The sequence below is a fragment of the Ostrea edulis genome, chromosome 2 (genome assembly GCF_947568905.1).
Source record: "Ostrea edulis chromosome 2, xbOstEdul1.1, whole genome shotgun sequence".
Classification (NCBI taxonomy): Eukaryota; Metazoa; Mollusca; class Bivalvia; order Ostreida; family Ostreidae; genus Ostrea; species Ostrea edulis.
In genome coordinates, this window is record NC_079165.1 from 53,770,686 (window position 1) to 53,842,774 (window position 72,089).

Sequence of the window (72,089 nt, forward strand, 5' to 3'; positions counted from 1 at the left end):
TGCATTTAGTTTTTCTTACATGTGCAGTTGTAGATTTTGAAAATTGGTCAACTTTTGCCCCGCCCCTAAGAATCCTGAAATTTACAATGTATGTTCCAAAGATGCTTCATACCAAATTTGAAAGAATTAGAATGATAGTTATCAAGAAGTTCAAAATTTCTATTCACACATTCAATAATTGACCATTTTGGCCCCACCCTAATACCAAACCCCTACCCCTGGGATAATGAAATTTACAATTTTGGTAGAAGCTTCCTTGCCCATCATTACTATATACTCATTTTCTCTGCTCATGATGCCCAGGAGTAGAGAAGATTTTTAAAGAAATACATAAATTTTACCCCTAAATTAAGGCCCCTTAGGGTGGGGGGAGGGGGAGTCATGAAATCTACAATTTCCGGTCTCCATCACCTACAGATGCTACATACAAAATTTTGTCAAGATTGGCCCAGTAGTTTCTGGGAAGAAGTTAATGAACGACGCACACCAATAGCAATAGGTCACCTGAGTGACTCAGGTGACCTAAAAATTCAATCTTTACCCAGAGTTATCATTCCTTATACTCGCTCGTCTCGACTCGAGGGTTATTCCAAGATTCTTGTAAAATATGGTTTTGAATTCAGTTGCAAACATATATGTAAATAAATTAATACTAAGCAGATGACACAAGAATCATTGAATTGTGTTGAAATGCGGATATTGTTTGATTACAATAAATAGGCAGATATGCATTGTAATATGGACAATAAAAAGTAAAATAAGTTGCTTGCCCTACAGTTTCCTTTCATTTCATAAACTAGTTCTTGGTTTTATTTTTATTCATTGTAAAATAGTGGATTTACATGCAGAAAAACAAACTAATTTTGAGACGTTGAAAGAAGTTACATGAATGTAAGGAACGGTAACTCTGGGTAGAGATTGATAAAAAAAAATTGTGTTCTATGAGGGGAAGGTATAATTTATGAAATTCGTTTTCTGAAATTCTACGATACTTGTTTTCCTCCACTAACAAAACTTTCCGTTTTCTATTAATACATGCTATATTTACATTCATTCTGCTTTTTCCTTAAAGGGAACGTAGGGTATAAAAAAATATTTTCACATTTCAAATACTAAATATTTAGTAATTAAGTCCACTGGTTATTTCCATTTGATTGTAATCTGTTGTGTAGAAATCGGCTATTAAATATAGCTACACATCATCTGCTGGAAGCTGCCATTTTGCAAGATAAAGTTATCGCTCTTTAAGATATTTCCCACAATCCCATCTGTTTATGGCGTATACCGGGCAATTGCCTCTCAGTGAAAGCATCTGATCATGTCTGACTGCAAAGGATATCAATATGAGCCTGATTATAATGAAGAGGAATTATTAGCAGATTCAAATGAAAACACTAGTACATTGGGATAAATTGATGAAAACGACACTCTTAATTCTTAAACTTTTAATTTTGTATTCTTTATACAGGATTGTTCATTATCTTCACTTCTTCATTCTTCACTTGAACATTCCTTAGCACATATGATGGACAATGACTGGGCAATTCTATCTGTGTATGTTGCACAAAGTTGATTTATTCTTCAATATGGATTGAGAGTGGGATATTTTTGTCACTATTCATGTCTTCATTGAGCTGAAAATATAAAAATGAAATCAAACCATTAATTTATAACTTTAGTAATGAATTTTCATGAAAGTGCATGTACATGTATTTCACACAACAAAGAGTTTATTTTTCATAGTAGTTTTCTCTCTTTCTGATTTATTAGTACATCTGTTTACAAGAGAATCTTACAATGTGAATCTGTATACAGCACAAATCAGTTGATTATCACTACACCCCTGCAGTAATTGCCACGTAAATGTCAAGACTTGAAAGATTAACTGCACAGGGGGAATTAAAATGACCTTGGTTGTAAAACTTTGTTAATCATTTAATAGAGAAGTGCATCAAATTACCTGTTTCCTTAGATGCTGATAGTCCAGGTTGGTCAATAGGTTCTGCATATGAGTTTTCATTGGTTTCCAAAAGAAAATGGATTAGCTGAAAAATAATGACTAATTAATTATATATACTTACTTCATATATACTATACTTCATATATACTATACTTCATTTGTTTACTTGTGATTTTTGAAAGTATTACATGTATCCTGCTTTTCCTCATCTTTTTGAGCTATTTTCTCTTATTTCTTAGGCTTGCTGCCATCAAATATTTTAATTACTGCATCTTCTTTTTAATAGGTTTTGGTGTGTATCCCAATATCTTAACTTAAATAGATATTAATTTAACTTTGAATATTTAAAAAGCAGTGTTTACCCATCCCTTCATATTTAGCCTGTACAAAATGTTCACTGGATAAGGATAGATTAAATTAGAAAATTATTATATAAGTAAAAGTTTGTTGTAAATAAACTCTGGTTATACACATTAAGAATTATTAGTATTTACTGAGTAAAAAGCAAATATAACTGGTACTTACCCTGATATCCTCTTTAAAAGACTCTTTCTCAAAATGCCGTTCAAAAACAAAAGATTCATTTCCATTTATGTACCCAATTATTGCACAATGTTCATAGTTTTGGTGGGAGATCAGGGATGCTAAAAGGTAAATACATGTATTCCTTTTCCTTTGACCACAGTGCAAAATTTCGCTTGAACTCCGACATTTAGATTATAGATACTCTGTAACCCATTTAGTGCTAGGCACAGCAGTTGTAATGAATTGCCACATACACGTCATCAGCCGCCATGATAAGAGATTCTCCCATTCAGCTCAGTTTTCAGTGTAAATGACAGATTAAATCTTGTTATCAGCAGCAATTATTTTTTCTATGCTAGATTTTGTTGTCTGCATGGTACCAGTTTTCACATATCAAAATTTGATTTTTGACCCTACGTTCCCTTTAACCCCTTCTCTACCGTACCGGTCAATTTGACCGGTGGCGCGTAAAAACAGGGCAACGCAAAAGGAGTGCCTCTAAATCTTTGAAACTATGGTCATAAGATATATGATCTATATATCATATTTATGGAAATTTCCTCTATTTTTTTACTATGTAAAAATCAATAAAGTAAGTAAAGCCATTAAATTTAAAAAAAAGCATTTAAAGTGAAGGATGGCTTCGTCTAAATATGACGCAACGCTTTTTCGCAAGGTCATTTTCCCCCTCGATATGATTTTTTTTTATTTTCCTTATGAATTCAATATTTTTTATATTTTTGAAAAGCATATATTCCCTGCTTTCAGAAGATATAAAAATTATTTTTAATGCCTGGCAAAGTTATAAGAAAATAGCAATTTTTTGCACATGTACGTTTTCTTGCGATTTTATTTCTCAATGTTTAAACATATCGGCGTTTTACCTATATTTATATATGGAAATAGGGAAAAGTAAATACAGCCTGTAAAAGTAGAGGAAATTTCCATTTTGATGGGCCCTTATTCGTGTTATAATTCTCGGTAGTTTTTATATTACGATAAAATGAAATTGGGACATGCTGCGCGGTTTTCTTTAAAATTAGCGACAAAACGTCGTCGCTAAAAGCTATCGACGCGCGTCGTACAATAAAGTGGTGAAAACTATAAAATTTGTATTGTCCTCTTTTAGTAAATTCAGTACCTTTTGATACACTAAAACAATATACACATATGTATGAAATAATCAGCCAGATATTCTCTGCTTTTTTTAAAAAGCATAAAACGAATATTGGTATACATGTATAACAGTTACACAACCTACCTATGTAACTAAAACACCTATTGAGAATGCTACATCGGCAGAGTAAATTAAAAAAAAAAAAAAAAGATAAATAAAATACTTCAATTTCAGATATAAACGTTATATTTGTTCGGAATAGTAATAATGTTCCCCCTGCCAAACAAAGAAAGCTAAAAAGAAGTTCGCATATAGCCTATAGTTTTATTTTTCCGTGATCGGGATCGCAGGCCCCGCGGGGTTTTCTGAAAGTGTGCACGGGGCCGGGAACACACGTGTTTCCGTTTCAACGAAAACAACACAGCTTCACCGTCACAGCGAAGGCTTGTAATTTACATCTTTAAAACGACCTGATGTCATCAGAAGATGCCCTGGAATTCCTGTTGCAGGATGACCCAAACGATCATGAAAAATTCACGATTAATCAACGCGATTTCATGAAAGAAAATATTTATATTTTATGATATCTAAACCAAGTGAATAACATCCAATTGTTTATTAAGAGCCGACACCATTTAATCTGTCCTGGTCCGGCATTAATCCGTCTGATTAACACCCCCCTTTTTCCAGAATTATCTCCTTACCTGACGCGCGAGTGTAAGAAGTGGGTGGATTTAGTGTACAATGAGAAGGGGGATGGTGTGGTTTTAATCAGACTGGGCATTCATGGCCGCTGGTGAGAGGGCTATTTTCCAGGATTTTTCCATGTTTATTAAAATTTATCTTTCTATGAAAAGAAAACACAATCTGTTAGGAAAACATATAATTACGTCATTGTAATGATAGAATTTATTATCATAATTTGAATTATTTTCTTCATATTGTAACAGAAATATAAACGAAATGTGTGTTTGGGCCGAAATGAGGGGGGGGGGGGGTTACGTAACATCAAAGTCTGATTATGACAGGCTAATGAAAAATCATATAGATTTCTCTTTTATCCAAATGCATGTATTTTATATACACTGAGTAGCTTGTGACCATAAATTACATGTGATCCATACATGCTGGTACTTGTATGCTATGATCTTGCCTAGATTTTCTCCAATTTCGACTAAATCCACACCCCATCAGAGTACCATGCAAGGGGATTTAGACACTGTGTACCATGAAGAACCAATTCAATTCTACTTTTATATCTGTGGTCACATACTTTCCCTCAGAGTTGCAGTATTTTCGCTGGACCCTGTAGGTTTTAACCTGAATTTCTTCAGTATATGTCATATGCCTATCCCAAATCGTGATACATGCAGATTTTATTCGATGTAAAAATATTGTCATTTAGTCTTTAAAAACCTCTAAAATGTGCCGGTAGAGAAAGCAATTCAGACAATGTAATTTTCTCATATACTTTCATTTTTGCGCATGGATTTTTGAAATACTAGCAACTGGGAATTGCAGTTAAATATGCATTGAAAAGTGATGCTTGTTCTTTCTTAAATGCTAAATAACAAAACAGTGCTGTTAACATAACGACATACTGTCTGGAACAAGATAAATAGAAAATGTAAATATAAGAAATGCGCTCTATTAAATATGCCGGTGTGAAAAGGCTCAAGGCATATCATCTCATATCATTAACAAGATGTGTTTGTGAAACACAAATGCCCCCCATAATGGCCAATTCCAAAGATGGCCAAGGTCACAAGGGCAAATGTCTTGGTACCAGTAGAAAGAAATCAAAAGAAATGCTCATGTACAATATGCAAGCTCTAATATTTACCATTTAGAAGTTATGACCAATGCAAAAAAATTAAAAGTAAGATAAATGTCAAGGTCAAAAGGTTTAATACCAACGGAAAGGTCTTGTAACAAGGAATACTCATGTGAAATATCAAAGCTCTGTCACTTACTGTTCAAAAGTTATTAGCAAGGTTAAAGTTTTCAAAAAGTAGATGAAACTCCAAGGTTAAGGTCACATGGTCAAAAATGTTGGTACCCAAGAAAAGGTCTTGTCACAAGGAATACTCATGTGAAATATTGAAGCTCTATCACTTATTGTTCAAAAGTTATTAGCAAGGTTAAAGTTTTCAAAAAGTAGGTCAAACTCCAAGGTCAAGGGGTCAAAAATGTTGGTACCCACGGAAAGGTCTTGTCATAAGGAATACTCATGTGAAATATTAAAGCTCTATCACTTACTGTTCAAAAGGTATAAGCAAGGTTAAAGTTTCAGACAGAATGACAGACAGGACAAAAACAATATGCCCCCCCCCCCCCCTTTTCGATCTCGGGGGCATAAAAACTGGCAGACATTTCATAATTATCCTTTCACTATCATTGACCATTTACATAAAATTCGGAAAAAGCATTTGTCATCACTCAAGAAGCCGTCTAATAATCTGATGCTTTATTTTCAAAGTACATTTACACATTTCCCCAACAATAAATTTAATCAAGCTGCATTAAAATGTGCCTCTGTAGTTGGACACCTTCATCTGATAATCAATGAAAAGGTATGATTTATTGAGATAATTATTTATTATTACATATCACAAATAATTTGCCACTTTAAAAAATTGTACAACTTAACATCAAATGCACTTCACAATTAATATACATCCTGTCATGACTAATCCCAGAAAATAAATGGAAACTATCACCAAAGGTTAGCAAGACTTAGAATGAGAAACAATAACTCTATGTAAAAAACAATTTGGTTCACATGTAATAATTATAATAATAAAACCACCCACATAATGAAAAATGAAGTCCTGCAAGGTAAAGCATTGTATTTTAGCATAGAAATAACTAGTGTTCAAGAATACTTTCATAAAAAAATATCTTTAACTAATATACTAATATTCCACTAATCTGCATTGCTTAATAATAATCATTATATGGCAGTGTTAAGTAAAAATATGCAAATGTGTACCTAATAAATGGCCTGAAATAACTATTATACATACTATATATTATGTTAATTTTAAAATAAAAAAAACGTAATCAAGAGTTAATCATTATCTCAAGAAATGCAGCTGTTCATTTACACAATGCATCAAGAAACAAATGTCAAACAATTGGCAGAGATGAGAATCTCTATGCCTTGAACCTCCAATGACAAATAAAACTAATAACTGGACAACTGCATTAATGACTGGATCGCAACAGGTTAGGCCAGCTCAGACTATTTGTTTTCCACTTCACCACAAAGGTCCACTTGATTTTCCACCAGGTGGTGCTAATACTCGGGAAGAAGTATGAGTGGATTGTTGAATGTCTCTCTTTTCCCCCTCATAATTCTACAAACAAAAATTATAATAATAACAACAAGAGGTACTGTGAGCAATGCTCAATAAGAATACCCCCCCCCCCCCCCCAAATCTCCCAAAGGGTGTTGTTAAAAGGTATAAATTACCTCTTTCCTGAATGTAGAAAAAATGGAAGATATAGTCCAAACACAAATCCATGGTAAAAACCTATAATTTTGAACTTGAGATCAAAGGTCAAGGTCATAAAGAGGTCATGAATGTACATGACACATAGTCTCATGGTGATACACCCATGTCTTATGGTATGACTATGTCAAAACCCTATAATCAATTTTGACCTTGAGGTCAAAGTTCAAGGTCATATAGGTCATGAAGATACCCAACACATCATCTCATGGTGATACACTCATGTGTCAAATATGGTATGCCTATGTCAAAGAACAAAGAAGTTATGGCCCGGACATGAATCCATTGTATAATAATAATAAAAAAAAAAAAAAAAAAACACAAAAAAAACCCTTTAATTTTCACCTTGAGGTCAAGGTCATATAGAGGTCATGAAGGTACTCGGCACATTGTCTCATGGTGATCCACCTGTGTGCCAAATATGGTATGCCTATGTTAAAGAACAAAGAAGTTATGACCCAGACACGAATCTGCACAGACAGACAGAGTGATTCCTATATACCCCCCTGAACTTCGTTCGCGGGTGTGTGTGTGTGTGTGTGTGTGTGTGTTAATAATAAAACAAGAGGTCCATGGGTCTTATCAGTCACCTGAGTACTAGTGAAAATTATCACCACTCCCATGAGCTAAGAAATCTAGAAAAAAAATTCCAGTTCTGAATATCTAAGCTAAATTCTTATGTTCAGCAACAGTATAAAACGAGATGTTTTTAAAACTTAAATGCCGTCAAAAGTGCATACACTGATGAAAGGCTTTACATAATATAATAGGTGTATCAATTAATTAATCAATTAATTAAAACATCAGAAGATGACTAATTTGGACCATTCTAGAGTCAAAACCCTGGGTTGTGAAATTCACCATTTTTTGTATATCCTTTTCTACTATTCCTAAGTATGCATTTAGATTTTATACAGTATCAGCAAACTTAAATAAGTCCTTCAAATCGTTATTATTTTGACACCACCCTGATACCAAACCCTTATCCCTAGGATCATGGAATTTACAATTTTGGTAAAGGACTACCTACTCCTTTCAGTATCCATTTAGTTTCAATTTAGTATCAATAGCACTAAAAAAGATGTTATTTAAATGTTTTACACATAAACACTATATACTAAGTTTGGCACCACCCTGGGGTTAGAACCCTTACCCCAGGGATCATGAAATTTACAATTTTGGTAAAGGCCCTCCTGCTCTACATCACTATGCATTTAGTTTTTTGTTTTGTTTTTTTATACAGTGTGGTTGTAGACAAGAAGATTTTAAAAAAAATGGTCAATTTTTGACAGTTTTTTCCCCTAAGGCCCCAGGGGTGCAAGAGTCCTGAAATTTACAACTTGTTCCCCTTCTCCAAAGATGCTTCATACCAATTTTAAAAAGAATTGGAATAGCAGTTATCAAGAAGTTAAAAATGTTCAATTGTTAATGCAAGATGACAACCAATTTTTAAAAAACCAGTTTAGGCCACATAAAATTAATATTTAGATTCTCATCCTGATTTGCCAAAAAAATGGGGCGGGTGGGTGGATTTTATTTTTTATTCTTTAAAAATATTCATTTCACATTCTTTTGATTGATAACAATTGTTCTATATTTTTACACCGTTAATGCTAATAAAAATATGAGTAAACAAAACAATATTTAATCTTTTAATTTCACAAAATGTATACCAATTTGATTTTACAATTTATTTTGTATGTGTACGCCTCTTTACAACTTTCTTTCCTTCATTTTTACATTTCAAACATAATGGATAATCATCATCAGATGCCTGAAGACCATCATCATCACCACAATAATAACAAATAGGTTCAAATCCTGCAGAAAAATATGGAATTTCAATAGTATAACTGCACTTCAAATTTTTTCTGACAAAAACTTTTTTCAAGATATGAGAGTCCTCACATTCAACATCAATAAAACTTGACCCACATGAATATTCTAAATCATTCAAAGATCTCTGTAACTGTGTTCTTGAAGTACCTCTGACAACAGTTTTACAATAGAGTACTCTTGGTTTTTCACACTGACTACATAATATAACCATTTCCACATTTTTGGCATATTGTGAAGATGGAGAAAAGGGCATTCCATGAGCAGATATTCCTGACTGTCCATTCAGAGATACTTTTAATGAAGGTCTGAAGTCTTCAGATGTATTTGTTTTGTAAACATCATTGAAGGATTTATACTTCTCCCCATCACTTGGTGTAGGATCAGGAAGGTGACACAAATCATTAAAGACTTCTTCAGGAAGTCTAGGAGCTTTGCAAATTAAGCAGGATGCTAAACCACACTTTTTGACAGAAAACATGTAATGGCGCAATCTACAGTGTTTGGTTAGGAAGTCCTGCAGTTTAGATTTGCTCTTAAGGTCAGTTTGCGTGGTGTGTAGTGGATCAATGTCATCAATACCAGTCATGTTCCATGCAAGATCCCGTATATGTTGATCAGTTGCAGATTGTTTGCATTCAAAGTTATTGTCTTTCCATTTTAAGCGCATTGTTACACCAGAAAGCAGAGACTTTGCGAACTTCAGTTGTTTCACTAACAGTAGAATTCAATTCACCATCATTTAGTTTACGACACACAAATTCAATAAAACTCCCAACACAGGATACAGCGTCGCATACTTTGACATTTGATGACATTTCTGTTAAATCAGTTTTCGCTGGACCTACAAATGGCGTCACCTGACCGATTTCATGCATGTCCTGAACACCAGGCTTTTGGTCATACTTCCCTTGCATATATGATTATGAAATATATCAATAAGGGTTGACTGGGGATCACTGCAAATCACACCGCACCAGTTCTTTACAACTACCACATCTTTCCGAATTCTGATTATTACAAACATGACTGGAATCAAACGTCACTTCACAACCACAACGCGCCAATATGTCAGGCAGCCATTGAAATGATCTGACTTTTTTGTATACCGAACCCGATTTTTTTTTTTTGCGATACTTTTTTTTGCACACTTTTTTTTAAAAACAAAATAAAAGACAGTGGGGCGGGACGTTTTGAGAGGGGCAGGCGGGGATGAGAATCTAAAAATTAATTCTTTGTGGCCTTAGAGGGATGGCCGGTTTACCGAGAACTTGGCATATAGAGATATTTTCTATATCTCAATTTTCGTTAGATATTTCTTCTTCATACCACAAACCATATAATATAGTGTTCAAGGTATTATTTCATTCTTGGAAATAAAATAAAATAAATGACTAACATGTTTATTTCCAACCCAAGCCTTATCATTGCTGCATTAATACACAAAGAAAGTACTGTTCACTTTCATATGGCAATCTATAATTAATCATCAGTGGAGATCAAACTAATTTGCAATTACCTACAGGGTAATTATGACAAGAAATATTCTCGCTGAAATCATCTAATTCTAAATGAAAATCTATAACAATATATTAATGGCATTCCTCTTACTTGTAAAATCTCTATTTATGTCCATCGCTTATGTCTAACAAATTTGTTTTGACGTTTTTGTGAAAAATACATTGGTAAATATAAATTTAAGGTATTTCCATCCTCCAGGCTTTCAAGTGAGATTTTGCAAAAAATAAAGGCTATTTTTAAGGGCAAAATTATAGAAAAATAAGGGCCTTTTTAAGGGCTTTTAAGACAAAAATAAGGGTTAAATTTACAAATCAATAGGAAAGAAAAAATGTTTTACTCACGATTTGCAAGAGCAATAATACAAGAGGCCCACAGGCCTTATCGGTCACCTGAATACTAGTGAAAAACTATCCCTACTCCCAAAGGCTATGAAATCTAGAGAAAATTTCCTGTTCTGAATATCTAAGCTAAATTCTAATGTTCAGCAACAGTATAAAACAAGATGTGTTCTTAAAACTTCAATGCCCTCAAAAGTGCATACACTGATGAAAGGCTTTAAATAATAGGTGTATTAACATTAAAACATCACAATATATGACTAATTTGGACTCATCTTCAAGTCATAACCCTGGGTTGTGAAATTCACCATTTTTTGTACATCTTTTTCTGCTATTCCTAAGTATGCATTTAGATTTTATACAGTATCAGCAAACTTACACATAAATACTATATACAGTGGAACCCCGTTATTACGTTTTCCATTTTGTCACGATAAAATAACGTAATACCGGGGGCAACGTAATAAACGTTCCCAGTGAAATCCGTTAAAAATATCATTTGGAAATAGTATATCGTCCGTTGGTACTCCATGAAGGGGTGTGTGAATATATCTTTACTGTTTCCTTGTTTAAAAGACTATGATACTGTGTTTTATTTACATTTTTATCTTTAATGTCCGTAATTATGTTCCCCAAACAAAGTTTGGGAACATATTGTTTTTACTCTGTTTCTTATTATTATTATTATGTCTCCGAACACAAAGTGTCGGAGACATATTATTGTTTTTGCTCCGTTTCTTATTATTCTTCTTATTATGTCTCCGAACACAGTGTCGGAGACATATTCCAAACCGGCCTCTGAGTACTCTGGCGCTCTGTCGATTCCGGCCACAAAATATAGTCCCTAACATTTCTTTAACAAATCCTTTATTAATAATTCCCTGTACTCCGGATACTGCGTATTCTGTATATCAGCCGGCTTACACAGTCCCAACTGCTATCAATTAACTTTAATTATCCTGTTTAAACCGGCCGCTCGATGATACACCATCCTAATTGTATTCGGTGTACACAAGGTCCCAACTGCTCGTAATTAGTTCTAATTATCGCATTTAAACCAGCCACCCCACGATGACCAACCTGTCGGTATTCGGTCGATCACACGCGGTGTACACAAAGGTGTCTCAAGGGAAGCCACGGGTAAGTAAAAGAGTGCAACTGGTGATGAGTCGCGATCAGTTTAAAATAAAACCTGATCTTTAGGGGGTGCACTTTTCAATTATGACAGCACCACGCACGAGGTAATGGCCCCCTCCCCCTAACGACAGAGACGAGAACTGACATTAAAAGACAAAGTTCAATTAATCGATGAATTCGATACATTCTTGGAATGAAACAAAATCGGCAACAATCCCGTTATGTTTTCCAAAAGCAGGGTTTCCCCTCGTGGACTTCTCGGAGCTCTACGGCGAGTCAGACAGTGATGATATGCAGTTAGTTAGCACAACTCACCATGTCCGGTCGATCACTCGGCATTACATCAGTTTCCGTTTCACAAATTGAGACAGTTGAAAGCAATATGTTTACAATGAAAGCTGGGAAAGACAAATTTTAGACGAACACAACACAAACTTGACGAACGTACATAATGTAGCACTTGATAACGGCGATGATGTAGATGAAATCGACAATTTACCAACAGAAAATTGCGCGAATAATTCCCATATTTTAAATTGTTTAATAAAAATTGAAACTTTTTCAAATGAGCACGACAATAAAACACTGACATTTATATTTTTACATTTTGAATTCTTTTATGATATAATAAAATGTTAGCAATCATTACACACGTATGCATAGATAGTGAATACAAGGGAAGCACCTCTCATTATTGTCAACATTCTGCACTCCGGACTCTGTGCAAACCGGCCAATTTCTTTGGAACCACACATAGCCGGTTTAGACAGTTTATACTGTATTTATTCTTATTATTATGTCTCCGAACACAAAGTGTCGGAGACATATTGTTTTTGCTCTGTTTCTTATTATTATGTCTCCGAACACAAAGTGTCAGAGACATTGTTTTTGCTCCGTTTCTTATTATTTTTCCGAACACATAGTGTCGGAGACATATTGTTTTTGCTCCGTTTCTTATTATTCTTATTATCATTTTCTTCTTATTTTTCCTCTTCTTTAGTGAGAAATACACATAGTGTCGGAGACATATTGTTTTTGCTCCGTTTCTTATTATTAGGGTCTTCCGTCTTCAGCGGAAGACCCTTCTATTATTCTATTGTTGATTTTTCACTTTTCTTATTCTTCTTCTTCTTTTTTTTTTCTTACCGATTTTGTGCAGAGGATTTCTCGGAGATGGCTTGATCGATTTGCTTCTGATCAAATTTTCAGGATTGATGCGTTGCCATCTGAAGTTTATACCCCCCGTTTCAATTTTAGAAAATTCACTTCCGGTCGCAAGTTACGTCCGATTTACCGTTTTTCAAATGACATTTTGTCCAGACGTTTTTTCATAAACGGTCAAAGATTGAGCTCTGTAATAAGGTTTATCATTGCCATCCGTCACTTCCGGCCGTCACCAGAAGTGAACAAAAGAAACGTCAAATTTCAAATTTATGCTTTTGAAACAAAACTTGCATATATTAATTAGGTCTCTTTCGGCGTTTCAGAAAATGTTAAGACTTACCGGAAGTTTAACTAGCAATTTCCGGTTTTTAGAGAAAAACTTGGAAAAATGGTTACTTCGTTGCAATCATATCTCTCGCTTATAAATCAAGGGTGTGATACAATGTTCACATGCATAATTGACATTATCCAACTTTAGAGTATAGTTAATTATTGTTTTTTCCAATTCACTTCTGTTCGTTAAATGTCTATGATTTCCGGAGGTTTTTTTCTCTAGGCGTTTTCTCATAAATAATCAAAGATTGAGTTTTGAAACTTTCAGGAATGTTAGATTATGACGTGTACATGTGATATAAGTATTTCAATTTTTTTGCCGTCACTTTCGTCGTCCACCGGAAGTACCTTAAAAATATGTAATTTTTCATTTTTTTAATTTCTAATGCTCATAACATTATTTAATAGAGTTAAAAAGTCATACCATTTCCACCGGAAGTTGGTTGTTCGAAACCGGAAGTTGTCCGAAAACTCAGTATTTTTTATGGAGATTTCTAGTGTGGGTTCCTACGCAGTTAATGTGGAATTTTTAGTCATTTTATGGACTCCCGAGACACTCGAAAGTGAATGAAACAAAACTGGAATTGTTTATAATTGATAGATCATGTCTATGAACGTGTTCATTTCTTTCAAGTATAGTCGTTCTTCACTAATTGATTTCTTCCAGTCAAGATCCTATCTCGTCAAGAATTGGACGGAAGACCTATTCGTTGCTCGCAACGAGATCATTTCTAGTTCTTATTATATTATTATTCCTCTTCTTTAGTGAGAAATTTGTCCACGCGATTTTGTGAAAGTGCTTCGACAGATCCACTTCAAACTTTGTGAGCTGATAGGGGGTCACTAGGAGGGGTGCAATCAACTTTTCAAAATGGCCACCGTTTCAAGATGACGGCCAAAAAACGTCAAAAACGCAAGGTTGTCAGATTTCAACCAAATTCAATTTCTAGGGTAATTTAGTGACCCAAAGTCCATTTCCACCATCAAATTTTTTTTTGAGCCGACATTTTTAAAATGGCCGCCATATGCCGAAATATTTCAAAGTGTTGAAATCTCTACAACATTTGGGTTTTGGGGTAAATGGAGGGTCCACAGTTCATTTCTAGCATCAGTATTCCCTTCCAATCTATTTTCAAATATTTCAAAATGGCCGCCACTGAAGAAAATGGCGGCCAAAAATCAAGTCTGTCGGATTTCAACCAAATTTAGTTTCTAGGGTTTTTTGAGGATCCCGAGTGCATATCTGGCATCAAAAACCATTTCTGACATGGGGAGGTGTTCGCAGACATTTGTGTTGGCATCCCAACACAGTTATAGCTCATTATTATTATTATTATTATTTTCTTCTTATTAAATTCCAACGTAATATGCGGACTAACGTATTAAAGGGGGAACGTAATAACGGGGTTCCACTATACTAAGTTTGGCCCCACCCTAGGGTCAAAACCCTTACTCGCCAGGGGAAATCAAATTTACAAGTTTGGTAAAAGACTACCTGCTCTATCCATTTAGTTTCAATTTAGTATCAACAGCACAAAAGAAAATGTTATTTAAGCATTTTACACATAAACACTTTATAACAAGTTTGGCCTCACCCTGGGGTCTGAACCCCTAACCCCGGGACCATGAAATTTACAACTGTGGTAGAGGCCTTCCTGCTCTACATCACTAAGCATTTAGTTTTTCATACATGTGTGTGGTTCTCGAGAAGAAGATTTTTGAAAATTTGTAATTTTTGGGCAGTTTTTGCCCTGCCCCTAAGACCCCAGGGGTGCAGGAATCCTGAAATTTACAATTCATGTTTATCTAAAGCTTCATCGTTATTTCAGATTTCAAACATTTCAGTTGAGCATCACTGAAGAGACATTATTTGTCAAAATGCTTATCTGGTGCATCAAAAATCTAAAGCTTCATTGTTATTTCAGATTTCAAACATTTCAGTTGAGCATCACTGAAGAGACATTATTTGTCGAAATGCTTATCTGGTGCATCAAAAATCTAAAGCTTCATTGTTATTTCGGATTTCAAACATTTCAGTTGAGCGTCACTGAAGAGACATTATTTGTCAAAATGCGCATCTGGTGCATCAAAATTGGTATTGTATTAAGTTTTACATGTTCCCTCTGTTCCAAATATGTTTCATACCAAATTTGAAAAGAATTGCAATGATAGTTATCAAGAAAAAGTTAAAAATGTCTATTGTTCACACATTTAATAATGACCATTTTGGCCACTTTTTAAAGTACAATTGTTAACAAACATGTGTAATTTACCCTTATAATACTGGCCACTATTTGAAGACAAGAAAATTTTGGCCAGAGGGGTGATTAAGACTGGTCAGGTGTGAATAATGACTGACCTTCTGGCCAGGTGGGAAATTATCAACTGGAGGTGTGAAAAACACCAGTGGCCTCTATAAGTTCTATAGTTTACCTGTGCTGTCCAGGGTGCTAATTGGTGCTGGCTAATCCAAGTGACCCTTTTAAATTTCCATACAAAATTTTATAAACAGATATGCACATATTGAATGACTACAATCAATACGCCATATTGTTGCACCATGGATATAAGCAGTAGTTAATAAACAACAAACCCATGACTGTTAATGATAATTTTCAATAGATAAATAATTTGGGGGGTTGGTTGGTTCCATAGACTTAAAATTCCTAAGAAACATCACAATTAAAATTATATATTTACTACTCTACTTTTCAAAAACGTCAAAACAAATTTGTTAACGATATAAGCAATGGACGTAAACAGAGTTTTTAAAGGTAAGAGGAATTCCAATAGGCCTCTGTTTTTTACAACTTTCTGTCACTCTGATCCAGTTCTTATGCACATTACGTCATGCAGTGTAGAAATACTTACTCTGAGATACAAATAATTTATTGTATGAATAATATCCAATGGATAGAGGGGTAAATATGTGATAAATTGGTTTATTACATTTTGTACAGAATTTGGAAGGGTCACTTGGACTGGCAAGGTGATAACCTTGGCACCACAGGTAAACCATGGAAATTATAGAGGCCACTTGTATTTTTCACACACCCCATGGATAATTTCCCACCTGGCTGGCTGGTCAGTTGGTCATTTTTCACACCTGATCCTTCTTGATTACCCTTTTCACATCTTCAAAAGGTTGCCAGTATTATAAGGGGAAATTGCACATTTTTAAACAAATGTTCTATAACAAGAGACCCATGGGCCACATCGCTCACCTGAGTTACTTTGGCCCATATCTGAAGACTTTCCATATATATTTGCATGTAAAACCTTAGTCCTATTGTGGCCCCAACCTACCCCTGGGGCCATGATTTGAACAAACTTGAATTTCCACCATGTCAGGAAGCTTTCATGTAAATGTCAACTTCTTTGGTCCAATGGTTCTTGAGAAGATTTTGAAGATTTTCTCTACATATTTCTATTTAAAACTTTGATCCCCTATTGTGGCTCCAACCTACCCCTGGGGCCATGATTTCAACAAACTTGAATTTCCACTATGTCAGGAGGCTTTCATGTAAATCTCACCTCTTCTGGATCATTGGTTCTTGAGAAAAAGATTTTCCCTATATATTTCTGTGTAAAACTTTGATCCCCCATTGTGGCCCCAACCTACCCCTGGGGCCATGATTTGAACAAACTTGAATCTGCACTATATCAGGAAGCTTTCATGTAAATGGCTCATTGGTTCTCGAGAAGGAATTTTTTTTAAAGATTTTCCCTATATATTTCTATGTTAAAGTTTGATCCCCTATTGTGGCCCCATCCTACCCCTGGGGGCCATGATTTGAACAAACTTGAATATGCACTATGTCAGGAAGCTTTCAAGTAAATCTCAGCTCTTCTGGCTCATTGGTTGTGGAGAAGAAGATTTTTAAAGATTTTTCCTATATATTTCTATGTAAAAGTTTGATCCCCTATTGTGGCCCCATCCTACCCCCGGGGGCCATAATTTAAACAAACTTGAATCTGCACTATGTCAGGAAGGTTTTGTAAATGTCAGCTCCTCTGGCACAGTGGTTCTTAAAAAGAAGATTTTTAAAGACCGAAAACACAAGCACCGCCTTCAAAGGAGTAGGTACAGTTTTGGCCAAATTCAGTTTATGGAGGAAAATTATTTTGCGTTGCAGATATTTTCCTGTCAAATTCCTAAAAGAGTAACTTATAGTAATTCTCAAAAGCATATGGAAATCAACTCATCTATTCGCATACGTAGTACATAATCAAATAAAGTAAGGGCTTTCAGGCTATTTGTGGTGTTTTCATGGTTTTTATATTGATAAACTTGTGAAATTGAACACCTCTTCCCTCGTCGCTCGGAATAATTTTTATATGGATTAAAAATTTACTAAATAACTTACAATTCTTCTTAGTTTCATCCCGGTCGACGATGGAAGAGGGGTTAAAATATCAGTTGAAAGATGCTAACAAATTCGCCATCGTGACGCAATTTGTGTTGATCGTGGCGGTTGAAGAGGAAACGAGAATCATTTGAGTAGTAAATATATTTTCAAATAATGTATGCTCATATAGTTATTTATTTAAACACTTTGACTTTTATTAAAATCATAATAATAATAATAAAAATCCGGATAAATTTAAGCCTATCTTACAGACCGGATGCCATTTTTGTTGTTATGCAAACAGAACGGTGTATAAATAACACCAACCAATGATTCGTATGTTACATACCAGGCAAACTACATTTAAATAGTTTATATAACGATGGGCGATTCTTTTAATAAATAATTTATTCCTTGAAGATTCAAGCATTATTTTTTACCATTCACATTCATTTAATTAAATGGGAAACGGCATGTGGTATATTACATGTAACAGCAGACGACAATATCCACCTAGGTACTACGTACATCAGTGATGTATTTAGTGCGAGTGTAACATTTTATATTTTTCAAAGACAACAATTTATTTGTCAGAAAGTTTACGATGGTTATTCATGAATATAAAATTTTACGCACACTATCTATAAATATACACTGCCGCGGTGGCCGAGCGGTTAGAGCGTTCACCCCACATGCGGAAGGCCCGGGGTTCGAATCCCGGCCGCGACAGACCTAAGTCATTAAAACAGGTATATGGAGTGAATGTCATGGGTCCTCGGAGATGACCTTAAAAACGGATGACCGGTGACAAAATATGGCACTGGGGGTCTTCAGTGTTCTACTATATCTGCAATGGTTACAAAACTATTTCGTTGTTGGGGAACATTAATTCACTTTCATTTTTGAAAACACAATACAAAACAAAAAAGTTTGTGTAGCTACTTGCATTAGTCATAGAAGGAATATATGTTACTCAATAAAATTATTTTTAAATGGTATGATTGACGTGCCTGAAAGATAATTTGCTCCATATGTGTTACTCTTATTACGATATGTATTTTAATTTAAAATGATTGAAATTGATATAAATTATAGGCGCAAAGATCGTTTTTCAAAAAAAGGGGGGTTTGACTTCTCGAAAATATTGACAAACACAAAAATAGGGACTTTGGTATCATTGGTCAATGGAGTGGGTTGATTACATGTATCCAATGTATCACTTACAATTACATTTCATCTATCTTTCTCTACTACTATAAAATGCAGTCTGGGGGAGGGGGGTTACACAAAGCAAATACACAACATATGGATACATACAAATATAATACTGAAACTCGCAGTATTGAGCATTCCATCATCAAAATTTTGTTTTTCTCCATTTGAGATAAATATATGATATACATACTTGCATAATGAGAAAATGCAGTTTATATTTGAATGGTTTTCATTTATCATGGGGCAGGGGTTGGTGAGCAAGTCTTAAGATTTATTTCTCTTGTATAAACTATCGAATGACTTTTTTGTATTTTACAACTTTTAAGAGGGTTTCTTTGGGCAAAAGTGGATACAATGACACTAAATTGCGCAAACCAAGTGTTGGGGTGTACCAGCTTTGTATCGCTCAGTTGTACAGTACCGAACACATTGACAATTTTTTTTGTGGAGAAGCCTGATAGTGGTGAGTGAGAGTGTGTGTGAATATGTGTATGAGAGACGGTCTGTTTGAGGCATGGTATATTTATGAGAGAGAGAGAGAGTATTTTGACTTTAAAAGTTTTTCATGTTTTGTTTGTTTATTTTACGTCCTTTCAAGAACTTTTCACTCAAATTGAGAAATCATCAGCTGTATGTGAAGTACCACATATAAAACCTATGCTTAGCACTTAAGGCTATAGCATTGATTTTTTTTAACGTGCCAACACCTGTTGCGACACAGGACCTCCTTTTTTAAGGTCACAAAAAGCTGAAGATAACGAATAGTGATGAATTCGAATTTGCGTAATTTCTATAAAGAATACAAAATAAAGAGTAGGGCAAACACGGACCCCTGGACACTGTCGATGTGGCATCAGGTGCCTATCTGAAAGACTTCTGTCGAAGAGCACATGTATGTTTACGTCTCAGGTTCGACGTGGCATGTCATGAGCGGGGTTCGAACACACTATACCTCCCGGTTACGAAGCGAATGCCCTACCACTGATAACCGTAACCGTTTCATAATTATCTTCCCTTTGAAGTTGTGTTTCTAGTTTCTTAGAAACACTGCGTTTTTTCCTGAGTATACCTATAAAATAACATTTTGCTCCAACTTAATACCACGCATATAATATTGAGAATATACATATATGGAATATTGCGTATGCCAATTAAAAACAAATACCGATGAATTCTATTGTGTTCCGATTCGTGAAGAATTACATTGGTGATAACCTAAACTTTGCATAAAATTCAGTGATTTGAATTTGAGCTGCCTTTGATGTCATAATTTTTTTCGAATGCACGCGAAAGGAAGTTGGAGACAGAAATAAGAAATCACTGTTACCAGTATATAAATGTTTCTTTAATTGATTTGGTGTTCAAACCATTATATTTCTGCACCAGAAAAGCTTTCCGCGAATAGCTGCAGTTTTTGCCATTGTGCGGCATATCTGATGTTAGCTGCAATAATGTAGCCCTATCCAATTTTTTTTTATTCTGACGTTTTCGGAATAGGGCTACAATTCCATAGGATCTCCGTAATGGTGCAAAATAATTTTATGAATAACCGATAATAAACTCTGTGTATTAGTCCCAAATGTTGTTTACACCAAAAGGAGTACCAACTTTGTGCTCGGGCATGTCTAATAAAGGTGTTTTTCATTAAATATAATGTACAGCATGCAAAATTCTTCGTCTGCTCCGCCATGCTTGTTATCGCGAGATCTCGTAGGTGGGTCTAATGAAAAACCTAAACATTGACAATCAGCGCGAAAATGTAGTTACTCGAGCCACTTCGACAAAGAAAGGAAAATCATATTGTTGCAGAAAGAATTTACACTCTGCTGTTCGGTTTTTAACTTGATATTAAATTCAAACCTTTTCAATACCGACGAAATAGCTTTCGCCTCCATACTTGTCCATTGATGTAAATACTACCTTATATGGCATATGCAAATGACTTGACAATCGGAAGTTGAAACTTCAGTACATCAAACATGGCGCACAAATATGAATCGAGAAATTGGAATTTATTGAAATTGTTGAAAACGGTAGAATAGAGCCTCACAAATCTTAAGTTGCAGGTTGTAAATTTATATATTGACTAAGAAACATAGAATATCCTTTTATTTACGTAAAGAAAGTCAGGAAATGTTTAGAATGAGTGCAAATGTTGCGGGAGTGAATCAGTCCCGCATTTGCACCATTACGGAGATCCTAAGGAGTTGTAGCCCTCTCCCTAAAAAAAAAAAAAAAAAAAAAAAATCAGAGAGGGCTACATTATTGCAGCTAATCTGATGTGGTTTCAATTTCCATAAAATACCCATTCAAATCAGTACAAAAACCAATAATTTCGCATTTATTAAGAATTAATACTTCTATGTGTGATACAGTTTTTATTTTCCTACTCAAAACATCGCTTGGGGAGAACTCTCGTATATTACGTCAAAATTAACGTCAAATTTGGTGACGTCGTCAGGTTAATATAAAGTTTTCCGTTGAATATATTACAGTTACTATGGTAAATAAAGAATAACAATGGTCATTTTCATAAATGGCACATTCTCAAATACCAGATTTAGTATTTTGGTGAATTTCCTTGACAGGGCAGATTTTGGCTAAAACCGTACCTTGTTCTTTACCTGGCCTGTGAACCCTTGTCAATCAGGAGAAATTGAGCTTCACATTGGATGCTAGAAATTGATAGACATTTAGTTACTAGTCTTTGTGTATACCTTATCTATCTTATCTGGCGATCAAGGTGCCCGTGCAATCTTTTGATGCTTACCGCATAATCCAACATTGAGAAGGAATTTTCATGTAGAGATAGGCATACAATAATAGTGGTAAATTTTGCATACAATTACATCAATTATAATAGAATATAGTAGGTTATGCTTAGGAATGGGTACAATTGATAATAATTATTATGGATTGTTACAATATAATTTACACGGACATCGATTTTATGCTAAACAGATTAATTATGAGTAAATACATTGTACGTTAATGAAATTTTGTTTACACTCCGTTGAAAATTTATAAGCATAATTTTCCCTCGAAACATGGCGACAAACTTACATGTAACTGCAATTTAATTAAAATTAGATGTTAGATCCACTCGCCTATTCGCATACATAGGTATGCGAGTAGTGAGTACGCGAGCGAATCTAACTAAAATTAGATTGATGTAACTGTCAAATTATCGGAAGAGAAGTTTGCCACTATAAGGGCTCCTTCTTAAGTATAATGGTTGGAATTGGGATTTAGAGGAAGAACGAATTCTTCGTCTGGACCAGTTATCGAAGGAACTATCGGAAAATCTGAATGTCCTGACTGTTTTTGTAGGCCATGCGTTATGGACAAGTCACACAGACAACTTTGGTAACCATAGAATTCTGGTGTGCCGTCCAGAAAAACTAATTCAAACTGAATAAAACTTTCTGAGCAGTTTTGGAATATATATATATGTAGTCATCACGGGGTGTGGGACGATGATTGGTACATCAGCTGTACATAGCCAGAAAATCTACCGCAGTACGCAGGAACTCCCGTCAGAAACTGTATGTTTGGCAGTCCATCATCGGATACCAGGTATCTGACGGAGGAAGTCAAATGGATACAAGAAAACTTATAATAAAGAATAGTCTGCCTAATTTTTCAATGGCTAACGTTCTCATTTAAATATAAGATAAATTTATCGAGCTTTAATTTTTACATGTTTGATTCATTAGGTTTAATTATCAACGTTTCGATTAACTTGCACAAGAAAAATGACTACCATGAATTTTTCAATCTTACAAAAACGTACAGGTAATGTAGGTAACACAGATAACATCCTGTGTATTTGGGACGGTATATACAAGCTACAAGTAGCAGGGTTTCCTCAGGCTCGGGACTTCACACCTGCCTTAAATTAGCTCCACCCCGCACTTAACTTGCCTGAGGAAAACCTCAGCCTTTAAATGACCCTACCCTAATTTTACATTTTTGTGATTATCTCCCCTTTGAAGAGGACATGGCCCTTCATTTGAACAAACTTGAAAGCCCTTCACCCAAGGATGCTTTTGACCAAGTTTGGTTGAAATTGACCCAGTGGTTCTGAAGAAGATGAAAATGTGAAAAGTTTACGACTCCAACAGTCAACGGACAAATTTTGATCAGAAAAGCTCACTTGAGCCAAAGCTAAAAAGTGGCCGATGTCCGGTTTTCAGGGGTGGTAAGTTTTGTGAGAATTTCTTTGTAAGGAAATGTTAAAATTTCTGCCGGGACTTTGAAAATCAGCCGATACACGGGGAGGACAGGTTTTCTGAGGGGCCGGTCTGAAGAAGTTTCACTGTATTGAACAATCAGTAAGAGATAATGTGAACTTCTATACCTGCTGTGGTTCCCTTCTCCATTCCTCTTCCTCCCTATCAGGCTTTGGAGGAGAAGTTGCTACTGGCTCTCCAGTAATGGGATTGTAGGCACCTGCAATTGTCGAATTTAAAATAATTGTTTGCAATACATAACACATGTAAACTTGGATGAAATTTCTTGCAGGAAACTATAAACTCAAAATGTGTTCATGATACGGAGAGTAATGATCATAAGTGAAGTAACATATCTCTGGTATATATATACATGAACTGCATGAAAAACGATAAAGGCAACTTCAATTTACAACAGGCTTTAAGATGGAATATGATCAGTGAAATAATGAAAAGTTACAGATTCCCTTTTTCACTGATCTCCTTTTTTCTGGATAAAAATCTGCTTAGGTGTATATTTAAATCTGTTGAATATATTGTGGGTAAATTGTGCAATTCTATCCCCAAAGACTTTCTTGCAGAAGATGCTGTTTCCTCTACAAATTTACATCTGTACATTTTTTTCTTCACTAAAGGTCTTTTGGTGGGAATTAATGCATAATAAGTAGACAAATACCCAGCATAAATAATTGTATCAAACACAGTTCATAAATGATCAAGTCCACTACAAACAAAACAGGAAAAACAGAAATTAAATAATTCATGCAAAAGAATCACACAAAGAAGTGGTGAAATAAACAATTAATTTTCAACTAGCTAACTAAAAGACAGAAAAGAAACACTCTAAGGATTACATGTATTATGAGCTATTATCTACATCACTGGTAGAGCAATAATCACATGATACAGTCAAGAAAAAATCCACTTTTCTTCAGAAAAAATAACTATACTTTATTAGAATTGGGGACTTTTAGAAACTGCCAGAGAATTGCATGCATACATACATGCAAGTTCATTAACCTTTCACCTGTAACATGAATTTAAATGGTGACTTTCATTGATTTCTTTTACAGATGCATGGAAATGAATTTCATTGACTTGACTGTACAACTTCAGTAAGGTCTGTGCGAGTCATTGAAACTGTTCAACAAAACAACAGGACTTTCAGTAGTTCATTTCTTGCCTTGTCATGATGTTCAATGTTAAAACAGCAATAGACCTACAAAGGTGCCACAACAGAAAGCAATCCACACAGATTTACTATTACTTTTTACCATCGTTACCCATATTGGAAGGGTGTGACCTTTTTCCTTTGACAGGATTCTCATCTTTCATATCTTCAAAGCCAGCATACATTTGGCCAGTGATTGGATTATAGGTAGAGACTGAATTGTACAAGGGTAGACATGCTACAAATAGCTGAAGAAATTTTACATTCATGTATGCCTTTGATTTTCCAATTTATTTTTAACAAAATATCGACCAAATTTCAACTTATTTTTAAATTTTTTCCCCTTAAAATGTTCAGCCATTTGGCTACCTTGTTTAATGTTTCTTCTCTGAGGATCACGTTGGGCTGCATAGACAGATCGGTCATACACTGGAAATTCTTCACCTTATTTGAAATAATTGCATGCTTTAAATCCTAATATCTAATTACAGAAACAATCATTGCACACATTGAATCACAGATCATGCATTATTCATCTAACAAAAGTACAGGTAAACTGAGGTCAGTAAATACAACATGGATTTAGGCCTTCCAGAAACAAACGAGGTTTGATTCACTAACCCTTTCTTGTGACTATTTATTAAATAATGCTTTAATTAATGAATTATCAATGGAATATTTACAATATTTTTGCTTAAGTTTTCCCTCCCCTACATAAAACAGCTATCTTTTGGTAGACTTTCACAGAACAATCGGTCTGGTGAGTTTCTATACTTACCACAACGCACTAAGATTCACCAGGCTACAATTTTGCTTTTAAAAAACTTCAACAAAACACAAATAATATTAAAAAAAAGTTTTCTCTTCAAATGTCATGCATCATCACAAACCACAGGTTATTGTTTCATTCTATTTCATAAGTTTGTGAAATAGAATGAAACAATAACCCATGGTTTGCGACGATGTACGTCAGATTATTCAGGGACTCTGTATATCAACATAAATATGTTATTCCAAGTACGTGTATTATCCATCACATTATTCAACATTTTCACCCTCCAAAATCAATGCTATGTTATTGCACTAAAACAGAAAGCTATACCAGACATGTGCAAGTGTATTATGCAGCATCAGCAATAAATGTCAAATGGACATTTATAGTTTACTGTGATCCAATCAATATAACTTTGATAAAATGACTTAACAACTCTCGGGCCTGGGAATTAAATGAGTCTGAATTCTGAATTTTCATCTTCGGTTCTATGTTTTTTCAATTTCGAGTTTGGTTAAATACATCGGGCTCGACCTGTACTTACCTTTTGTACATGTATGAGAGACATTTCGGTGACCGAAAACAGATGGCTGTTGTCAGCAATGAGTTAGACGCAAACAATAATAAACTTAAACAGAACTACCGAGCCCACCCGCATCTTACCATTCGGCAGACTGAAAGTATTTTGCTTTAAAAATTGTGACTATAAATCAATGAATTAAATCTTTTCATCAACATTATTATTTGTTCCTTCTATCAATTGTATCATGGTATTTGAAAATGTTGAATTTTGGCACAAGTATTGCAATAAACATCATGAAAAGTGAAGATAATGAAGTGATCAATCTCAAAACTCCTATAAGCAATACAAAATAGAACACTATATCTTATCAGGTAAACAGAGTTACCTGTAGTCAAAATCAGTGTGCCAACAATGGCTTAACAATTGGTATGAAACAAGTCAGACAGCATTTGACCCAATGATAGGTTGTATTGGCAAACTAGATCATTATAAAGACCATTTAATTTGTAAAATGCTGACTTAAAACAAGACTGTTGAAACCCCTGCACCATATGCTTGTTGACTGCCTCGATTTAAAAACTGATCATACACAAAACAAGCTCTTGTGTATCGAATCAGTTGAGATATATACACACCATATGCAGGTGATAATGGAATATTGCTACATAAATATGAGAAGTTGACGATGGAGAAGCTGAAATCATCCCGTTTGTCATGAAGTTGAGTTGTTAGTTTGCCGTTAATATTTATTTTCAATAAAATATCTAAGTATAAAGCAGAAGTGGACAACTCTGTGGTGTCTTTGATCGTTTCAGCCGCATTTTCCATTACTGAAAATTTCTAACTGAAAATCAGTCCAGATTCCTAATATTTCTTTTACTGTACTGACTCAAGTTTTAAAGGTCCGGTGACTTTCAGACTGACTGTTTTGGTCAAATGATTTAGCAAACATTAAAAGACACATCTCGTGTTTTCAAAGTATACAGAATTATATGCATTTTGTCTTCCTTATGCTTATAGAAATTAATTGTAGTAGTTCGTTCACTGAAGTATTGCGATAATTAGCCACAATACGGACTTAAATCTAAGCCCCGATTTCAAAAAGCCTAGTTAATTAGATAGGTAGTCACATGGTACAGTGACATCATATGCGACCTTCGTCGATCAACTTGTTGTAATAGTAGTGTTAGGTATTTTTAAAAACTCGGGTTTTAGGGGCCTAATTTATTTACCAAGGATAACATTTATTTCGATGTTGACAAATTTCCCCGAGTCTTATATCTTTTAGCCACCAGTGCATACAAATAGAGACCCAAAATGTAGCGAGGAAAGCGAGTATGAAATCTGCATAAATTTGCGAGTAAATAATTTTTACATGGGATCACTGTCTAAACACTATTTGGTAATGCCATTTCTGTAAACAACTGTAATTTGCGTTGTTGCTTTTCTAAAATAAACAGTGCAATTATTATTAAATTTATTTTTGGTGAAGTTAGATAGGCCTAAATTATAATACGATTATGTAGCATTGACAACTAGGCCTACTGTCACGGGTGCATTTCAGAAAGAAAAAAAATATAATAAAAATGATCAAACTGTATTGTGATAATACTTTTGAATTATTTTATGCAAGTAATTTTATTAATCATTATTTTTTGTTATCTACACATTGTTACTTAGGAAGTGGGAGCGCGGCGTGCTGTTGTTGTAAACATGTACGCGTTCCTTAAAAAAAAAAATGAAAGCATTATAATTCAATTCAAAGTTGGGAAATATCATATTTTATTATTTATAATTGAAAGTTCTATTATCTTTTATCTTTAAATTTCTTTTTTAAAACTACCAGTTGGTAGACACTGCTAGCAAAGTTCTGCCTATATGTTGTTACAAGGTGAAGGTCAGTTGGTGCAAGTGTGTATTGAATTTGAGAGCAGAACGGAAAGCATATGCCGTAGGGATGTCACGGTTCAGACATTCTTCAAGTTCTTCTTATGGATGTCACGATTCAGATATTCTCCATGTTCTTATTAGGGATGTCATGGTTCAGATATTTTTCTGTTCCGTTCGGTTCAGGAGACAAAACTTTTGTTTTTGGTATTTTCAGATTGGTTTTATTTTGTGTGATAAAATAAGCCAAGTTAATGAATGCAAGAATGAGGAGGACCTTGAAGTAATTATTTTTCTGTACAAATAAAACCAATTTCTAATGCATTTTATTCAACAAAATTACAATAAGCAAGTAATATTTATTTAACCACTATATCATGGACAATACAATGCACAACCTCTCGGTAGTAATATTTATCTAAACACTATATTATGTACAATACAACAGGCAACACAAGCTCTCAACAGTTATGTTTATGTCTCAGGTTTTAGTGGGGCTCAAACATACGATCCCCCAGTCTTGAAGAGACCACTGAGCTACTGTGATCCTCTCGCACAAGTTTACATATTTTGAAGACTGTGATTGCTTTCTTAAAAACTTTTGACTCGCCCTTTCTTTGAAAATAAAAGTATTCCAACCCTTGTGATTTCTTTGCACATGTCACCATGTTTCATTATACTATTACTGATGTTACTTCATTGGTTAGAATAACAATTATAACAAGCATTCTGAAAGTATTGCATGGCAATACAAAGTCCCCTACCGGTCGAAAAAATTGTTGGACCGCAACAATATTCAAAGTTCATTGTGTAAGTTATGGTAAAGGGGAAAATTGGGGAACCAGGATAGGAATGGTTGGAAATCAACTACTATTCAGGTACAAAGACTAGACCAAGAAAAAAGACAAATTTATAATTAAGTTTAAGTCTTCAACCAAGTCAATGAACTGTGAAATGTAGGTGATCATGAATATTTTAGCTACATTGTTGTATTACTAAGCTAGAAGTTTTAATGAGTGCATTATTCTTATCTACAGAAATAAGAAACTCAAATATCAACTGAATATTTCTAAACACCAAAACCAAGAGGCTCATGGGCCACATTGCTCACCCGAGTCACCTTGGTCCATATCTAAAGATTTTCTTTATATATTAGTATGTAAAAATTTGATCCCCTATTGTGGACCCATCCTACCCCTGGGGGCCATGATTTGAACAAACTTCAATCTGCAAAATTTCAGTGAGCTTTCATGTAAATTTCTACTTTTCCGGCCCAGTGGTTCTTGAAAAGATGATTTTTAACGATTTTCCCTATATATTTGCATGTAAACCTTTGATCTCCTATTGTGACCCCAACCTACCCCCGGGGGGTCATGGTTTGAACTTGAATTTGCACTATGTCGGGAAGCTTTCATGAAAATCTCAGCTCTTCTGGGACCAGTTTTACAACACAACTTACGACAAAGTCGCAAGTCTTAAAAATTCTATTACACAGTTATTACTTTAAATGAATGAATCAAAACTTTTCTGAGGCTTAATTTTCAACAATTTTTAAAAGAATATTTCGCATTTGGAGTGAATGATCTAACAATAAACTGGAAAATTCAAGCATGTAAAGTTGGTCATAAGTCGTCAGTTCTTTCGTAAAATGCACCCCTGGACCAGTGGTTCTTGAAAAGAAGATTTTTAAAAGATTTTCCCCATTATTTATCTATAAAACTTTGATCCCCTATTGTGGCCCCATCCTACCCCTGGGGATTATGAGCTCAAGAAACTTCGATTTGCACAATATCAGGAAGCTTTCATGTAAATTTCTACTTTCCTGGCCCAGTGGTTCTTGAGAAGGTTTTTAAAGATTTTCCCTATATATTTGCATGTAAAATTTTGATCCCCTATTGTGGCCCCATCCTACCCCTGGAGGCCATGATTTTAACAAAGTTGAATTTGCACAATATCAGAAAGCTTTCATGTAAATCTCAGCTTTTCTGGCCCAGTGATTCTTGAGAAGAAGATTTTTAAAGATTTTCCCTATATATTTATATGTAAAACTTTTGATCCCCTATTGTGGCCCCATCCCACTCCTAGGTGTCATAATTTTAACAAACTTGAATCTGCACTATGTCAGGATCTTTCAGGTAAATTTCAGCTTTTCTGGTCCAGTGGTTCTTGAGAAGAAGAATTTTAAATGACCCAACCTTATTTTTGTGATTATCTCCCCTTTAAAGGGCATGGCCCTTCATTTGAACAAACTTGAAAGCCCTTCACCCAAGGATGCTTTTGGCCAAGTTTGGTTGAAATTGGCCCAGTAGTTCTGGAGAAGAAGTCGAAAATGTAAAAAGTTTACAGACAGACGACGGACAACAGGCGATTAGAAAAGCTCACTTGAGCTGTCAGCTCAGGTGAGCTAAAAAGTGTAGAAAACTGATTTGCCAGACTAACAGACAGACAGACGAACAGAGTGCAACCTAAAGTCCCATTCGACTTCATTGGTAGAGGACTAATAAGAACCAAGCAAAAGCAATAAGTCTCCAAACTTCATTTGGGAGACATAATAAAGATACCAAAGTGAACTAGTAGCATGTACTACCTTTTGTTTTAACCTTAAATGAAATAAAACAAGGTGTAGACCCAGTAATGGAAAATGTAACATTTTGAAACCTTGCTCTCCACTTTGTGAATCTTCCAAACAAAATGCTATATCTGCCAAGAAAGAAAAAATTCACAAATAAAGATCAAGAGATTTCTTTTCAATTCATCTAACCATATGGCTAGAAAGAAATACATATAAATAAATATTGTGCTGTGATTAATAAATCCCAATAAAAACATTTTTAAAATATTTATATTTAAAAGAGCATTGTTCAAGAACTAAAGCATCATTTTTTGAGTTTCATTGGGACATGACATGAAGTTGATATGTAATCAAATCCTAATGCATCATAGCAGATTTGATCAAGTACAGTGGAACCCCGTTATTACGTTCCCCCTTTAATACGTTAGTCCGCATATTACGTTGGAATTTCAAAGCACAAAACCATTTCTTAACAAACCTATATAAAATAGACCTCGTTAATACGTTGTCCTAAAATGCTGGGACTCAGTATTACATTGTAAAAATTATTCAATAGTGATTCTCAAAATAATAAGCCATTCACACCTTGACTGCCTGAAGCAGTCACCATGTACATTTCCTGGTCTGTTTGGGGATTAGAGACGCTTGACTGATCATGCTTCCATAGATCTAGTGAAATCAATACAGGCCCTGAATACCCAGTATCGAAGCCAGTGATAAACAATTAAATAATGTTTATTTAGAAATGGTACTCTATGAAATTTACTTCATTTTTCAAATTTTGATAATCAAAGAAATAATAATTTCTCAACCACCTGCATGTTCAGCATAGTGTGATTACCTTTGCTATTAAAACTCTATTTACGGACAGCTTTGGTACCAAACATGATGGACAAGATTTATCATAGCAATGTTAAAACCGCTTGGGTAACTGCTTGGACATAGGTGACTAAAGGTGTTCAATTATAAAATTGTCCGTTGTTTGGACATGCAGCTTGGGTGTTCGTAATTAAATCTCGTCCATACATATACTGATCAAACTGTCCTGTGATATCAGCCGATTCGTGCAGGGCATTTACCTCAGTGAACATTCTAAAATCCCTTGATGTGCACGTGATTTTAGTGCCATCATTTAGCGTTATAAATGAAATCTTCATGCATCATTCTATTTTTTTATGTGGATTGTGCTTAAATTGTTTTCCGTGTTTATCGTTGGTGAGAAAAGTGTGTAAGTGTTGGGTATCGTGTGCGTTTTGTGTGTCTATAGTTCGGTTGTTTTTGGGGTGGGATTTTTTTTTATTGTGTTGTGTATTGTGTAATAAGAGAACTTAATAAAAACTATGTTTTGTTATTTTTTCATAGGAATGTTGAATACGAACCGGAACGAGCTATTGTGAGAAATTTACATGAACGCATTGGGTTAAAGTTGAACAAAATGGCGGTCCAAACGAATGCAGAAAAGCAACGTTTATCAAAACAGCCTTCTGTATCCTACACCAGAAATAAAGAAAAGGGATAAGAACATGAAGAATTACAGACATTAAAGATAAGATGTAAATAAAACAAAGTATCATAGTCTTTTAAATAAAGAAACAGTAAAGATATATTCACACACCCCATCACGGAGTACCAACAGAAGATATATACAATTTCCAAATGATATTTTTAATAGATTTCACTCGGAACGTTTATTACGTTGCCCCCGGTATTATGTTATTTTATCGTGACAAAATGGAAAACGTAATAAAGGGGTTCCACTGTACCAACATCATGTCAAGTACCAATGAAACTCTAACAAGAGGCCCATGGGTCACATTACTCACTGGAGTCACCTTGGCCCTGCCCTTGTTAAACTGTTGTGACCTTTAAAAGATTTTTCTATCAATCTTTATTCCAATGAAATATTCTTACCCTATATTGTGGCCCCAAAGGATCAGAACATAACTGAAAATGAATTCTCATAACACAGAGATGCCTCTATGTCAATATGACTAACATGATCCTGCTGTTCTGGATAAGACAACCCTAATTTTGTGAAAATCTCCCCTTAAAAAAGGGTGTTGCCCTTCATTTGAACAAACTTCAATCCCCTTCACTCAAGGATGCTTTTTGCCAAGTTTGGTTGAAATTGGCCCAGTAGTTCTGGACTGGAGAAAAAGTCGAAAATGTGAAAAGTTTACAGATTGATGATGGACAATGGGTGATCAGAAAAGCTCACCAATTGAGCTTTAAGTTCAGATGAGCTAAAAATCATATCTTGTTTCTTATATTCCTATTCCTATTTTGATTTGTGTTCTTATTGAGCTTCCATACTTATGTAGCAGACAACACAAGATAAAGTTTGTTAAATTTTTATTGAATAAATATCTAAGAGAATACGAAATATAAGTATCTAATTTAGATGGAATAAAAAAGATGTAACAAATGTAAAATAAATGTATTCTAGAGCGTCAAGTCAACTCAACTGAAAAGTAAACTACATCCGTGATGTGATTTGGTCGATCAGCGATGAAGAAACCATGAAATTGGCATACTTAGGTTGAAATGCAATTGTTGAACACAGATTTCGACAAAAATTCAGAGGATCTGAGAGAATTGATGGAGAATAGATGGATTAAGTTAACATTAATTTTTTTTAGTATGGTTTTTGCAAGTTTCGGAAAGGAACAACAGGATGTTCATTGTTAAGACTCATGGTTGTAACATTACACCGACAGATTTTGAAGAAGTACAGGTAGGTTACTTTTTTTACCGTCAGGGTATAAGAGAAAATAAACACGACCTGACAGAGAATTGAGAGATTTCTGTTGTAGAATTTTAATGCAGTGGTGCCTTGACATGAACATAGCCTATTTTTCGAGCCTCGAAACCAGCCTCGCTCATGGCTGTAATGGCTGTTGCCCAGGAACATCATGAAGTAAATAGGCCTATAACTCTTCCTCCATTTCTTTGCTTCCAATATCAAACTCATTTAATGAATTCGACATATTGAAGAAGTTGCAGATACTGTTACAGCATTAATCAAAATAAAACAACTGATTGGCATGTTTATTGTTTCTGGGGTTTTTTAATTGATAAAATTCTTGTCTGTTTACAAAATAAACTCTAAATATTCGAATGCATTATTTTAAAATTTTGTTTCTGTTATGATGTCATTGTGTAAACAAGAACAAGGTGAAATTACCAAGTACTCAATTACTTTTGAAGTGGTGATTGTATTCATAAACAAGAAAGTCTGATCAATTGTAACCAACTTCATGTCATCAAAAATTGATTGTCAATTTCATTAGTATTATAAGGAAACACGTTGACAAATGTAAATATATAGTCTATAACTCCAATCTAACTATAAAAACAAGTATGTAACTATTAGTAACCTATGCAGTATTCATTCTACTTAAACACAGAAAGACTAGACATATTACAAGCAAAAAATTAAAAGGTACTAAACTGTCTACAACACAAAGTGTAAAATACCAAGCCCTTACTTGAGGAATAATAACCTTCTCCTCTAATTGTTAATCAGTATAAATACCATATTTTGCCGAACATAATATTCACTTTTTTTCCTAGAATTTTATTTTGTTAGAAAGGGGTGTGTATCATATACTTCAATAGGTTTTAGACCCTTGTTTCCAGGTGATTTCATCATACCACTATATCATTTGACCAACAGATATAGCCATGTATATAGATATATTATTTCTCCTTGTAAAAACAAAAAATCAATTTCTAGAAAATCAATGCAGGATCGTAAAATTGTAGAAAATGTTCTACTTATAATCTGTATATGATTAAATCATCACGATAGAGCCAATAGGATTCATTTCACCTGTATAGTCATCATCTCATTGTAAGGTGTCATTCAAAGAGATGTTTACAAAGTGCCTTGCCATGAGCTAAAAGCTAATATAAACAAAGCAAAATTGCAAAATGATTTGCCACTAAAACATTTACTGCTAGGTTTATGAATATATGTTATGAAATGTTAAAGTGAAAACTTGAAATTTATTTTTTCTTACACAAAATAAGTGCCATGATATAAGAGATACCCTGTATAAAATTAACAATATCTATGCCACCATTAAAGCCAGCCATTGTTGTGTACCAATAATTAATGAGGGGGGGGGGGGGGGGGGGGTCAACATTTCACACCTTTGTATGTCATTTTTCACAACTTTGGTAGTGTGTAGATTATGACATACACTTGTTAAATAGACCCATTTTGATTTTATTTTGATTATGTGGCTAGGATATTGAGGCTTAATTAATTTAAAGTTTGAAAAAAAGAAAACATCAAGTCTGATTACCATAATGCAAGAAAAGCTCGTGCCTTGTTGAAATTAACATAATTTCCAAGAAGATATTCGCTGAAGATTACCACGATATATGAAGTCAAAATTACCATTAGCTCAAAAATTTTCTGCACATTTGCAATTTCTTGTGTTTTCTTGAAAATTTACATAAGTTCTGTGAAATGTTCAATGAAAATTACTGCAAGGTATAAAGTATACCACTTAGTCAGAATCTTTTATGCATATTATGCACACAAAGTGCACTTTCCCCCCTTATTCTTAGGCTCAAAAAGGGGGTGCATATATTAAACAAAAATGTGTATTATATTCAGCAAAATGCGGTATATGAATGAGAAATAAAGTTCCAATATGTGTACTTCCAGTTATGTTAATTATGAAACATTGTGCTAAAGCATGAAACTTTTTTAATTTGCAAGCTAGAATAAAAACAGAAAGAAGGTTATTTGGAATAAAACTGGGGGTTGGGATAATCTCACATTTAGAATTCTATTAGTTCCAACTCGTGCAACAATATCTATTGAGAAGATCTACAAAACTCAATATAAATATTAGAGAAAAAAACCCACTGTCAATGTGCATTACAAAGTAAACATTCTAAATGTGAGATGTTTATACATAAATTTTTATTGTCTATCTAGCCTAAGACAACAGAACAGTTTGCAATCTTACTTCGATTTCGACCAGGGTCTGAAAAGCAACAGCATTTAATGTGTTATTTCCAATACACACTTAACCAAAATCCTAATAGCAAGGAAGAAATCTTTCAGCAAAACCGAAACTTCACATATTTTCAAATATTGCTTAAAATGAAAGTAATGCATATAAAGAACTTGAAAGTCATAAAAAATTATGAGAAAAATAAACAAGAGGCCCATGGGCCACATCACTGGCATGAGTCACCTTGGCCCTGCTGTTGTTCAGCTATTGGGATTTTAAAAGATTTTTGCCCATGAAAACTTTTGACCCCATATTGTAGTCCCATAGGGTCAAGATATAACCATGATACAGTCACAAAATAACCAACAGGTCCACAGGCCTTATCCATCACCTGAGTATTAGTTAAAAGTATCACTAGCTCCAAGGGCTATGAAATCTAGAGATGTTTCCTGTTCGTATATCACGAAATTTTTTCACAATATCATAACATCGCAATATTTTAGGGCATTCTGTTTTTCCTTAATTATCTGTTATTTTCATTACTGCTTTGGTGTTAAAGCGCAAAAAGGCCAAATTCAGTTTATTTTAAACATTTATTTTGTAAAAGTAACTGTTATAAAACAAATAACCAAAAAAATCAGATCAAATAATAATCAATTGATTCACAACCTGTGACTACAAACAGCTTTTTTTCCCCTACCCACTGGTACTGGTACCCATTCAATTGGGGAAAATATCGTCAAAATCAAACAAATTGGGAATTTTCTACCAATGTATTGGCAAATGATTTCAACTAAAAGAAAACAAATAAAGAACAAAACAAGAAGTATTCATCTCTTTACAAATTTTCTTAAAATTTTTACGGTAATATTTGCTGTTGTGAGACATCAGAAACAGTCGTAGGCTCGTTCTAGAATCGTCGTAGCTCTACAACATGTGCACTCACTACCATGATCTGTACTTTCGATTTAATACTGGAAGTGAGCATTTTAGTTAACTCGTACAATGTTTCAGATTAAGTAAATTACAATGTCAGCGGTCTATTTTTTGGCAAGTGAATTCGGAAAATTTAGTCTTAAAATTGGGAAAATCAAAGGTTTTTTGGCATTGGGAATGGTACCGTTTATCGGTACCAGTTATATAAGGGGGAAATCGCTGACAAAAATTAAAATATAACGTTTCCTCCGTGTTTTTACCATGTTCGGATGCCATCTTGTTATTTTTTGCTACTTCCTGTAAGAGTTAATTTAAAACCTAACGTAATTTCCCAGAATTTACATGTCCAAAAATACCAGTTTTTTCTCTGCTGTATCGCAATACGTATCATGGGGAAAATTATCACGATATACCGGTAAAATCGCACATCCTTAATATACACTATATATATACCAAGTTCAGCCACATCCTGTATTTATGAAAACCACAACTGAACCACAACTTAAGTGTTTCATTGAATTTAATCATGATATATCACAACTTTTTTTGGGGTCTTAACTATAGAAAGTAGGCAGCGATTTTACTAGGGGTGAAACGATACAGTACCTTCTCGATTCGATTCGATTTTCGATACTTTAGTCTCGATTCGATGATTTCCGATTCGATACAATAGCAGGTACCAAATTCTTTCTAATGCTAAGATTTTTTTATGTGTCATGGTATTTATTGCTATCTGCATATAAATTCTACAATGTAAAAACGTTTAACATAAAGCAACACTCTTGTCACTTGTCTTGAAGCCAAAATGTTGTCATACCCAGGATTTATACGTTGGGGGTACAATTTTTCAACTCAACTGCGTCCATTTTGATACAGCAAAGTATACTCGCATGTTGATTGGGCAATTTTCAATTCCATTGGCCAATCAGAAACCGTGTTATCAAAAACAATGTGTGCAATGATTCTAGAACCGTATCGAACCGAAACAGACCGGCATAAATCGAACATCGAACCGAGACCACCGCATCGTGATTTGGCCGCATCTCGATGCATCGTTTCACCCCTAGATTTTACTCAAAAGTAGGGGCGAGAAATTGTCGGGTGCGGTTCTTAATGAGAACCCTGTATATGCCTTTACCCATGTAAATGAATAAACTGTGTTGCTAGGCAACATAACATCACAACAAAAGTCAAAATTACAAAGCCTTCACCCAGTTGATATTTTAGAGCGAAAATTGCTGAAATTTAAATGGGGGCATAAAATTGGTCCTTTACAATTTTTGTAAAGGCCTCTCTGCTCTATATACTGATTATGCATTTGGTTTTTCTTACCAATTTGTAGTTGTGAAAGACTTTTGAAAATTGGACAATTTTTGACAGTTTTTGCTCCACCCCTTAGGGGTGCAGGAGTCCTGAAATTTACAATTATGTCCCTTTTGTCCCAAAGATGCTTCATACCAATGAAGATTTATTCTATCAAGCCAAGAACCCACAGAGGGTCAAATATCAAAGTTAAAATTGAAACTCTCCAGAAAAAGAAAAAATGACATTTTAGTGAAAACAATCGATCCATAGTTTTCAAAAATGCTTTTTCAATGTGCCCATTTCAAAGGAACATTGAAAAAATCCTGCTTAAAATCACCTATACGTGAAAAACGCATAAAATAACAGTAAATTTGACTTTTCCAAGCAGGTTTTCATGTGAAGTGGGCCAAGTCTCCATTGTGAACTGAGTAATATATGTTAGTACATGTTCAGGTGCAATATGTTTTGTAAATAAATGTATGAAGACTTGACCCACTCTATGAAAAAAACTTACTTCTTGGGTATAACTTTTGTCGCAGTCTTCGACGTTAACCGGTGGCCCGATGCCCGAGGCCGGTAAAATCGGGATCGGGCTTCTAAAAATATTTAACCCAGGAGTCCGGCGGGCCTGTAAATGTTTTATTGTATGTGTTGTATATATTACAAATAAAGCGTGAGATTAACTCAGACTTTCGTATCGATCATTTTTCAACCATGCTGCCTTTTCTGAAGTATAGGGAGGCACGGGCACTGGAAGTTAATGTAAATATATAGTATGTGCATGTATAAAAAATACATGCACATACTATATATTTACATTAACTTCCAGTGCCCATGTAGGGAGGGGGCTCGTCCATGAAATTCAAAACCTCACAACCATCAGATCCAAATAAAGAAAAACGGTCGCACAAGCCAAGGAGAAAAGAGAACGAAAATCCATGCCCCATTGGACCAAGGGTGGGCCTTTGCTAAGATTTAATTCTTGAGAAAACAAAATGTTTTGTACGTGGTGATTACAAAACAAAGCAGATTCTGAACAGGAGCTGCTGATGTCATCTGCGAGATTAATATTTGGAAAAATAAGATATGTAATTCTTTTAATGTCAGTTGTATATTTTCCTACAGTAGAACATACATGTATCTATAGTTTATAATCAGCATGCAGCACCTTGCAAATGACAAGTGGTCAAATTAGATAAAATATTTTGGGCCATTAAAATATTGTTCGGGCTTGCAAAATTATTATACTGGGAGGTCCAAAGGGCCTGTGCTTCACAAAGTTTTTCGTGAAGACTGTTGTCGTATTATCAAGAAAATTTCTATGTCCACGACGGGTGACTTTAGATAGCTTGAAATTCTGATATTATTAATGGGATGGACAGCCGAGGTGGTATAGCGGCCGTCTCACTGAAGTTTTGGACAAGCCCAGATTGTATATCTGTGGTTCGATTACCAGTTTTTCCTACCTATTTTTATTCTTATTAATGAATAGACTTCCCATAATTATCTTAATGATGATCACAAGTAATAGATTCCAACATGAATAAATGTAAACAAGTATGGGACCTTCTGTGAAGTATGGATGTTGTTTATGTAAACGACACATTATAGGAAAGTTAAAGAGAACAATTTCAACAATGGTTAAGAAGTTACTTGAAGAGATCATGACAAAAGCCAAATGTGCAACCAACTGGTGCTGACTGTCTAAAAGGCACAGTACAAAAACAAAAGCAAATCAAGTGTCTGTTTCTGTCCCATTTGTATTTGCTGGGAAATGCAACAGCAAATGTGCTTTCTGTAACTGTAAAACCGGCCTCAGAGTTGTACCAAAAGAGGCAAGAACTGATTCCTTTATTATATTCGGTATATTAGTACCAGTAGGTTGTAAATGCTGTTCAAAAACATTTGTTGGGGGAAAACTGAATCCAAATCAAAGCATTAATACTGCACCATACAGAAAACGCTATTCCACATTTGATTTACACCACAAAACATGCGAGGTTTCTCATTCACATCAGTTAATATGTCAATGGAAATGCTGAGCACATACTGTTGGATGTTGCGAGCATATATTATATGTAGTGTCATTTGGTACCTTAGGTACTCCAGGCATCAGTGTGTTAAAAACTGCTTCATGTCTGATAACATGATGATGCCTGTGAAACAAATTCTGATGATGATTTTAATTAAATATCATTCTTTTGAAGTATGATCTATATATTTATTTTGAATTCTAAATATTTTGGACAGCGTTTTAGTACAGTACTGTATCTATTGTAACTACGGGTACCATCAATGTGGATTTTAAACTCCCGATTCGAGACCTGTGCCCAATCATGAATAGGCTTATTGTTCGCCAAGTTCACCCATCTTCTTTGAAAAGAATTGGACTGGTAGTTAGGCCTATTAAAATTAATTGATAGATTATCATCCCCGCCCGCCCCTCAAAAAAGGGCCCACCCCGATTTTTTATTTTAATTTCGTAAAAATTACGATCTCAAACAAACTTGCTTCCCAGTGACATGAGGGAATGATTAAAGTCACAGAATGTTGGTTTTATATCTTCTACCAAGGATTTTTTTAATGTTAACTTGATTAACACTTTGTGTGATGCCTTTTGAAAAAAAAAAATTTCTTGGGAAATAAAAATCAAAAAATAAAATCCTCCCTCCCGCCCCATATTTGTTTTGTGACCCCAGATGATAATCTACTAATTAAGTTGAACTGGCCTTATCAAGAAGTTAAAAATTTCTATTGTTCACACCATTTTGGCCCCACCCTGATACCAGAACAACAGATGCAGACCAATAGCAATACATCACCCTGAGTGACTCAGGTGACTTAAAAAAAAAAGAAGAAACAGAGTAAAACCGATATGTACCCAAACTAAACTGACTAAACAAAAGTTGGACGTATTTTGTCTAAAAACATTGACAAAATTTTTGCTGCTCATGTATGTTGGATTGTTAAGGACCATGTTTTAGATGATACCCAAAGAAAGTACTGAAACCTGTAAGCCTCCAAGACTTGTATTAAAGATTGAATAACAGACAGGATTTAGAATAACCAACATAAATCAAAATTAAATCCTAACTGATACCTTGTCCACGCCTTTTGTTCTCAGATCTGGTGTATAAACTATTGTCAGAAGTGGTGGAGCCTCCAAACACATTGTCCCGGGAATTGTCAGTAGGCCCTCCTCTCCTTTTGCCCTTGTATTCTTCTGTAGGTTCTACAGGACCTGTTCCAAAGATGTCATTGGTTTGAGGCCTATTGGGGGTTCTCTGAACTCCTTCTGCACCAAAGATATTGCTTGATTGACCTCCTGGTGGTCTCAGAACCCTGAAAAATCAGTTGTAATGCAAGTTGGTGGTAATAAATGCACATGGATAATTAAGATGCATCAAAATAATCTTGGTGAGAAAGAAGAGCATTTCCTTTTCTTTTATCTAAGGCTAAAGGACATATTGCAAGTCACTTTTTGTGCAAAATGTCAAAATTAAAGTTAAATGTGTTTCAAAGGAAATATTTTGCGTAGCTTTTAGAGTTTGAATCCTTTTAATCATTGGACATATTTATTATAAAGTCAATTCATACAGCTGATCATTCTTTTAAGAATGTAATGGGCACCTCCTGCAAAAGAATACTTTCTAGTACAACTTAACATTAATGCATAAATCAGTGGTGCAGATGTTTTTAGTAAAGTGACAACACAAAGTATTAGTACAGAGTAAACATGCTTAATTCACATGGATGCAGAATGTGCATTTGCTCAAAATGATACCTGGCCTAAAATACAGCACTGCGACAAAGCCGGTTAAAAACAACACAAAAAAGACCCTAGAGAACCAATAACTATAAATGTTCTATTGAATACTTTCAAAATAGTTTTGCTTAAATTGGATTGCAAGTAAACTTTCAAACATCATATTTCACCTGTTATTGGTTAGGGATAGAAATTAACTTTTTTCACTACTAGCAAATTTTATCTAGTGGATTATTTTCCAACTAGCAAAATTGAGCTTTCACTAGCATTTTTCAATCGATTGGGTTTTTTTTTTTTTTTACAGGAATTTAAGAAAACAAAAATGCATCCATATCAAAATATATGAACATAAAGTGCAATAATAAAAATGAGATTCAGGCCCCCCAAAAAATGCTAGTTTCCACTTTCACCTCAAAATTTTTTAAGGGTCGGTAGGTAGGTATTGTTTTTTGTGGGATTTTTTTTCATTTTATAGGTTGAATTATTTTTTAATGATTTAGTATTCTACAATGCATAAAACATAGTGATTGTCTAGTAATCAAATAAGGCCAATTCAATTTAATTAGTAGATTATCATCCAGGGTCACCAAAAAGTATAGGGCGGGTGGGAGGATTTTATTTTTTAATGTTTATTTTTGAGAAAAACATTTATGACAGACGAGTTTTGTCAAGAGAAGTGCTTCATTTAATGCCAGATGGATATCAATCTATGCTTATTTCACAGACGAATTCCAGGTTAAGCTTAATTTCAAACACAGAAAGATACCAAACTTCTTCAAGATTTACGCCCGTAAGAACGCAAGAAACCATATTCTTTATGAGGCTTTTCATGTTGCTATACCGGAAATATAAATAAGAAATGTAAATACCGGAGTTGGACATGAAAATTTTCTGGAAATCGCTAGTTCCGCAAAATAGACAAATTTCGGGGCAGGCCGATTTTTGAGGGGCGGGCGGGGATGATAACCAATCAATTAAGTTGAAAGTTATAATATGGTAAACAAAAACTGTTTCTGTGTTTTAGAATCTGTTAGTGCATGATAAATAACTTAATAAGTCAATAAATATACTCTTGTTGTAGTTATGGCATTCGCAAAATCTGCGAGAATGGAAACAAATGTGTTAGGAAATTTGTAGGGGCGGTTGGGAAAGTGGAAACCAACGTATATTTTTTTTTGGCCCCAGAGTTCTTTCATTTACCATTTAATGAATTATCAGACAACATATTATTGATGCATGGTGAGGGTCATAGGGTACACTTGAGCGAAGTACTCGCTGTCCAGAGATCATTATTCATTATCTTCACCCTTCATCTACCACATATTTACAACATCATGTGGTCTGAAATCTTGAAGACTGTTAACGTCAATTCAAAATATACAGCTTGCTCCGGATATATTGAAATTTAGGGGACCAATCTTTTTCTTTCAATATAACCGAAGTTCAAAATAAGCAAAATCGGAAATGTCGACCATATCAGAGGCTTCATTTTGGCATCTTGATCCCGATTACGAAAGCAGAAATATGAATTTATTACATTACACAATTTACAACATATAGATAATTGATTGAATTTAGTCCACTGAAGATTTTTATTCTAAAAAATATATGTGAGTTTTGTTAACTTTTGTTTCTTATTGAACTGACGAAGAATGAATGTTTCAATTTCCGATGTCTACAAAACTTTTGTCATCTACTTTAGGTAACGTCTGTACATAATCTTTTTATTATTAAATTTACACATACAATTTCATAGTTGATTGTACGTCATAAGTTAGAAGAATCAGATTTTCAGAACCAGTTGGTTTTTTTTTAAAAATAAAGTTCACTAACATAAGCAAGTGGCATCATGATGTCTTTAAAGACATTGTCGCTGTCTGCATAAGATGTTATAGACTAAATATTTGGAGATTTTAATGTGAACCCAGTCTTGCAAAAACTATTTTTAATGCACCGTGATAGCGGTAAGGTGTTTGAAATTACTTAAGCAAATTTCAGATTTTGACTTCAAATTCTTATATCTCTTGCAGTTATTAATTTGTATTTGGTGTCCAATGATGAAGTTTTCCTTTTTTTGTGTGAGGAGGTCAAATTTTACAAATGATCCTGTCATTAAGCTGTTAAGGAGTGATTATACCCCACCATTATTTTATTCCTATAAAAACACACAATTAAAGGTAATCCATGGGAAACCAATCAACTGACACCTACCTGTGTAATAATGAAGCCACCAACCTCAGTCTTTGATGTTAACCAGTGGCCCGATGCCCGAGGCCAGTAAAATCGGGATCGGGCTTCTAAAAATATTTAACCCAGGAGTCCGGATGGCCTGTACATGTTTTATTGTATGTTTTGTAAATATTACAAATATAGCGTGAGATAGACTCAGACTTTGTCATGACTTACATGTAGCAATGAAATTTTGCATCGAAAAATGATCAACCATCCTGCCTTTTATGAAGTATAGGGAGGCACAGGCACTGGAAGTTAATGTAAATACATAGTCTGTGCATATATAAAAATACATGCACATACTATATATTTACATTTACTTCCAATGTCCGTGTTGGGATTCCCGTGGGGTTTCGGGTTAGAATAGGTCCTCTGTACCCCCTTGCTTATCGTAATAAGGCAACTAATTGGGGCGGTCCTTCGGATGAGACGGCAAAAACCGAGGTCCCGTGTCACATCAGGTGTGGCACGATAAAGATCCCTTCCTGCTCGATGGCCATAAGCGCCGAGCATAGGCCTAAATTATGTAGCCCTTCACCGGCAGTGGTGACGTCTCCATATGAGTGAAATATTTTCAAGAGGGACGTAAAATAATATTCAACCCGTGTAGGGATGGGGCTCGTAATGGAAATTCCAAACCTCACAAGCGTATTTCGCAATCACAACCATCATATCCAAATAAATAAAAAACCAACAAAAAACAGTAGTGCAAGGAGAAAAAGAGATTGAAAAGTTAAGCCCCATTGGACCGAGGGTGGGCCTTTGCTGAGATTTAATTCGGGAGAAAACAATGTTTTGTACGTGGTGTATACAAAACACAGTAGAACATGAGCTTCTGATGTCATCTGTTGAAAAATAAAATAAGATATAATAATGTCAGTTGTTCTTTAACTATGGTCATCTGGATATGTATTTTCCTACAGTAGAACATGGTTGTACCTTGCAAATGACAAGTGGTCAAATTAGAAAAAACATTTTGGGCCATTAAAATATTGTTCGGGCTTGCAAAATTATTATACTGGGAGGCCCGAAGGGCCTGTGCTTCACAAAGTTTTTCGTGAAGACTGCAACCTGGATGACTACCATCACAGGTGACTTTCAATATAGCTGTTATAAAAACAATACATTATCTACTCAGTGGACCAATAATTGATTTCAAAATAAGGGATATTTCAATATAAGCAATTTCAATTTAACCAATATTTTAATGCAAAGAAAATAAGAGACTGAGGATTTTGTTTTACTTCAAAATAAGCGATATCTCAAAATAAGCAACTTCAATTTAAGTGGAGTAAGCTGTATATTCAAAACATTAGATTTAATTTTTTTTAAAAATGTAGTTCAAAAACACACTACAAATAACTCAAAGTGTTTGACTATAGATACCAGACAGCAGGACACTGCCTGAAGCGGTGATACTAACACCTTCATGCACTGAGTAAACACAAACAAGATCATCATTTGTCATTGTTATTTAAATCAGACGTCTCTGAGATGCCCAAAGTACTTTGACATCACTGATTGAAATGACCATTCACGTTTACTTTTTCAATACATTAATAATTCTGTAAAGTGTTTCAATGCACAAGACAAAATCATTGTAAACTTCAGAGTATGATCAATAAACCAAGGAAATCTGGAAAAAGATCGGGGGTTTTCACTCGCAAAAAATTTCAACCACTTGTGATTTTTCACTCGCAATTTCAATTTTTAACTTGCATTTAGCAAGTACTTCCCATTAATTTTGTAGCCTGATTGGTTAAGGATTATGTCCAGATATTTTATAAGAAACAATATTTTTCATTGAAACATGACATAAAACACAAAAGTTAACTCCTTTATGACACTATGCCATACAAGTACCAGATATATTGTTTCTACATTTAAATTGGTTGTCATAGCAATACTACTAATGGATATGTTTAATAGAAAAATAATGTGATGGTTTTGAAAAAAATATTAAATCATCACCAAAATATCAACATCATTAACATATTTTAAGTTTATGAATACATTTCTGAATGTACTTTATAAAGTCTAAATGGTGCAAGGGTAGGAAGACAGTCTGGACAGACCCCACTTATCCTAATGGGATCCAACTCTCTTCCAGCTAAATTTTGTTTACAGGACATAAATTTTCATTTTAAAAATAGTCTGTGCATTTTTTTTTCTATATATGACCTCTCGGCTCTCACCAGCCATCAACAACTCGGATGCGTGTACTGCTTTATTTGTGGCCTTTTTCATAGTGTTCGAACTGCAGCAGAAACCATGGATGTGCATACTTTGAGAGACTGGACATTCAAGTACACTATATAATGTCTGCATCATGACCTCCATATAAAACTAAGGTCCCCATGTATATACAGTAACGCCCATTGAAGTGATAGCATTTAAGACAGTGGCTAAAAATAGCCACCGTCTAAAAACACCATAGAAGCTGGCAATTTGAACAAAAGAAAGTCTATGGAAACATGACACTTGGCAAAGTCTCTTAACCATCTGTTCACTTAAATTGTCAAATCACCTTTGTGTGAGGCACACATGGAGGTACTAGGTCAACCATCATACCATGCTGTTAGTTACAAACTTTATCAATGTTGTTAAACACTTGACAAAATACCATGCAATTTTGTAAACTGTAAAGCATTTCATCTCAACATTTAACTAAAAAGAAAATCAAGAACTGGGAATATATTTTTTCTGGAAAAATTATGATTTTTTTTTTCTTCAAAAAATTTCTAGGGTTGAGGTTATAATTTAGGGTTGGTTGGGTTAGCGGAAATACAACACATTTTATCAGTGCCCTAATTCACACATGACTTTGCTCGTATCAAGATTCTCTTTGATGAATGGTCCTTCGTTTATATTCCTGAATCAAAGTACATCTATCTAACCATGCGAACATGCTTTATTTTCCGGGTATGGATACTTTCGCTTTCATGTGTGCCGTCATTACGATAAACAAAGCTTTTAGGTTAATAGGTCATGACAGGAATATTCTTCAAAAACTTCAGTTGTTGAGAAAATAAAATCTAAAAACCAATTAATTGGAATAAAATTTTCATAATTGGACGCTTAGAATTTGCAACAAATCGATTAATTTTCGAATATAATCAATGATTGGAACACCACTAGTCTACAGTGTGTTGCAATATATATCTTCTTTATTCTATATTGTCTTTAAAGCAACCAGACATGTCCACAGTTTATTACAATTAATATTTGCTTCACTCTAAATATTGCAGACATCGAAAGCCTATAAATCTATCATTATTATGTCAGAACTGAAACTGCATGTATTATCAAGTACAATGCATTTTCTGAAAAATGCACATTTACAGTGTGCGAAATTAACCATGGACCGATAGACAATGTCTATAGAAAATTGAGTTGATCTATAACAATCAAAATAGCTATAGACTGACTTGTCTATAGGAATTCTGAGTTCAAAAAACTGGTTAGCGGGACCAGTTTATATGTATTACACTGGTGTTTCTGTTCACCCCTTAGCAGACTAGCTGTAATAAAATGTTCCACAATGTGAATACAAATAATTTGAATAAGATTATTCCATTTTCAACAGGGGGGGGGGGGGGGGGGGGGGGTCAATTTGATATTTACTTCAATGTACGCCATTTTTGTTCAAGTTTGGAATGTCCTTTTTGAACGGTTAAAATATGTGGAAGGTACGCTTCCTCCCTGGAATCAAATGGAATGCGGTCAATACAACAAGTTCCAGCAAGGCTATAGTCGCAGAAAATTATGAGATAATGAAATGTAGTAGAAGTGACTTAGATGAAGAATCAGACAGTGAAACTGAGCGGGAACAAAATGATAAAGAAAACGAAATTCTAATTGAAAAGCTTGTGCATGAAATTGAAAAAGAATATAATTAAACTATGAACGAATTACCAAATCGAATTTTTGTCTATTATTTACTTTTTAATAATAATGAATATTGCATGTTAGATTTCGGTCTATAGGAATTTGTTGTGGTCTATGGGAAATGAAATGACTATGGACCGAAAGTCTATAGGACTTTAAAGTTAGTTTCGCACACTGCATTTACTGTGTAGACTTATACCAGAGCTTTGCCAGGTGAGATTTTTGACAAATTATTAAAATGGGATTATTAAAATAACAAAATTGGTGATGAAGCACAATAAATTACCAGAATTTAGTGTCTTTATCAAGTTGATGACTGTCCCATTAGTGGCAATGTGAGATCCGCTCACATACTCGCATACATAGCATCTAATGTATGCGAGTACGCGAGCAGATCTAACATCTAATTTTAATTAGAATGCATAAGTGATGACTTAAGTTTTATTTTTTGGTTACCAGTGGCGGATCCAGGAATTTCAGAACAGGGGGGGGGGGGGGGGGGGGCAGTAGAAGGCTGGGGTTGTCTTGAAGCTTTGCACTGATGGGGGTCCAGGGGGCAAGCTAACGAAATTGTGCCAATAAGAGAGTGGGTTCTTTTTCATTTAGATAATGAACATATAACGTCTACATATGTATATTTTGCTCTTTTGCGGGCGTTTGTAATTTTTTTTGGTAATGAATAAAACATAATTGTAGGCTTTAACTCAAATTTACATCCAAGACAGCCATTGAAAACTGAAACTTATCTTAACCATAAAAAAGAAATGAGGAACATAGTAATGGAAATCTATTTTATTTCAGAGGATTACCCGACATCATTCTGCGAGGATTCTTTCTAATAAACATGTCGACGATTTTTCGATAGTCCAATGAAATGTCCTTATGAATCTGTAAGAGAGTCAGAGAATTTAAGCGATCTTGTCCCAATGTACTTCTTTGAGATGTTTTGATTCGCTTAATCGCAGAGTTCCCATGTTTGACGGTTGCAATGGAGACGGGTATAAGTAGCAGTAGTGTCAATATTCGGTGAATATTTGGGAACATCCCTGCATTAAAAAAAATGGGGGGGGGGGGGGGGCGCCGGATCCGCCTTTGGTTACTCTACTAGTATAGATGCATATCCATTACCTAGATGTCATAAAGCATTAAGTGTTTCATATTCCACATGGGTGCTATCTGTCATTTCATTAAATATAATTGTTGTATTAAGTAATTTTTTTCTGTTTTGACATTTAGAAAGGATAAGTAAGTAAGTAAATTTTATTTAAAGTCGGCACTGTATACAAATAGGAAGATAGCAAGAAAGGATATAGAAAATACCCACAGCAAAAAACATTTTAAATTTTCATTTTAAAATTTTGACTGGTATTGCTAGGGGAACAGAAAAAAAGACACCATAATCTATCAATGATTTCTAAAACTTTGACCAACAATTGCAGAAATATAACTACTGAAACTTTAACACTCCTTGATTTCCTTGTATAATCCTTTGTAAGAGTGGAACGAAAGCCTAGAGTTTGGTGTTTTTACAGTCAGTGGCTGTTTGGGAAAAACACAAAACACTGAGTGATACCAGAAACTGTAGATATTTGTGTTGTTAAATGGTTTGAATGTTACAATAAATTGACGCTTGGTAATTTTACGAAAATAATTTAGAAAGGTGACTGTTTTCCATGATTTAAAGTTGACTCATTTTATGGCACTAAGCGCTGCGGTACATATATTAGTATACAGTTTTGAATAGACAAGTCTTCAAATGAAGCATTTATACACCCTTTCTTTAATCTACAAGTACCTTGATGCTGTTTTTGAATCCTCACCAAGACCTTGGTAGGTACTCGTGGTAGTCATGGTAAATGAAAGGTGGACCTGGAATGGAATGCGACCGGCAAAATCAGTCAACTGCGGGAAGTGACGTTTAGTCATGCGCCTTGAGAAATAATGACGTCAAGAATTAATAATTCTCAAAGTGTTCTTTGAACATCGGAAGGCCTCGGGTACCAGGCTAAAAGAGCATGTTTTTCAAAATTTTATATTTTCACACGATATTTTTGAAATTGTAATATGAAACTCGAAATATTTGAATCAGTGGAAGCATGACTTGTGTAAAAATAAAAAATGAATAAATAAAAAACACACAATAGATAATATCCAATGAAATATTGATTCAACTTCCCGCCAGGTTTGCCTGTCAACATTAGCACGAGGATTTGTTTACGTTCTTAATAAAAGAAACCCCCTAATCCGAGATTCCTCTGACTCTTACCCCCGCTATAAGAGTCAGAGGAATCTCGGATCAGAAACCCCCCGTGTGTATGTGTGGATTTTCATTTCATTTGGTGCTCTTAATATTTTTATTTCATATACTAGGCTTACATGTATCTGGGAGAGTCTATAAGGATAAGCCCCAATCTCTACCCAGAGTTATCGTTCCTTACACTCGCTTACGTGCAAGCGAGTGTAAGGAACGATAACTGGGTGGGTGTAAATGTAGTCCGGGACATATGTCCCGGGACATATGTCCCGCGATGTCCGATATTGATGTTTGCCGATTTATCGTTATACGTTAGTTTTTCTTCAATTATCTTACTGAATGTGTTTTAAGACGATCACCAAGAGTTTTCATTGTGAATTTGGTGTGTGGAAATTGCCTAATTATTTAATAAATGGCTTTTATTTTTTCTGCAAGGTGTAAAGGTAGTCCCGAAGATTTTACGAAGAAAACGCATTTCCGGTTTTTGTTTTTGCCTCGTTTAAGTACAAAGCACTTATAATCTTTTTAAAAGTATTGTGTCCTATTGATAATCATAATAGACTATTTTATCTGGTTATTTGAAATAATCTCACTAATCAATACATTAAACGGGTTTTTATATCCTTTTTTTCTCTCGGGACATCGCAGTTAAATGAGATACTAATGAGAGAATCGGACTGATATGAAAATATTTAAAAATCCGAATTCATCTAAAGACTAATTTATTATTATTATTATTACTATCCAAAAGCAATGTTAGACGTTTAAATTAAATGTAATTTGTAATTCATATACAATATCGTGGAAAGATCAATAAAAATGATATTGGGGTTGTTAGCCGTAAGTTAATTAAACATGTAAAGTATGTCCAGCTCTTGCCACGTGGAGGCCACCCCTCTAAAGACTTTATCTACACCGTATATAGTTTACAATTTATGAGGCCCATGACTTCATCTACACCTTTTACAGTGTGACTGTCCTTTAGCTTAAATAAAAAAAAAATATTATGAAAAGCACTTAATGCCTTAACATTTCTTAGGGCATCATCCAAAAGGTCGTAATCATGAGGTAATGGTTCGGTTCTCGTTCCCAGCTCCGCATCTGGCGTCAAACCTATGATATGTAGTGACTGTTCCTTTGCCAAGTGCCCGGCACTAGTGTCGTTTAAAGTCCTTTACCGGTATTTGTTGACGACTCATACGAGACGACTGATCAAAAGGTATCTAATATGTGTGACCTTGACTAACTTTCAAGGTCTAATAATTCATTAGATAGCTTGTTCATAGAAACTTCGTCTTGATACAAAAATGTCTATGCCCAACTGCCCTAATACCAGTTCAACGTTTGTATATATTTAAAATCTTTTTGTAAAGCTAATATGATGAATTGTTGACGTTTTTATCATCACAGTTTTTATGGTAAAGGTAAACCCGACAATGTGTGAAGTACTATTTATCAGTGACGTAACACCCCCAATGTGACGTAGGTCATGACGTGTAACAACTTTTTCAAAACTTGTAAAGTCTCAGGCTGTCAAGACCTGTTTCATTCTTGGTCCAAGAGTAGATACTATCGTATCAGTGTAAGATCAACCTTCCGCACAGTTTTAACTTTGATTATATTTCACAATGTATGCCAGACGGAAGAAAGAAAGGCTGTTTTCGAAAAAGTGCACGAAGAAGCAGGGAATGCAGGAAAAAAGGGATGGGGAGCACTAAGTTTTCTTGTTAGACTCAAAGGGCAAATTTTTAAGAAATATCCTTTTCCAACAAGCATACCTAATATCCCAACTTCGAATATTCGAAAAGATGCTGTTTCCTCAGAGCTTTATCCAAATGATGCTCCTTCTGAGCTTATCCCGATTCAAATATATGGTGATGGGAATTGTTTATTCAGAACTCTCTCTCTTTTTGTGTTTGGACGTGAGAACAATTTTAAGAAATGAGGTACGAATTGTGTTTGGAATTGTTTCAAACCTGAAGCACTACACGAATGAAAACACTTTTGTGACCATGTCCACAAACAAAAGTTCACTTCAATATGTCTTTGAAAGTTCCTTGTCAGAAGAATGTTTAATTACTGGTGATTTGATTGCTTCGTTACAAAAGGAAACAATAAAAACAACCCAGAACGGTTACTATTCAAGCCTTTTACATATGTTCGTAGCTTCTAACGTTTTGCAGAAACCAATCATGTCGATTTTCCCTGAGGTGCAAAACCCTGGTGTAAACAGACAAGATCATAATCAGCTTATTGTTCCTCTTGACCGTGCTGATGCTAAAGAATATCAGGATGCTATCCACATCATGTGGACTCAAACAATTGCTACAAAAATAGATGGTTGGACACCTAATCATTTTGTTGCCTGTATTCACAAGCATGAGGAACCTCTTTCAAAGCGTTCGAGGTTATCCTTTGAGGATTCTGAACCTCATCGCTCATTTGAACCAAAACAATCACAAGATAGTCCTTCCCCACTCTTGGAGTCTAACACAAATGAGGAGTCTATTGAAACAGGTAAATTGGGGGACACTGCAAACAAAGAAACAGACAAACATGTTAAGGTTGCTTCCTTTATTGATTCTTCTTCTTCTTAAGAAGATGATATCTCAGAAATACCAGTTCAAAAGGCCCAGGATGTACATGAAAAATGGCATACACCAGAGATCGGTAGTACCCCCAAATCAGCCACGGAATACATGTATTTTCTTTCCGGTAAAAAAAGTTTGGTAAAAAGATGAGATCTTTCAATGCCTCCTGGTTTGATCGGTGGTCTTGGTTACATTATGTAGAAATCAGAGATGTTGTATTCTGTTTTCCTTGCATAAAATCATTTCATCAGAAGACTCTCAGTTGTCACAAGAAAGAAAAAGCTTTCATATCAAGTGGTTTTAAAAACTGGAAAAAAGCAACCACAAAATTCGCCGCACACGAGAAAAGTGATTGCCATAAAGAGGCAATGGAAAGGGAGTTTACGATAAAGGAGGAGGTTAAAGATGTTGGAGAATGTCTTTCAAAGATGCACGAAGTCGAGAAGAAGTCTAACAGAGAGAATTTGCTTAAAATCACAAACATTTTGAAGTTTCTTGCTCGACAAGGAATTGCTCTACGGGGTGACAAAGACGAGAAAAACTCGAACTTTAATCAACTTCTCATGCTAGAGGCTAAATGCGATCCCCAGCTTCAGGAATGGCTACAACGCAAGACAAATAAGTATGTTGCTCCAGCTATACAAAATGAAATTTTGCAGGTGATGGGGTTGCAGGTTTTGCGACAAATTGTTGCTTTCATCAAATCGTCTGAATTCTTTTCAATAATGGCAGACGAAACACGAGATATTTCCAACAAAGAGCAACTTGTTTTATGCATTCGATGGGTTGATCAAAATTTTACCGCTCATGAAGATTTATTAGGGATGCACTGTCTTTCTGACATTGGGGCTAATTCAATAACCCTAGCAATTAAAGATGCCCTTTTGAGGTTTGATCTGCCTATCAACAAAGTACGAGGCCAGTGTTATGACATGGCTGGTTCAAAGACAGGTGTTGCAACACAAATTCATGCACTTGAGTCCAGAGCCCTTTACATACACTGTAATGGTCATGCTCTTAACCTAGCTTGCAGTGATTCTATTAAGGGATGTAAGTTGCTTAGAGACACCCTGGACATTGCAAAGGATATAACAAAGTTGATTAAAGAATCTCCAAGAAGGGAGATGATTTTCAATACATTAAGAAGTGCCCAAAATCTAGAGAAAACGTCAGCGGGAATAAGGGTTTTGTGTCCCACAAGATGGACAGTAAAAGCCGACACATTTTTGAGCATTTTGTCAAACTATGAAATTCTAAGAAATGTTTGGGATGAAAGCCTCCAATACGTGCGTGAGGTAGAAATGAGAAACAGAATTATGGGAGTGGCTGCTTATATGTGCAGGTTTGATTTCTTCTTTGGGTGTTTACTGAGTGAAAAACTTTTACGTTATAGTGATAATTTGGCAAGGACTCTGCAGGCTCCAAATCTCTCGGCGAGTGATGGTAAAAAAAATGGCATCAACGACAATGAGTGTTTTGCAAAGTCTCCGAGATGAGACAATCTTCATTCAGTTTTACGAGGAAGTTGTTGAAAAAGCAAAACAAATGAACATCGATGATCCTGTTCTTCCTAGAAAACGCAAAATTCCTCGTAGACCTGATGATGGGACAGCAGCACATACTTTTTCATCGTGTGCAGATATGTATAGGAAAGATTTCTACGAGGAATTAGATCTGCTTTTAGCTGGCATAAAATCTAGATTTGACCAGCCAGGTTACAAAGCTTATGTTAATCTTGAAAACCTCGTAATTAAGGCTTGCACAGGTCAAACATGCAGTAATCTTTTTACTAATGGTTTTGTCGATATAACTTTTTTGTCGTAAATTACTTTGGTGTGGTGCCCCTCCCCCTCCCCCCCTCCCCCCCCCCCCCTCCTCCTAAGTGAAATTGCTTCCTATGGGCCTGTATCTGTATCTATGAAAAAAGTCTGTTTGCCGAGATCCTCAAAATTCTCAAACTAATTTTGGTACTTCCTGCAACTAACGCTACCAGTGAGCGCTCATTCAGCGCCTTGAAAAGATTGAAAACATCACTGAGATCAACAATGAGCCAAATACGAACAAACAATTTGCTATTATTGCATGTTCATAAAAATGAGACTGATGAACTGAATCCAGAAAAAATAGTTGAGGAGTTCGTAAGTGATAGTGAACACAGACTGGCGATTTTTGGAAAGTTTACTGAGTACTAAATACCTTATGACTCAGAAATGATTGATAACAAAATGATAAAGATATAAACAAAAACAAAAAAAGATTTTAAACCCTTCCCTCCAAAAAAAACCCCCAAACAAAACTTAAAATTAAAGGTTTTCTGGGAAACTAATTAGATTCTATGTACATAATTAAATTTATGTACATGACGTACACTTCAATGCTTGCACATATTTATGCAGTTATCTTTTTACTAATGGTTTTGTCGATATAACTTTTTTGTCGTAAATTACTTTGGTGTGGTGCCCCCCCCCCCCCAACCCCCAACCCCCCCAAGTGAAATTGCTTCCTACGGGCCTGTATCTATTGCCATCCTACCTTGTCGGGTACACATAATATTACAAATATTCTACAAAATAAGCCGGAATTGGGATCGATCGTCTAATGTGTAACGCTATCACACCGGTCCAATCAAAATGAACTTCAATTGTAGTTCCATATATTTAAAAGAATGTTTTTTCCCCTGCGCGATTCTTCTCATTTCCTCTTCTTCTTTTCTCTTAATATTTGTACCCCTGATTGGGAAATTTTGTGTAATTTTCAGAAATAATCAGTTGTATACAAAGGAACTACATGTATTTGATGCTGGTAGCTGAGGCTACTTCCTGAGGTGCACTCAGGCTGTTTACACACCACAGGCACTTGTTTCATACATTAGTCCCCCCGTCCTTAATAATACCACTTTATTAAGGAGGGGGGTCTCATGTATGAAACAAGTGCCTGTGTTACACACATGTGAAAAACATATGTGGATTTGAGGGTAGTCTTGTTTGCGGGTAAATACTTTCGAAAATTCTGCGTAGCATGTTGTTTTAACAGGTGATAAATTACAACTCTAACGATTTATTCCAAATATGTTATGATATCCTTCCTTAGAGATCAGGTGCAAGGGGGGGGGGGGGGGGGGGGGGGGGGGGGGGGGGGGGAGGAGGTCACAATTTGTAAATTTTTGCCATTATGCATTTTTACGCCAAGGCTGTGGAAAGATTTGATGTGCAAATATAATTTTCAAAAATGACCAAATAAGCCGGTATGGGGTTATTTGAGTGTTTTAGTTGAATACACAAAAATCATGACCGGCAAGCATGTAGGCTAGTTAATCCAAGTATGTAACCGTGTTATTTCTCAGTTTCAGCTATGTATGTAAAGTTATTAATTTTTTCAAGTATGTGCATAAACATAGATTTGCCTACATATGCACATCAATAATCAAGCATTATACTTCACCTGAAAATACAATAAATACGAAGGGGAAATTGACAAGCTATTTTTTCACAATACACCATATTCCAATGACGATACCTCAAAATAAGTGACCCCCAGAAACCTAAAATGTATTTTAAATCATGACTTAGATAGTGCACTGTCGATAAAACATTTGAATGGAAAAGATATATATGGCCACTTGCTACTCAGATGCCCATTATACAGAAGTGTGTAACAAGTAACGTTGACCAGAACAAACAAGAGGTGTAACAGTTTGAAAACAAATTTAATCTATATTTGAACACCAATAACATGCATATATTATAATATACATTTGCAAAGTACCAACAAATCCTTTAAAATTACGTTTCTTATCTTCATAAGTTTTCAGAAAGTCTATCTTTTAATTCCAAAAAATCTCAGAATGCGCTTTCTCCATGTTCTCCGTGGTCTCACCACACGAGGTTCTTCTGCAGGACAGTCTGATTAAAACCAGCCCCCTTCTCCTATCGTCGATAGGAGAAGGGGGGCTGGTTTTAATCAGACTGTCCGCAGGAGAAAGTCCCGTGGTGCAGATAAACCTCAACTGTAAAGGACTTGGTCTCCTCTTCTATGCTTTGGGTATCTGGTGCAAGTTTAAAGCTTTCTACGCTTGATAAAAACAGCTTTGGAGGAATGAACTTGCATGTTTTCTCTGATTCTAATGCAGTAGGCTCCCCGGATTTGTCTAGTCTACCTGTGGATGACTTGGTTTTCTGTTTTGACTCTTGTAATTTCACAGGTTTCATTAGTTTGGCATGTTTTTGTAGACATTCGTTGTCCTGGCTCGCATCTGAAGTGTGAACATTTTTTGTTTCTACTATAACCCTGACGTCATCCTGATCTAGTTTCTGGACTGTTATATCTTGGCGAACTATTGTACATGCATTTTCTATAATACTCAGGATGTATGCTGCAACATCCTCTGTTTTGATATCAAGTTCTTCGCTACTGATCTCGGGAACAGAATGTGTGATTTGTCCGTTCTCGGCCTCCTCACTCAGTATAGTCCGTCCGCTGTCAATGGTTGCTGCGTTAAACACTGCCTTTTCAGTCTCCATGCTTTTCTCAAAGATATTCCTTTCCAATTTCTTCGGTTTGTGTAATTGCACAAAAGAGTCCTCATCAGCCCACGACGGCAAAAATGAATTAACATTTGCATTATCAGCTATTAAAACTTCAATCTTTGATATGGTATCCTTAACCTGTTCATGAGGTACGAAGTCATTCTTCAAAGCACTGTCGTCAGCCATAGAACTGAAGACGTTTCCATACACCATCCTTTGATTTTCCATTTGCATTCCTTTTAGAATGTATCGCCTCCAAGAAAGCGCACAGTATTGACAGTATGTTTATGTTTGGTCGCAAGGGGGGATTTGTTATGTCGCACACATTATGACGTGTGATACACGGTGACATTTTAGAATTCACAAAGAAAGAAGTTGTGTAGGCTAGTATGTTTTTGGAGGGTAATAAAGTATGGAGGGTAATCGTGTTAAAAAATCCAAGCATGTAAACTTGTTAATTGAAACATGCAACTGTGTTAATTTCTGTTTCAACTATGTATGTTTGCAACTCAGGGAGTGTACGTTATGTTTCTCAGAAATGTATACCTCAGTGTTGTACTCTTCATTTGTGTCATCGTTTGATTTCTGATTTTACATTTCTCTTTATAAAAATGCATCATTGTTTCTTAAGTTATACGCGGTCATCCCTACAGTATTTCCGTTGGTAGACTTTGTATTTACATAGCTGTACCTTACAACATCACATCTTACACCTTACAAGTCAACAAATGTCAAGTTAACATGTTTGTCGAATTTCGATATGACCATATATGGAAAGACAACGGAAATCCACGATTTCTACCGAGAACCGAAAGAAAATCAATGTGCTACACGGGCAGAACACAAGCGGTATTCTCGTTAAATTGTACGTACTTGGGTGAAACGTCACCAATGAACAATATATTTCCGGAATACATGTTAACGTATTTTTTAAAATTCAAAACATTAATCATAATAAAGTCATATCTATTAGATCTGAAATACATATCTAATTACATAACGAATTTTACGAGGTACAACTGGACTGAAATTACATGTTAGTTTGGTAGGCTATTTTTTCTTCAATCATATCTAGGGCTAAAATAAATTAAAACACGTATATATTTTTTCATTATAATATGTAGCAATATGTAAGGAAATAGTAGTCAGAAATTTAACTCAACTTAAGTTTTGTTGCACAAAGAATGACAACGAGTATCGGCCACATGACGTGGCTTTTCTGAAAAGGGGGTGGGATTGGGGGCAGAGGAGAAGTCGTCTAAAATTCTTGACAATCTAGCAAAAAAAAGGGGGAACCCCCCCCCCCCCCCCCCCAAGAACTCCATAAAATATGTTGTCTATTCCAAACTAACAGCCTAAGGGAGGGGGAGGGGCTTAGTCCTTCAATTCATTACAATGTACATGCAGTTGGGGGGGGGGGGGGGGGGTCATCCAATATACCTTACTTTCTATGTGAAAATAACCTTGCACGTAAAAATAATGGAAAATCAATTTTAACGTGCCTGGGTATAAGATGGACGAAATCAGGGATACCAAATGTGATCATCCACTCAAACAACTTCTTTGAGACTTTATCTCCCACAAAATTGATAAAGAGGAACACTTTAACAGAGACGGGATGCCCTTCATTGATTATGGAAAAAACTCTTTCTACCACATCATTCTTTCAGCCTTTTGACTGGCCCTGTGACGTGCAGTACCACATGACCTCTGCACTTTTGATATTACATACACATGCATGTATGCATAGGCGCCCTCGGGTGATACCCCTACTAAGATGGGATAATTTCCGATGTCTTCCTGCTATAAACAGCCCATAATTGTATACATGTATTAACAAATAACGTTTTCAATTTTCATAAATATTTTATTCTAAAAAAGAACGTATATATCTGAATCTTTTAGGCATGTTTGATTAGATATCCATATCATGCACCAAATCACAGCGAAATTTTAACTCTAGAATCCTTTATTTGCAAGGAAAACATTTTTGTTTTATCATTCAGGGACGAATCACTAAAAATCATATAAAATAATTGAGAGCTTGTTTCACTCTTTCGATGGTGAAATCACTCTTCATACGAGGTGTTTTAACAAGCCATTAAATAAAATTTTAGTGTAATGAGCTATCTTAACCGGTGCAAAATATGTGTACTAGCATGTTGGATAGTTTTATCCATACATAAACGTTACATGTCTGTGCACATGCACATCAAAAAAGTATATGTTTATTATTAGGCGTTGGTGTAAATCCATTCTTCGTAACCTTATAGATCATTTTCTGTGTGTAATGTGTAACGTCGAGAACTTGAGACTGTGACACATGTCGATTTGTCTTTTGATATAAAAACTTCGAGATGCAAATCCGTTGTTAATTTTGGCGCATGCGCAATAGCTTAGTCCTACAAATGGGGAATTCTTTCGTTTCTCGGTAATAATCGTGGATTTCCGTTGTCTTTCCATATATGGTCATATCGAAATTCGACAAACATGTAAACTTGACATTTGTTGACTTGTAAGGTGTAAGATGCGATGTTGTAAGGTACAGCTATGTAAATACTAAGTCTACAAACGGAAATACTGTAGGGATGACGACGTATAATTTAAGAAACAATGATGCATTTTTATAAAGAGAAATGTAAAATCAGAAATCAAACGATGACACAAATGAAGAGTACAACACCGAGGTATACATTTCTGAGAAACATAACTTACACCCCCCCCCCTGAGTTACAAACATACATAGTTGAAACTGAGAAATTAACACGGTTGCATGTATCGATTAACAAGTTTACATGCTTGGATTTTTGAACACGATTACCCTCCATAAATATTGTGTTAAGAAATCCATGCCAAGAAATCCCGTCCGGTCTGAATTCATTGGCTTCAATAGGACCATATTACATGCTGATTAATAGTAGCCGTCGCTTATCTCTTAATTGCGGTCACTGATTTATAACGGTTTTTCTATACCGGAGATTTTGCAAGGAATTTCTTGACATTGTAATGTTCATGCTTTGATCAGGTTCAATTTAAACAATATCTATTTGCAAAATACTCATGGCATGAATTTTCTCCCAGGATTTTATATTAAAAATCATTAAAACGTGTATACCGCGAAGATGAGTGTATACCACCTATTCTCCTATAATGTGGACACTTTACTGATTAACCTGTCTCCTTGCCTTGAACATGTAGATAAAAGCAGAATACTCATAGAAATTGCATTTTTTCATCAAACTTTCCCATGTTGTAATTAAAATTGTAACTGTGGTCCACTTTGTTTTATAAATTTATTAACGACAACCACGGGAAAGACAAGATTTCATGGATTTCGCCATGTCGCATTTTAGGGTACCATATAAAGCCATCTGCATAACCACTTAACTTCACTTGAATATAAAATTTTTGATACAAATAGTTTGAGGAAATGACCGGCTTTTATTCTGAATTAAATGCAGAATTGTTTTTAAGGCATTTACGATTACTGATGAACATATGTCTCCAAGGACGATGTAATCTACGTTCCCAACATTTCAATCGAGATGGTTTGGGATAAAATGTTCATTCTTAAAGGATTAAAATCGTACTTTAACATAAAATTATTTAAATTACACAAATCAAACCCATATTTTATAACTATAAAACACATATTGAAGATAATTCTTCTTAACGGTCGGATTTTCGAGCGTACAGATAAGAATGTAATCTACGTGATCGCTCAGCAACAAAACCATTTTGAAAAAAAAATATGAATAATATAACATATCGATGAAAGAAAATAAGAATTCTCTGAAGAAAATGCTCATATGTAATCTACGTGATGTAATCTACGTTCCGTGTGTTTTGTAATTTCCATCTTTTTGGGCTAAATGGTGGTAGTAAAACAAATCAGAGCACTCTGCCGGATCTTTTAGACTGGTTTAGTCTTGATATTATACTATACTTACTGAATTTCCGAATAGAAAAAAAGAGAACCAACAAGCATTTTTTGAATAAAGGTCACCTAATAAACATATTGACAACCAAGCAAAGAATACAGTAAGTAATGAATTAGCATCAGCTATAACATATTACCTGAAATAAAATGTATCAGGAACAATTTTCATGTAAATATGATAATGTATTTCATCATTTCTATCGATTTCCACACGACATTGAATTTCGTACAAAACAGCACATATGAGTTATTGATGAAAACAAGATGTGTCCAAGGGAAAAGAACATGTCTATATCTTGATAATAACACTTAACTTTAAAAACATCAAATCACTATTTGTCTGTAAGTTTTTAAGATGTCTTGTGTGAGTTTTCTATAGATCGTTTGAATATATTCAGTGTGATTGGTCGATAACGTAGATTACAAAAAATAGTTTACAGCGGAAAAGATTTGGGGTGTTTGAATCATTTGAACGTAAATTCGCAAATGTTAGTTCACTTTCTATGAGGGTTATGATTTGTTTGACACTATTATTTGAATATTTGTGAAAAACTTTGCAAATCTAGGAAAGCAAAGCCTGTTTAAATTTGATAACGTAGATTACAACATTTCACAACGTAGATTACATAGATATCACATCGTCTATTTCAAAGATCTCACAGCTTCATTATTGTTTTCTTTCTTTCATAGATGGGTATAGACCATAGAAGGACATTCACAAAACACAGAAGTGAATATCAAACACAACATCATGCATCAAAAATGTTCTCAGAAACTTATGACATCAGATTTGATGCTTTGATGTTCTTTTCATTTTATTAATTTCGTACGTTACAGTTTTTATTAAATATGTTGTGTATTTGAACGCTTGTTGTAATAAGGTGTCATAAAATTCAGTACCATAAGTGATACAAATTCTGATAAATTTAATACAATAACATCTGTGATACTAGTACGTATCAATGTGACAAACATATAATGCCATTATTTTATATGCTACGTATTTGTTGTCATTGTCTGAATAAAGAATATAAATAGAAACAAGTAAAATCGTCCGTTTGCTGATTATCGATTTCAATGTAATGTATGCTTACTTGCTATTATTTATTAAAAAATAAATATGAATATTAGGTGATGGTATTTATATATATCTTCCTTATGAACTTCCCTTGCACTACACAAGGAACTACACGTAGGCTTATAAAAATGAAACAAAAAATTAAGATAATGCTGCCAGCTTGCTACAGTAGTTGAATCTGCTGTTTTAAAAATTCAAAGAAAGAAAACAAATTTTAAAATGTGATATTTTAATTCAAGTTACATTACAAAGATTGTGAAATATTGACGATTTGTAATCTACGTTATCTCCTTTTTGATCACTATCGCGGTTGAGTGTAGCTGCAGAACTGTAGCTCTCTGAAAAAATATTTTGATCTCTGTTATGTCAAAATATTTTTGACAACAAGAATTGGCCATTTTTATCACACAATTAGTGACTGGACTGATTGAGGGTAGAGCGAGCTCGTCGCGTAGCTTCGCGACGCGAGCTTCGCTCGCTATTACCCGTAAAGTTTCTAGAAAAATGTCGCCGTCACTGCGGTATACTTCATGGACAATCCCGTGATTAAAATGATTAGATTGTTTAGAAGGTACCATGAACGTTTTTAAATTCCAGACAAGCCTCCTCGATCATAGCTTAAAAATTCAAACGGTTTGTTTCTGCTTGGTTTGAAAGAAGAAGAAAAATTGCAGCTAATATGACGTCAGAATGTAACTGTTTAGTTTTCCCCCAACAAATGTTTTTAACAGCATTTACAGCCTACTGCTACTAATATACCGAATATAATAAAGGCATCAGGCCTTGCCTCTTTTGTACAACTCTGAGGCCGGTTTTACAGTTACAGAAAGCACATTTGCTGTTACATTTCCCAGCAAATACAAATGGGCACTTGATTTGCTTTTGTTTTTGTACTGAACTGTAGTTCACTGTGCCTTTAAGACAGTCTACACTGGTTGCATATTTGGCTTTTGTCATGATCTCTTCAATTTATTTCTTTTTCGTCATTTTTCGTTACATTTCGCGGGTTTTCGAGCTCATGCACGAGCGCTTAAAATTTCACTTAGTATGGTCAGTTTTCGGGCAGTGCGAAGTTTGTTACAAGAAACAAAGGTCGCTTTTTAGCCTTCCCTCCCACCCAGCCCATTTTTGAATTCATATGCTTTCATTAGTGATTTTTCAGCTTTGTCGATTTAATGTTTGCGACCTTGTAACGAACGCAACCAACCTATTCACTTTTTCTGTTTTGTTTTATTATCAAATAAATAAAAAACGAGGGCACTGAGGGAGAAAATAAAGTAACTTGTTAACCATTGTTGAAATTATTCTCTTTAACTTAATTATAACGTGTCGTTTACATAAACAACTCCATACCTGGTTGCATTTATTCACTAGCTGCATGTTGGAATCTAAATTTCTTGTGACCGTCATTAAGACTGCATGCTATGAGTAAAACTTAGCATAAAATGCCAAAGACAAATAATTATGGGAAGTCAAATAATTCATAAGAAAAAAATAATAGGTAGGAAAAGTTGGTGTTTGAACCACAGATATGCAATCTGGGCTTGTCTAAAACTTCAGTGAGACGGCCACTATACCACCTCGGCTATGTATCTCAAAAGTAATATCTATGTAAAGTCAGCTTTGTTTCCAAATCGACTCTGTCTAGGCTGAATGTTTTAACAAATCGTTCCAGGTCTTTTGTCGATGGTTTAATTTCAACTTTACAAAATCGTTGCTGAGTATTTTGGGGCGATTCAGCCATAATTTTGATTTCTTTTTCTTGCCACCCGAATGTAAGATTGTTTTTTTTCCACCATGTGCGTTGTAGTACATCTACTCGTAACCGTTACTTCAAATTTTGATCAGTATTCTCCTTAGTCCTATAGATTAAAACAATATCAATAGACATTTATCTCTTATTATTACTGATCAGAACATAAATTGATTCAGGTATAATGCTTATTAATGCGACGTTTTCTAACTAAAGAGGTCAGCACACAACACTGAGCACGAGTGTTTGATTTTATGTGTTCGATGTACAGACTAAGGTTCCGTGGGGTAGGCCTATATAGGTGCGTGTAATTCTCACCACGGTTGTTCCGTCCTCTTGAGAATCTGTAGTCCTAGCTGCGTTACTCGATCTTTTCACCAAAGTCACGATGGTCCACAGTGAATGTATGTATGTTATTCCAAGGATCTCTCCTAATATTCTTTGCTCATTTATTAACATATAATATGATCTCTCTTTCGAAAATATTTCAATATAATATTAGACAATTCTGCAAACACTTATTTGTCGTGAACATTAAATCATTGACAGTGCTCATCGTGGTTAAAAAAAAAAAAAATAATCAGGCCCATCTCTGCAATTTAAAGAAGTTTATATATACTGTAAAATATTACTGGCCGAGGATGGAAATATTGCAATCACGATTCAATTTTTAAATATGATTTTTGTTGTTTAAAAATTGTAAATTCATGTCATTATCAATGAAAAATTGTTATGCTAACTCATACTCATACCAAATTTCTTATCTTGTTTTCAAGTTAAAATGCAGTTTCCCATATAAATTAAACTAGTTAGTGTATCTGTATAGAATGGTATAATAAATTAAAGTACTTTTTAATTAAATTTACATACATGGAAATTTACAATTTCTGAAAGTAAATGTCTGTTTAAATCAAGTCGAATGTCTCAAGGTACTTTCTGGAAATTTACAAGATAGCTAGATCTTGTGGGCAGATTTATTAACAATAACATGGTATAGTATATATAATTGTATGTATAACATTTGTAAAAGAATTATGTGTTCTTGAGTATATCTTGTCAGTTATTGTTATTGATTAATTAATTAATATGCATATTCCATCGTTTCGGGCATCTCTTTTCTTCATTGTTGTAATAATCTCATGTTTGTTTATTTTGGACTCTGAATATAGAGTATTATATTCTCTTCTATACAAAGATTTAGGTAGGCCTATATGTCATTGTTTACAATTCTTTGAAAATCTATGGTTATTGATCTAAGTTAACATGATAGAGACATACATTTTAAGTATTCTTAATTAAGGTAAAATGTGCCATTTTTAAATAATAAAAAAATTAAATTTGTGTCTGTGCAAAATCAGGATGCTTATAATTAATCATAGAATTAAGTCTTGTGAAGTTAAAGCTAAATATGAATAATGTATTTTTTCCCAAATAAATAATAAAAAAAAAATTAACTCCCCCCCCCCCAACAACAACCCCCCCCACCCCCCAAAAAAAACCCAACCGTAAACCAGTCCCTTAAATATTTCATAATAGGCCTAAAACAATATATGTATGTATGTATGTATGTACATATGTATGTATGTATGTATGTATCTATCTATCTATCTATCTATCTATCTATCTATCTATATATATATATATATATATATTGTTTTTTATTTACAAATGCTACACGACCTGGTTGATTTTACTGGATGGTATGAAAGTCACATGACTCAAAAAATAAATAAAGTCGCTGCGATTTGCCTCTACTATCAAAACGTGTGATTTATTCGTGATACTAATTTTTAAAAAATCCCAACCATTTAATATTTTACAATTTAAAGTTGATAAAGAATAACTTCTCTGACAACCTGCGATTCGCAATGAAAAGAGCGCTAGGCTAACGTGCAGAAGTTCGACTGTTTGTGTATGGAGCGCAAAACCGCTTTGCTGGGAAGTGCATGTTTTGGAGGAGGATTTTGGGTAGTTTAAGCAGTTGATAATGTAAACATTGTTTGCATATCTATGCCTCTTAAAAGAAGAAGAAATTCTGGACATGGAGATGGAAGTGATCGTGATATTAAGCTTAATAGGTAAGTAAATTTGGGCAACAGAAAACATTCCACCGCCATTTTGTATATTTTTGCTACATTATAAAGGAAAGAAATAGGGTTTGTTTAATTCATATGAATGTAAACTTCCCAAATGTGTGCGTTTTTATTTCAATAGGTTAAATAATGTAAAATGTTGGAGTGAAATCAATGTAAATATTGAGAAATTAAACAAGTTATTAGGCCTGTGTGTATCGATAAGAGTCAGCCATCTTGAATTGTGTTGTGATGTTTCTGTCGTTCTACGACTTACAAATACTTGTTCTGTTGCAGCATTGGTGTTGACAGCACCGGAATAGCAAGTGAGAAAGGCTCTAAAACATTTGGGAAGAGGGAGGACACAGGCATTCAGCATGAAAAAGCATCGAACTCGAAATCTTCAAACGTCAAATCGAGTGGCCATCGAGACAACGGGGAGGCGCGCGTCGGCGCTTGTACCCGGTCGAGGATCGTGAAGAAGCCCAAGAGGGACCTAAGTCCCCCCGAGTCCCCCGTGAAGAAACAAGGTTTATCTAGATAATAGCAGACTTTTGTATAAAGGCCAAGCCTTTTGAAGGAAGTGTTTACATTGTATGAAAAATATTGTAAACAACTGTTCTTAAGAAATAGATATATGGCAGAATTTCAATATATGCTAACTAGGCGCAACTAGAATATGCATATAGACTCAAAATGCCTATTTCTTTATTGAGTAAAAGTTAAAGCATCATTGTATATGTTTTTCAGTTCAAAAAGAGATTAAGTCTAATACGCCAGAAATCAAAACAAAAAGACAGTGGGAGTTGTGGAGCTCTGAAGACAAAGATGCTTTTTTTGAGGCCTTATTTGAGGTTTGGTATTTTTAAAAACTGTTATTTATGTAAGAAGTAAATCTCATTTTTGAAAATTCATGAGAGTACAAACTGCAATGCGTTACATCGGCATACTTCATGAAGTGTGTTAGCGTTTCATGAAAAGTATGCCGGTGTGAAGTATCACCGTTCATACCCTCACATATTTTAAATTTATCAATATTTCTATCAGAATTCCCAGTTGTTAAAAATAGATGTACTATATTTATCAAGATCGTGCATAGCTCACAACTGCAACACATTCATGATGAAATGGCAATCACTGCAATTGGTAACGATATCAAAGGGAAAACAATGGAAATGTAAATATATATGGCAGAATTTATGATTTTCAAGAATAAACAGTATGCTCACTCCTAATGTTTTAGCTCACCTGAACTGAAGACTCGAGAGAGTGAGCTCTTCTGATTGAAATTTGTCTCGTCTGTTGTTGTCATCTTAAACTTTTCACATTTTCATATATTCTTCTCTGGATTAAATGATTTTATTTTGTTTAACGTCCCTCTCGAGAATTTTTCACTTGTATTGAGACGTCACAAATACCGGTGAAGGGCTTCAAATTTAGGCCTATGCTTGACGCTTCAGCCATTGAGCAGTGAGAGTTCTTTAGTGTGCCACACCTACTGTGACACGGAACATCATTTTTAAAGGTAATCACCTAGGACCTGTGACATTCACACCTGATGCTGAGTGTTTGGCGATGGAACTGTCAATGCAGCAGGGATTCGAACCCTGACCTTCCGTATATGGGGGGGGGGGGGGGGGGGGGGGCAAACGCTCTACCTCTAGACCACCGCAGCGGTTATATTCTTTTCTGGAACCACATTCTTCACTGGAACCACAGGGCATATTTCAACCAAAGTTGCCATAAAGCATCATTTGATAAAGCGAATTCCAATTGTTCAAATGAAAGGCCACACCCTTTTCAAGGGGAAGATAAGTAAGAAATGTCAGCTGTATTTTGTATGGATTTCGAGTCCAAAATACGTCTCACATTTTCATGTGCAGAATATGCGGAAATCCGTCCATTTGCATTTTAGCAGTTACAGTTTTGTGTTATTATTTCTTTCCTATTGATGCTTGATCAATCGCTCAAAAATGTGAGTAGTAAAACATTTCTGTGACCGTAACCAAGGTCATTGACAAGTGATTTAGAAATGTCGAAAACCCTGCGATAGAAGGCGATGTAAGACCACTTACTCCCAGATCTTTGGGAATTTCCTCGGTCCATCTACGAAAGGAAGTACATCTACATATGTCCGTTGTAGTATTTGTGATATGTTTCTCTTGCTCTCATGTTTGCAGAAATTACTGTAATGTCATATTGAAACAGAAGTACACAAACTTTGGGAATAGCTTCGCAAGTAGAATAGAAGTATGAACAAATTTTTTTGTAATGTGAGCTTAGGATTTCTTACAAATGGGAATAACGAGAGCGAAAGTACATGTTTGTGAAATTATCGCCCACATGATTAAAAATTAATAACTGAACAACTAATTCATGAGATAAGAAATTTCTTCATGTGGCATGTTCTATTGACATTTATTTTGTTATTTATATTTATTCAAAATTTTCATTGCAGAAAGATGCAATCTCGGTTATATATTCATATGTTTTTTTAATAAGGTTACAAGTAGTTGCATGTTCTTCATTTATTAATGTAAAAACACTGTAAAAGAAACTTTTACTGGCAAATGCCAAATCTAATCACAAATACCGAGAAACAATGACAGGAGTAAACAGGTCCGAAATAGTGAAAATATGGTGGCATCTTTTTAAAATCTTCTCAACAACCACTGGACTAGAAAAGACAAAAGTTATGTGAAAGCTTCCTTTAAAAATGAGATTCAAAATTGTATAAATCATAAATTAGCGCATTGAAAACTAATCGTTGAAGATGCAAGAAATATCGAGGAAAACCTTACAAATATTATGAACATTGATTTTCAGCTGTTTTCAGCATTCTAAAAGAACTGTTGAAGCTTTGGAAAGACTGCGTTTGGTGGGCAGAGATATTTTTATCCCTTGAATCCAGGGGCTAGGGCCTTCAAGTTTGGGAAAAATAACGATATTTTATTGAAATTGGGAAATTTGTTTCATACAAATAAATAAAAAAACAAGCAAAAAGTTAACCGTTTGATATCTTATTATCAATGTGGCTTAAACAAGCTTTAATTTCCGGTCTTGGGCAGAGAAAAAACTGTCAAAAATGTTTTGCAACAGAGTGGCACCAAGGTTGGATGACCCCTCATGGCATATTCTCATGAACACATCCATCATTTGGGAATTTTTAGGCATCATTTTGGGAAAAACACCTGCTCTTTAGCATTGGGAATGGGGCCAAATTTCGACCCTCTACAGACCCTAAAAAATCCCTGGTGCGTCCCCCATCTCCTTGCAGTACCATTGGGATCCGAGTTAGAATAGGTCCTCAGTACCCCTTGCTTGTTGTAAGAGGCGACTAAATGGGATTGTCCTTTGGATGAGACCGCAAAAGGCCCCATATGTGTCACAGTAGTTGTGGCACGATAAAAATCCTTCCCTGTTCAAAGGCTATAAGCACCGATGCTTACATAGCCCTTAATTTTGCACCCCTTCACCTTCAATGATGACCTCTCCCATCGTCCGAAACCCACGATCGGTTGCACTTCTTTTACCTCCCGTGGGACACAACGCCGATATTTTTGCTGTTTGTGTGAAAGTTGAGGTACTCTAGAGCATAGTACTGTACTGTTCAAGTGAAGTTTTTGACGACAGAGCCCAAACCCCAATCTTTAATGGTAGTGGAACAACAAAACACGCACACTTTCATGGGCGCCGCCATTACTGCTGACGCTTAGAGTTTCAGAATACTTAGGGCGATTCCCATTGGTCCTTGATAGGGCACGTAAGGTCATGTATTTTAATGACTTATGCGAAAATATCGGTGTTGTGTCCCACAGGAGGTAAATGAAGTGCAACAAATTTCAAGGCAATTTTTAAAATCCTGTTTCGATTTAGAATTTTTTAGTCAAAAATTTATGATTTCTTGTGTATCAAAGGATGAAATAATTTTTTAAAATAATATTCAGCAATTCACAATATAATTAAAAAAATCAAAGCACAGAATCAAAAAAGGGCAAAGTTTTATCTGCTGAATTAAATGAATATAGAAATGGATTTGTGTGTTTCCTGCAACAAAGATCTAGGTACAGGGAAAACAATTGAATTATGGGAAAGGGGAAGCATTGGAATTAACAATGCAAGCTCTGAAACAGGTGGTTCTATATCTACTAGGGCTGGACAGGTCGTTCATGAGGAATACCAACGTACTTATGTCAATCCCATAGTTATAAAAAGTTTGTAAAGAAAATCAATATCACTGGTAATCCCCTATTCCATCCAAATTACTTAGATCAGAAAAGCAATTTAATTTCCAAGAAGATTGTCTGTTTTGCGGAAAACCAGCTCATGATAATGCAAAACGAAAGAAAACATGGTGTACACTTGGTTCAAACGACACAGTTCAATCAACTTTGGAACAGATTTGCAAGGATAGAAACGATGAATGGGCAGTCGAAGTTAAAGATAGGATAGAATTTGCTAGGGACCTTCATGTGGCTGATGCCATTTATCATAGTACCTGCAGTAGTAATTTTTGATCAGGGAGATAAGTGCCAGAGGTGTTTTCAACATGCAAAGAAAATGCATCTTATTCATGAGGTCAGCCAAATACCAGCCACAAACTTTTCTTACAAGTGACAAAATACTTGGAAGAAATTGACGACAAACAGACAACAATCAAAGATCTAGTTGACCACGTGAGAGGTATACGAGGGCTGTTTGATATATGTGTATTGTACCACGCTTTGCAAGATTTCGTGGATGATGATACTCTTGAATAGCTCTATGCAATACCACATAGTTTTAAACTTATAGTCATTTCAAAAGAGCCAGTTGTTGACCACTGTTGTAAAAATGGTTGGGAAACGGGCTGAGAATATTGAAGAAGTTATAGCTTATATAAAAGTTCGCACAAAACTCAAGTCATTCGGTAATGCAGATTTTTACTGAATTGGGGGAAGTTTATGGGTCTGATAATGTATCTTATGAGACAGTTCATAGGTGGAGAAAGAAATTTCTGACTGGCACAGAGTCCGTCAAAGATGCAGCAAAATCTGGCCGACCTGTGACTAACAGGCAAGGCAAATGTCTCAAAAGTCAGGGAAATAATTGAAAGTGATGGCAGATACATGATTCGTGATATTGCCAAAGTTGTTGGCATATCTCTATCGTGGGTGAATTTCATTTTGAAGCGTAATTTGAAAGTACGAAAGATTTCTGCCAGATATCCGGATACCGCATATATTGACAGATGACCAAAAACGGGTACGAGTACAAACTGCTAAGCAATTGCTCAAAATGTTTCCCAAATTCAATCAAAGACAATTTTCAAACTTTTTACTAGTGATGAAACATGGGTTCACTATTTCGAAGCAGTAAGAAAAATTGGAAGTAAAATATGGCTAACTATACATGGTAGAAGGCCTGTAGTTGCCAAAAGAACCATAAGCACAAAGAAGTTTCTTTATTGCATATTCTTCTCATGTGATGGAATAAATGTACAAATTCTGGTGCCAAAGGGCAAAAGTGTTACAGGTCTAGGGATGGATCAATATATCGATTATCGCTATACATCAGTATTTTTGAGCTATATGATAACCGATACAGCGAGTCCCGTATCGTTTAATATATTAAGAGTGGTTATTAACGTATCTAACAGTGAGATTTCATGAAGGAGTTAACAAATAAATTGAAAATATACCAACGAACTATCTAAATGTCATTCGCTCCATGACTGCATACAACGCAAACATGTGTCGAAAGTGTGTGTGTGGTGACGATACCGTGGTCTCAGTTTTCAAATATTACATATTTGTAGCTTGAAAAAACCAAAGTGTAACGTTTGTGGAACAGAGGTCGTAAGCTCTGGTGGTACAAGTAATTTAACAACACATTTGCGATAACTTCATAAAGCTAACTGTCAGAAAAATGGCGAGAAATCTATCGATGAATGATGTATGTAGTAATCAGAGTCGAACGTGATCTGCAGTCGCAATTTTTGTATGAAGAAATATAGAAACAAATAAATGAAGTTATAATTCATTTGTGAATATTCATCCTGAAAATGATTTCCTCTGCTGCCTTAGACTTAGAGTGGGAGATATTGTATCAGCAATTAGGGTTTGTTGAAAGCCAGAGAATGTGGATGCCCTTGTTTTCATGAAGAGAAAAATATGTTAACAATATTGATAAAAGCAAATAGATAATAATTTCATGCACAATTGTCTTTTATGATAGATTAATTCAAGCTAACACTATATGCAAATAAAACAAAAAGGATAGGTGAAGCTTTATTTTTGTTATTATTTAATCATTTTAATACTCAAAATTAAGTGTAAATGTACTTATATTGTATTGTCAATACGTATTGCATATTGTCTCTCTGTATTGCAATACGTATCGTATTGAAATTTTCCAAATGATACCCAGCCGTATGCAGGTCGGTATTACCGAGATGTTATACTAAAAAAGCTCAAGAGATATTATCATAAAGGACGCACTGTGTCAGGAGAGATATTATCATAAAGGACGCCCTGTGTCAGGAGAGATATTATCATAAAGGACGCCCTGTGTCAGGAGAGATATTATCATAAAGGACGCCCTGTGTCAGGAGAGATATTATCATAAAG

General features: G+C 35.0%; 2 protein-coding genes across 8 annotated transcripts in view; one reads left to right on the plus strand and one right to left on the minus strand.

The window, feature by feature from the left end:
* Positions 1-6,181: 6,181 nt before the first annotated feature.
* On the minus strand, positions 6,182-49,197 carry LOC125679307 (jupiter microtubule associated homolog 1-like). 6 transcript variants are annotated; one of them, XM_048918429.2, is made up of 7 exons: positions 49,063-49,197; positions 40,482-40,723; positions 35,153-35,170; positions 24,783-24,857; positions 24,526-24,627; positions 23,371-23,462; positions 6,182-6,961 (listed from the first exon to the last, which is right to left on the minus strand). In XM_048918429.2, the coding sequence occupies exons 1-7, from the start codon at positions 49,191-49,193 to the stop codon at positions 6,863-6,865; spliced, it is 759 nt and encodes a 252-aa protein (XP_048774386.1). In that variant the 5' UTR covers positions 49,194-49,197; the 3' UTR covers positions 6,182-6,862. The 6 variants fall into 6 exon arrangements, with proteins under 6 accessions (XP_048774386.1, XP_048774385.1, XP_056010425.1 ...); XM_048918428.2 differs by having other exon boundaries at positions 24,517-24,627; XM_056154450.1 differs by lacking the exon at positions 35,153-35,170.
* Positions 49,198-65,075: 15,878 nt separating this feature from the next.
* Positions 65,076-72,089, plus strand: part of LOC125679296 (uncharacterized) — an 87,048-nt gene continuing 80,034 nt past the window's right edge. For both annotated transcript variants that reach the window (XM_048918408.2, XM_056154440.1), the window contains exons 1-3: positions 65,076-65,487; positions 65,779-66,011; positions 66,232-66,335. In XM_048918408.2, the coding sequence (XP_048774365.1) occupies positions 65,420-65,487; positions 65,779-66,011; positions 66,232-66,335 (405 nt within the window). In that variant the 5' untranslated portion in view covers positions 65,076-65,419. The remainder of the gene's footprint in view (positions 65,488-65,778; positions 66,012-66,231; positions 66,336-72,089) is intronic.

What these genes read in the sequence shown, in the direction of transcription:
- LOC125679307 (XM_048918428.2), bottom strand. Translation starts at nt 49,193, where the DNA reads ATGACTAAACGTCACTTCCCGCAGTTGACTGATTTTGCCGGTCGCATT. An exon ending in GAGAAGAAACATTAAACAAG is followed by an intron (nt 24,628 to 24,782) that starts GTAGCCAAATGG and finishes TGTACAATTCAG; the next exon opens with TCTCTACCTATAATCCAATC. An exon ending in TTCCAATATGGGTAACGATG is followed by an intron (nt 23,463 to 24,516) that starts GTAAAAAGTAAT and finishes CGACAATTGCAG; the next exon opens with GTGCCTACAATCCCATTACT.